Source organism: Manduca sexta, chromosome 22 (genome assembly GCF_014839805.1).
Source record: "Manduca sexta isolate Smith_Timp_Sample1 chromosome 22, JHU_Msex_v1.0, whole genome shotgun sequence".
NCBI classification, from domain to species: domain Eukaryota; kingdom Metazoa; phylum Arthropoda; class Insecta; order Lepidoptera; family Sphingidae; genus Manduca; species Manduca sexta.
Genome location: NC_051136.1, coordinates 11,875,187 through 11,947,275, shown reverse-complemented (window position 1 = coordinate 11,947,275; position 72,089 = coordinate 11,875,187). Strand labels below are relative to the sequence as shown.

The 72,089-nt window shown below is 34.8% G+C and overlaps 3 protein-coding genes across 3 annotated transcripts; all 3 read right to left on the bottom strand.

The window, feature by feature from the left end:
• Positions 1-24,785: 24,785 nt before the first annotated feature.
• LOC115455134 (cytochrome P450 CYP12A2) lies at positions 24,786-33,252 on the bottom strand. The gene is made up of 10 exons (XM_037441238.1): positions 32,846-33,252; positions 32,396-32,523; positions 28,853-28,986; positions 28,281-28,399; positions 27,894-28,010; positions 27,022-27,300; positions 26,737-26,893; positions 26,229-26,441; positions 25,572-25,743; positions 24,786-24,937 (listed from the first exon to the last, which is right to left on the bottom strand). Exons 1-10 carry the CDS (start codon positions 32,908-32,910, stop codon positions 24,786-24,788), a joined length of 1,536 nt encoding a protein of 511 aa, XP_037297135.1. The 5' UTR covers positions 32,911-33,252.
• Positions 33,253-36,100: 2,848 nt separating this feature from the next.
• LOC115450157 (cytochrome P450 CYP12A2) lies at positions 36,101-46,097 on the bottom strand. The gene is made up of 10 exons (XM_037441235.1): positions 45,941-46,097; positions 45,487-45,614; positions 41,773-41,906; positions 41,281-41,399; positions 40,914-41,030; positions 38,769-39,047; positions 38,357-38,513; positions 37,927-38,139; positions 37,345-37,516; positions 36,101-36,310 (listed from the first exon to the last, which is right to left on the bottom strand). The coding sequence occupies exons 1-10, from the start codon at positions 46,003-46,005 to the stop codon at positions 36,159-36,161; spliced, it is 1,536 nt and encodes a 511-aa protein (XP_037297132.1). The 5' UTR covers positions 46,006-46,097; the 3' UTR covers positions 36,101-36,158.
• A 2,611-nt stretch (positions 46,098-48,708) lies between these two features.
• Positions 48,709-63,948, bottom strand: LOC115450151 (cytochrome P450 CYP12A2). Its single transcript, XM_030178134.2, has 10 exons — positions 63,502-63,948; positions 62,628-62,755; positions 59,720-59,853; positions 53,193-53,311; positions 52,193-52,309; positions 51,133-51,411; positions 50,775-50,931; positions 50,193-50,405; positions 49,814-49,985; positions 48,709-49,464 (listed from the first exon to the last, which is right to left on the bottom strand). The coding sequence occupies exons 1-10, from the start codon at positions 63,564-63,566 to the stop codon at positions 49,313-49,315; spliced, it is 1,536 nt and encodes a 511-aa protein (XP_030033994.1). The 5' UTR covers positions 63,567-63,948; the 3' UTR covers positions 48,709-49,312.
• Positions 63,949-72,089: the final 8,141 nt, after the last annotated feature.

The window sequence follows — 72,089 nt, the reverse complement described above, 5'->3', positions numbered from 1 at the left end:
TTCACAAGTAATAAAATTGCACGATAGCCGAGGACCTTTATGATGCTGATACTCGCTCGTTTTACATTTGAAATTTTATATTTTCAGAGATAACTTCATTTTATTGGCAATAAATCTGCAGAACAATATTTTGATGATGAAAATTATTTGAAAAGGTTCTAGAAAATTCATGTGACGTGTCACTTCATTTTCGTACTTATTATTGTATTTATAGATTTGTACATTTTGTGGATCTATCCAAATTTACGTTACAGGTAATTTCGAATTATTTTCAAATTTGTATGTATTCACATTTCTAATTAATTATTCGATTTATTACAATTGGGGTAATATCGAATGAAAATAAAGTATTACAGGTAACATGGTATAGTTCCTTTATTTAGTATTTGTCTTAAAGCAATATAGGTTAATGATAGAGGGGGTTGTGAGACTATCCCCCCTCACACCCACCACTGCAATTCCTGTAACCTATGATCGGCAGTGGCACGCATTTTATGCCACCGAGCGGTGAAGCTCGACGAGTCCCGGGGAATACTAATTAGTTTTAACCCACAACAAAATTAATCAAATAGGATAGAGAGGAGTTGGACATATATTTTTTCATTTATAGACTGATACAGGTGATTATAGTAATACTACATTAGTGCCTAGGCGGATCGCTTTCGACTTCCCTTCATCTAGGTCAAAACTATCCTTCCCATATTTGGATCCTAGTTAATAAGAAAAAACATTATCTGTTGTCATTAGTCTATTACAAGGTTACTGATTATTTATGTAGGAGTGAAGCCATTAACTTAGTTATTTTTATATTAGTCAAACTTTTAAATGGCTATCTACATTTTTAAAATATATCATCTCGTCATGGGAATGAACATTTGATGATTGAGTAGGTTTTTCTATTCTTTATGATAATTTAATTACACAAGTCTATTCATATAATAAAAATATTTATAATGTAATTTCCTCAAATATCGCAAATGTCTTATAAATCTGTATATTAAAGGAGGATAAAGAAGTCTTTAGCGTCACGTTTGTGATTCCTAATTTCGAAACCTCTAAGACACGAGTCGTGACGTAATTTAACGAAAGAATTACCTCCCAGTGCCTCACAATCGTGCATAATATATTTTTTAGCTACCACAGCGCCGCCCCTTGGTCTGTTATTAAAGGTCCCTTACGCAAAATTTAAGATTAATGGCTCCTTTATATTAACTGAGCTTGTAAAGACGAAAGTCAATTTCCATTTTGCTTTTCCATAACCAAATTTAATGAAAATTTTAATGTATGGTACTTGTTTAGTGGCTGCGATTGTTATGTAGCTAAAGTACCCATAATACGATGGTGTTGGCAATGCTTGGTGTCAGAAAAAACAAAGCTCATGTAGAAACAAAGACAGAGTCTTAGTATTATTATATAGTGGACTATTATGGACGTCTTCTACTATCGTATCTGATTGATACTAGTTTACAAAACGAATGTTTAATTATCACGAACACGATGTCAGTTCTAATAAGTGCCGACCAAGTTAGAGTGGACACAAATATATTTTGTAAAAATGTTTTGTACAAATACTACCTACCATGAACAAAGTTTAGAGCAGTGTAACATTTTGATGCAAATTTTTAACATACATTGCACAAAGTACGTTCCATAATAAGTTCCTAAAACGAGGCGATAAATTAAATGTCGCAGTTGAAAGATAATTTTTTGTCGCGCAAAAATATGGCCCGTGCAAACTTTTAAAATAATACCTGAAAAGCATTTTTCGCTTTATATATGAGGACAAAACTGAAAGAGGTGCATTTTCTTTGTTTCGAATTAAAATGCAACCGAACAAAAGAGCTTTTGGAACAATCAGTAATACTGTTTGTTGGAAATATGTCGTTATGGTGTGCATTTCAGTTTAAAATTTTCGTGGACAAAAGATTTTGAAAGCTTATCTTTAGCATCATACGTTTCTTTTAAAAAACGATTGCAAAGGTTTTATATTCGTATATTAAATAATGAAGATCTTAATCACCATTATAGTCAACTGGTGAACATAGGCCTCCCTTAAAGATTTCTAGACGGACCTGCCAAAAGAACAGGCATCCAGCTACCTCATAATAAGATCTTATCATGATGAGCGTATTTCAAAAGACTATGTTAAAATATATTTTCGCACTAATTATTATTTCGGTAATAATATAAAAAATGTAATGAAACTTGCAAGAGGTCTCTGGATGCAGGCCGCTTACAATAGGTCCATCTGGAAATCTTTGGGGCAGGTCTATGTACAGCAGTGGACATCCTGCGGCTGATGATGATGAATATAAGTTAATGTAAAAGGTGTGAAGAAATATTGTAGATACATTTCCCTGCAGCATGTTAGATTAGCTTAATCCGGATAGTAGCTACCACTGTTTCGAGGACATAGAAAACAGTACCACATGGTACAAAAAGTGACATGTTTGGAGGCCTAAACGCCTTGCTCATCAAGTCTTGGATATTATTTATAGGTGGTGGAGATCTCAACATTAGTTGAAAGCACACTTATATATTTACGCGGTAATGCAAATTCAACCAAATTTATAAAGAATATCATTAAATAATGATATCGGAATTTTATTCCAATCGTAAATTCTAGTGCTGGTTTGTAGCCCATAATACCTACGAGTAATATATTCGATAGCACTGCAGGTAAGGCATCTCGTCGCGCGCTTCTACCAGAATCTTCCGTAATTCATCATAAAATATGGAACTGAGATAGCGATGACAATTTATACCGAAATTTATTGCGCTGTAGTGACTGAAATTGGAATGTCGGTGCGATAAAATGGAAAAATGTATCAATTTTTTCATTTTATCGCATCATTTTTTTCATTCTTGTTTATGAGAACTTTTGAAAGTACTTAAAAGTGGTAAAGCCAATTTACAAAGTTTCGTATATACTTACAGTATGAATAAATGCGTTGAAAAGGACTGCTTGGTGCGTCTCCTACGGTATCGTTGATTGAGGCACTCAGCGCATTCGTGAATCTTCTGGAATCTGTACATTTAGGGGTGGCGGTGGTGGATTTTAAACGCCATATTATCAAAATCTCCTTATACATTAATTATTGATATAGATCGTTTAGAATTATTACCTCCTTTCACGTATTATATAACAGTCATTAATAGTGATTGCTTTTTGGTCTCTTAATAAACAGCAGAGTACTTTGTAAAAATTGTTTCCTCTATATAAATTGTGTACAGTTCATAAACACGATTTAAATTACATACCATTTTTAGTTTTGTAAACTTCAACTTAATTAATATTTGTTCATATTTTGGACATCAATGCAACCGAAACTGTAATAATAGGCCTGATTCATATTCAAACTAAACTTTACGACAACGTAGCAAAGTTTAAACTTTGAAATACGTTATAATGCCCGTTGTAGAATCAGAAATTCATGCAAATAGGTATAAAGCTCAACCGCAGAGTTGCAAAGTTGGCACGTTATGGCTAATATGTCATTGTCGCAGATGCAGCTAAGGGCGACTTTCGCTCGTGCATTTCGCAATAGTTTAACAGTTACGAGATTTTTAACGGCACAACTTTGAATGTAGAATTTATTAATTTGGTTCATGACTCAACAATTGATTATAATTTTATGTCTCGACTTGACGGTGGATTCTATTCTTAGAAATAATGGCGATTTTATAAATCGTGAGATATTTAATATATTTTCATTGCATTGTTGTCTTAATAGTATCATGTCTATATCTGTTGATAAGATCCATGTATTAATTTGTAATGAGATCTCACTTTGTAATGAAACGTGCACAGATGTATTATGTCACAAAGTATTTTCACCGAATTTCACGTAACAAGCAAACGAATGGGGGATCTTTTGACAAGCCATGTGTAAACGAGATCTACCTGCGACAGGCAGGACATATTTTACCGCGAGAAAGAAATTTACATAATGCTAGAAAATTTATTGCGCCCAAATGTGACTATAGTTCGTGGGTACAATGTATTTATGTCAAAAATGTTTTTACACTACTTTCATTCTGGAGCTTGACTGTTGTTTATGGGTGCCTTGACGCTGTTGGTGAGTACTGTAGTGTATTTATAATAAAATTTATAATATTTATAATAAAATTTCGCATGGCTAACGTAACCAGCTATGTTCCCTCTCTTTCAGTTTGTAAGGTGAATACGCTGTCAACATGTTGCACAATAAAAACGATACAAAATGGCGGCAACGAGCAATTAGCTGTTGATTAGTTCAGTCATTTTAATAACTAACAATTGCGTAGTAAGCAAAGAAAATATTGGCAGCTATGCGTTATGTAGTCGAAATACTTTATGATATGAAACGATGACAATCTTTAGTCGTCAAAGATAAGTTAATTAGGATCTTTGCAACTATTAGAGCTGTCGGTTTCTTTTTTTTTCTTTATATTACATTTAATGATTTCTTATGTTTACGCGAATGTTAGACATTGAAATAAAAACTATTTAACGGATTTTGTCGCGGTTTTTTATATTATTATTTTCTCCCGACGTTTCGAAGACTTTGCAGCCTTCATGGTCACGGGGGGACTGAGGTGTCGTTCATCCGTAAAGTTAAAGTTACAATATCTACCTACATTTTTCAAATATACATCTTTTTTAAATTTTAGCTGTTGACGGGAAGTCTTCGAAACGTCGGGAGAAAATAATAATATAAAAAACCGCGATAAAATCCGTTAAATAGTTTTTATTTCAATATATTACGTTTGTTAGTCAGGCAAGGGCCGGCTTATACAAACACCCTGGACATTTGGGTCAGCACTTTAGATGCTCGCAAGCTTTGAAAATTAAGCGACCATCCAGAGGACAATCTGGTAACGAGCTACGAACCTCGGATGCTCACTGGACTTTATATAGCTCTTTAAAAAGCTATTGGCATATTAAATGTGACTGTCAGTGTACTGCAAATGCGTCATAGAAATCTAGTTACAAAGGAGCTCCATAAAATAACAAGTTATTTAACAAAACCCCCGCTCACTCACATTGAATGTTTTGTTAAACAAAATTGTTAAACCAACTATCCTTTTATTCAATTAAGCGAATTCCAAAAACATGGTCCCTGAATTAAGTCTACTTTGTATTTGCGAGGGCCTTTCTAAGTTTAGGAATGTGCTTGTGGTTTCATTATTTACGTTACGAATAGGTATACCTAGTCTTGCCATAAATATTGTAATAAAGAAAAAAGAAAATTGTTAACTGCAAATAACATTTATTACTTTTACAGTGTGTCAGTTTAATACATAAATATAAAACAATTAAAAATATAAAAAGCTTATTCGAAGTGGTCTCCATTGGCTGCAATACAGTCCTTTAAACGATGAGGCCAGTTATCAATAGAAGCACGCACTCTTTCCATGGGAAAATTCTTCACTGCCAATCGTATAGATTGTTTTAGGGACTCCAAATTATCATGGCGTTTAGAGCAAGCTGTACTCTCTAAAACTGACCACAAATCATAATCCAGCGGATTAAGATCGGGACTAGACGACGGCCAGTCTTCAGCTCTGATGAAGTCCGAAACGTTCGATTCCAACCAAGACTGCGTGGACCGAGCTTTATGACCCGGCGCCGAGTCTTGCTGGAAGGACCATACTTGGTTATTGAACATGGTGATGTTAAGGGGCTTAACTACCTTCTCAAGAATGGTATCTTGATACACTTGTGCCGATGTTTTGATACCTTTTTCACAAAAATATGGCTCAGTCACTCCTTCATAGCTAACACCCCACCAAACCATCACTGAAGTCGGATAATGTCCACGTTGCACTCTGTCGACTAATTGGGAAGCTTCCTTAGAGCTTTGAGCATAAATACGGTCATTTTGTTTGTTAAAATGTTGCTCAATTGTAAAAATTTTCTCATCCGTAAACAAAATTTTTCTGTGACCTCCCTTTGCGTACCGCTTCAGTAGTTGTTTCGATTTTACCACCCTATTCTTCTTTAAATTATCAGTTAAGAAATGGCCAGTGCGTCTCTTATAGGCTGCAAGTCCTAAGTCATCTTTTAAAATACGCGACATGGTTCTAGGTGCTATCTTCATTTCCCGAGATAAAATCTTTTGCTTTCGGACAGGATTTCTTCGAATTCTTTCCCTTACTGCTTTGACCACCTTTTTCGTACGAACACTACGTGGACGGCCAGATCTTTTTCTGTCACAAACAGAGGAGGTCTCATTGTACCTATTAATAGCCCGGTACACAAACATTTTACTAATACCAAGTGTATGGAGAGTTTTAAAAATTGCATTTGGCTCCATACCTACTTTGTGTAATGCTATCACAGCGATTCGGTTCTCTTTATCACCCCACACCATTTTAATATCGCAAAATATTTTACAATGTATTGGCGCCAAAATGAGAAAACACAATGAACAATCGTATAAAAATGACAGATTCGAAATTCAAATGTAATATTTTTTTATAATTAAGTGTAACAGTATTTATGGCCAGACTAAGTATATGTTTAAAAACAAGTGTACAATTTATTTAAATACAAGTATATTAATTTGTTCATTCTGATCCTAAATTAAATTTGTCAGTATTATTGTCTACTATTTGATTTAATTTCAATGGCCATTGTCAAAGTATTTGAATAATTATTTTGTTTACTGCAATGCAATTTATATGTTTTATATGATAACAAAGTATGTATTTGTTTTGTTTGAACATTAAACAGATAATGATAATAATTTGCATCTACGAATATATATATTTATATAACAGAATGCTGTATTTTATAATATGAATATGTTTTTGCGTATAAATAAAAAAAAGTGGAATTAATTATTTTTTTTATTTAATACTCGTTAATTGAATATTTCGGGGTCTAATTAAAATTTTCATAATATAACGCGGTCTGCTTACGTCAGTTTTATAATTTTATGTTTGCATAATGGAATTATAATACACATATTCCGTGCGATTTTACTGTGCACTTTGTCGGTCATATCACTAACCATCAGGTGAGCGGCGTGCTCCTCTCGTCATTCAAATGCAATTTAAAAAAGTCGCACAAAAAATATTAAGATATTAAATTTTTTAAGTCGTGTGTACAGTTGTCATGTTACTCTGTTTGAACTGTTTAGTCTTTTATGCAAATTAGGGGATAATCACGCACGTCCTGCACTTCAGAACTACCTTAATTTTGCGTAACATTTCATTTCATGCCGCTAAAAAGGGTTGTGATACCTTCAATATCATATTAACATTTCTAACGTGGTTCCTATACAAAATTTTGATGAGTAAAGTATCCATGAAGCGTTGAGTAATGAATGAAACGCCTAAAACGAATGGTCACTTCACTACTCCACTATCGATGAAAGTGGTCTATTAGAAATCATTCAAGTTGAGAACAACGGATTCGCTGAGTACAAAACGTTGGAACGCCGCCCGTTTGTTGACAAAATCCAATCAAATTATCTCGGCAGCGGCGTGAGTAATTTGCGAATGGTTCCATCGTTCATTTGCCGAATACCTATCGCCAGCCACAGAGCCGACAGTCACGTTTCGTTGAAGCGGGTAATGCAAAATGAAGGAATGCTGCCGACTCCCGGACATCGTTGAATACGCTTGGCATCTCGTTAACCGAATATTCATCATTTAATTTCTTCTTATACGTATGTGGAGTGGGGTCCAATAGAATGTTGACTGACGAGAGATGATTACCCCTCGGCAGTCGACACAATTATGTCGGCCTGTTGGAACCGGATATACACTGGCTGATCTCGGAACGCGACATACTTACATGGGCCACTGTGGTGCGTTTTAACACCTTGTGTACGGAGGTCACTATCTGGGCAGATATAAAATGTATCCTACCACTAGCATATATAATATAATATGTGGAATGCTTGTAACAGTCATGGTTTAAATTTATTTTTTGTGTAGGATGAAAGAATAGCTGATTCCTGTATTTCTTAAACAAGCTATGCTTATTTAATAATAACATAGCGTTTGTACTAATGGAAATTTTAATTGTTTCTGGACATTCGTACTTGAACTCAATCGCCTATCCTATCTATCTATGTTACGCTCATTATGTTGGAATCATCCAACATTTTATACTAAATTCTGAAATGTCGATATATAGATAATATGAAACGGAAATATATATTCTGAACAAGTTGGACAATATTCATATCGCTGATTGCATGCTAGAATAATAGGATGCATGGCTCGACACCCAAATTGGACGCATTGAATTGAATTGTAGACTATCCCATACAGTTAGCACATAGCAGTTCTATCACTTTACTCAGTTATTAGTAGCAGACTGCGTTCTGAATATTTGGACAAGTTCTCAGAAAAATATTACTTTGTGTATTGGCTTTTAAGGATTAAAAAGTATAATAGGATATTTTTTATTACCGCGAATAGAGAATACTCTTATAGAAAAATAGGCTTTCTTAAATGTCACAACATTATACGTATATTAATTTTCTATTTATAATCTAGCATGGCTTACTTATGAAAATATAATTGGTGCAACTTGTTTATCAAATTTATCATTAAATGTTGTTTATGAATTTGCCCGTAACTTTGCAAAAACCATTTCACCCTCATCGTTGCTGAGATTGTTAATCATAAAAATATTTTATATTACGTAAAAATAAAGTTCGCAGTCGATATTCATATAGATACGATATTTTTTTTTTGTTTCTAGCGTGCTCACAAATCTCAGTGACAGTAAAAATATTGCACTTCTCTCGATTGTGAATCTCTGATATCGGAGGCGAAAATAATTTTTAGATATTCTTCAAACGGAATTTTCCGTAACTTACTCGTTCAATATATTTGGGGCAGATATTGGCACAAACGATTTTTGGAAACGATAGTAGATGTGATATATTGTGTTTGTTTTACCTTCGTGAGTTTCTTCTTCCTTTGTTTTCTAATACAGTTTTCTTCAACGAAGAAATGAGAATGAGAATAATTTTGGAATCTAGTTAAATAAAATTTTCTTCTTAAACTTCCATTTTATTGTTTTCTCTTTATTATTTTTTTCTCTGTAATTCTTGATTTTGGTCTTTGCAGCCTTCATAGACGTTATTTCCGTCAAATTAATGTTTTTCAATTATTGTGAATGAAAATGTGTGGCAGTATATTTGTTAATAATATCAAAATAAATTACGTATAACAATACATCAAACCAGCAGCATTAAAGTTATAAAAAGGAAAATATATTACCACTATTGGTTTTAACTTTTATTTCATAACCTACATTGGGCAAAAAAATCACCCAAGTACATTTTGAAACAGCGTCTTAATTGCAGTACGGCCATTCCGGGGTGTGAAAATTTGCTTTCCGAGTTGTAAAAGTTGTTAAATTCAAGGTTCATTAATATTAATTGCAGAAATGAGAAATAAAGATGCTTGTCTTAATTGCATTTCCTTTAGATTGAACATGGTTTTTGATTACAATTAGTGGTAAAGAGTCTTCAAAGGAGTTCTGTCTGTTAATTAGATAAAATTTGCTGTTGTTTTAAGTTACACAATTGGTAAGTAATCTAAAATGATAATTTTGTTAAGTTTGCTTCCTATATTACCTTACATTTGTTTAACGCATTTTGAAAAAACCAACATAACATTAAAATTATTATGGAATTAAAGAATACATGTTTAAAATACAAAATATATATTTTGCATTTCAGTTTCGTATACACCTAATACCCTCAATAATAATATAAATGGGAGGATTGTTTTCTTGCCGCTAACCGAATTCCACTTGAGCGAAGTCGTTAGTTCGAGGTAGTTATGATATAAATGTTACATACAACACAAAATCATATCGCAAGTGTACGCGATCTGAAATATTAAGCGGTCGCGCCGAGCAAAGTTTGATTGCGTCATGATAGGATGCTCCGGAGTCGGGATTACAGTTCGCCGGGCAGTAATTACTTCAGCCAACTAATCTTGTATGGGAATATTTTCAAGTAACAGCTAATATAGCACTGTGTTTATAAGTGCTAGCATAAAAATATATTTGTGAGGGTATTTGTGATACTTTTTAAAAATACTGAGCATTGAGACAGGGGAGATTGGTCGTACTGGTCGGTTGGTTGGTCAAATATTTGTGAGTGTTTCTGTAGTCTGTGACAGTGACGAAGCGTCAATACAAGCCGATTCCTACCGGCTTCCCTTTTAGGTTCCTTTACGATTGTCCTAGTTTTTGTTTCCTATTAAAATGGACCCGGTGTGTTAACTAAGCAATTTTTTGTGCCTCGGATTACCTTTTGAAAAGTTTTATCTTTCGCCACTGGTCTGCGATATTTCTTGTTATATTAATCAAAGTAGCTTCAGTATCCTAACATAAGGTCTTATTGCCGAGAAACACTATATTAAAATGATTTCTGCAATTCAGTGTCCAATAGATGTCACTTTATAGTAGTGTTTCCTGTAGTCGACACCAAATTGAAAGCATCGACGCGACGCCTACAACTGAAACAATTCGAAATTCCAAAGCACATTTAATTTCGCTGTATTTTTGTATTTACAGACTCCCGGCTTAACCGTTAATAAAGTGGAATCATTAATTACGAGGAGTACCTCCGACTCGTCACGGATCATAAAACAGTGTAGCTCTTAACAAAATTGTGGTTTTCGAGTGTTCAATCAACGTTTAATTCCTGTCGGATGAATCGCTCCGCCATAATATTTTCATTACGCTAATATCTGGCTGATGAGTTCGTTTCGTTTTAATTACGGTTAATTACAATATTGCAGGTTTTAATTACTTTATTACTACAGATGTGACTTTGCAATTTTTTGAAATTTCCCCGTTAGGGCATTGTCTATTAATAGCTTTTGATAATTTAAGTTACAGTTATGTAAGCAGGATTAGGTTAGGCAATTTTGCGAGATTTTAGAACTAGCTGATATCTCGCGAGAGCGTAAGGCTAGTCTCTTGAGGTCTCGTAAGATTGGGATTTTTATGTACAAAATATATAAAATTAAAGTAAAATATCCTGTAATGTAGTATTCATATCGTTGTATTTCAAAGTAAATTGAATATATTTTACTACCAGGTTACAGTTTCATTCTTAACATCCTGTTATGCTACATATAATTCCTGTCTTTAGGTAACCTTGTTAAAACAGCCTTCCATAGCATTAATAAGTTTTAGGATTTAGTATCATTAGTAAGTATAATTAAAAATTGATAGTAACCAATAAAATGTAATTGAACTTCTCGAATTCTCAAAAAATATTTAACATTTAAATTCTTTAGTAATAAATAGAATGCTTAAATATGTCAGACAGGGGGAATTTTGGTCATGCTGTGTTGTAAGTGGAAAAGTTATATTTGGAAATGGATTCTCAAATAACACAATATATCAAGAGTTTCCATCTGACAATGCCTGACTTTGCATGCCAAGTCCCTTGCGATCAAAAATGCTCCTTCTGTCTCTACATTGTAGGAACTGCTGACATTAGACATTAAGTACAAGCGTCGCTCAATCTCGCAATTTCACGAGATCACATACAAAAAATATATGAGGTTCAGACTCGTAAAATATGGACGAGATCTCGAGACATTTCAATCTCGAGATTGCAGTTTTGTCACTCATTAAAATAAAATCGGTTGATGAAAATTTTGGAACCTTCAAAGTATATGATAATTGTAGTTTAAACATTATAATTAAGAAACACAGTTAAATGGTTTACTTTTAAGATTGTCAAATGAAATCCAAACCACCTGTTAACAAATCCGCTAATTCGAGATGTAATACCCAGGATTGGCACTAACCCACTACAGCATTAGATCCCCGGCGTAATCTTACTCCAGCGGGACATTAATATTCCAGGATCCCGGTATACAGATTTACGGTACGGCTATATTTAAAGACAATTGCATCAGTTTATATTCACGTACCTACTAATAAGGCTAACTTTTATTTATGTTGCAAACAGGTGACTACGTAGTTCTAAGGTAGATCAAAAACTACTCCAGCCTCTCGACTGCCATATTCATTAAAAAAAACATAGTCCTTCATGGGGGATATTTTGCCTAAAAGCCTTAAAAGACAGCAAGGTGGAAAATTCTTAAAAATTTTTGACTTATCATCACTCCTAAGGTTAATTAGTTTGTAAATTAACCGAAAATGACTGCAAGAAAGCTATAAGTTAAACATTTGACATATTCTTGTGCTTAAGTTCAATTGATTTTGCATGATTCGTTCTCGTGGTTTAAGGGTTGTAAAAGTGGGTGCAACTCTTTTACCTTCAATTACAATGTGCCGAGGGTATAACAGACTGAATTATTGCTATCTCTCTTACTCTTGTTGACAAGAAGGGCTGAGCTCAACTTTGAATCAGGTAAAACGTCGTTTGCACGAAGTCACCTGTTTAGTTTTTTTAATTTCAAGAAGAAAATTTAAGTCATAGAACGTAAGTTTTTCACTTTACACCAAAATTTTCATAACTTTCATTAAAGTTACGATACTGATTATTTTTAGCAAAAAAGTACAACTAATGAATATTTAGTTGCTACAAAAAAATCTTGAATAAATCTTCTACTTATTAAAAAAATAAACATTAAATCGTTCAAATCAGAAATTCTCAAAAATTCAGAAAAATATTCATAACTCGAAAACTGTGAAAAATCGCGGAACATACATGGGGGTGATTCGTGCTCTATGTCTGGACCTCCGCTTGACACTACTTTCTGGGACACCCTGTATATAATTCAATTAGAATATAAAATATTACATAAAATCCTGTAACATTGATATCTACGATAATATAATATAATTTTCAATTCAGGTTATAAAATTCCATGAATTTGTATACTTACTAAAAGTTATTTTTCCTATTTGTTATTGAGAATAATCAAACCACATGAAAAGGGTATATATATTCTTTGAAACTACATGATAATACAGTTCTGAAAATTAGAAATAGGTAGCTATACATTTATATCCCATAAACCCCTATTCCGGAAATGGCCTTTAATGCGAGCGTAATATCGGGAAAGGCTTGAAGGCAGCTCTGTAAGAATTGATGAATGTGTATTTATAAAGAACTCTGTTTTTATTTTATTATTTTGAATGACGAGGCGAGCTTGCCGTTCGCCTGATCTTAAGCTATACGACCACCCATAAACAGTAGAAACATCATCCATCACCTTGAATTACAAAGTACCTATTGTTTGTTATTCCTGCGCTCGCCATCCTGAAACATGAGATGTTAAGTCTCATTAAGTCCAGTACTTACACTGGCTACAATGTCCTTCAAACCGGAATACAACAGTGACTACACACTGCTGCTTGGCGGTCAAATAGACATTGCGGTGGTGCATATCCAGGCGGACTTTCATATATGAGAAATCTACCACCAGTATATAAGTACCGTATTAAATCAGAAGTTTAACCCTAAGCTTACCTCACTGCACCTCTCTATCTTGGTAAGCCTGCTATGAATTTCTTAATTAATATTCAGTGTGGCGCAGTTTAATAAAACATACATAGTGCAACGGTAGGTCAAAGGTCCGTATATAAATGCTTTATTAATTAACCTCATCATGATAACTTTCAAAAAGATGGTTTTACGAACACAGTTGTAATGAAACGCATGTTACCAAGGTTTTTTTAAGAAGTGGTAGTGTTTGAAAAGGTATTCAAATATGGCAAAAATTACAGGTGACTACTCCTCGCGATAATGCTTAATGTTAACAAAGATAAGTTAATATTTACAATGTCGAGAGATACAATGTCCCGCAATACTACGTTCAATTTAACTCGGAAATAATTGATTTAAGATTTTTCAAATATTCAACGCTCCTTTAATCGTTTGTTTTTAATACCAAACTCGGAATAAGGTGTTGACAGTTGGTAGCTAGATTCCATAAATTGTATAATGTGATGAATACAATCATAATCACGGGAGTTTTGGTACTTATAGCTTTCATATCTAAATTAACATAATATGTAACTGCAGAGTTCGTTTGTTTGATTGAACACGCTAATATCAAGAACTACTAAAGCGATTTTGATTTTTTTCACTAATAGGAAGCTACATTACTCCCGGAGTGCTGTAGGCTATTTTTGATCCTAGGAAAATATTTATCTCGAAAATAGTTTTTCTGGCGGACGGAACCACAGACAAAAGCTAGTCAGTAATATTTGTACAAATATAAACTAGCGGTCAATTATATCATAGGTATTTCTAATATACGTTGAATGTCTTGGAGTACATCAACCCTTGCCACAACAGATCGATAATACTAAATTGCTTTTTTCTACACTCCGGGGACAACAAGGTGATACAGGTTTGGTATTATTGTAAAAGTAGATGTTTTTTCTCTGATTGCCCGTGGTTATTCGTGTCGAAATCTCTGAGGGAATTTAAATAGATAGCTACACTTGACTGGTAAAAGAATCATATTACAACGACATCTATGAAGTTGACAATTGTGTAAAAAAATTAATACAGATTATCTTTCCCGAATGCGTATACCATTTAGTATTTATGAATACAGAAAAGGGGTGTTATCTATTTATACAGCGACTTAAAACCCTCGACTTAACACGTTCCAATTCAAAAAATAAATTCCCTCCCACGAGCTGACGCGTGTTGTTACGTGATACGAATATAACAAATATATTTTTAAGAATAAACGCGGTACAATCGATACATCACAAGCTGTCGCTTTGATATTAAAATGTTTCTTTTAATGTCTTTCAGAATGACTTAATAAATAATTAATTGATTTCGCATAGTCTAATTTTGCCAGAGTTTTACACAGAGGTACCTTTTGCTTTGTTTCGGTTTGAAGATCCTTTTACATAGAGCATTTACTCCAGTAACAAAATTATAACAACTCGTTATACCCATGTTATAAAACTTGTTATATTTTTAGTGAAATAAGTGGCAGACGCCTCGCAGAACTATAGTTTAAAGTTTTGGGTAAGGCTGTTTCTGTTTATGACAATCTTGGTCTTAACTATAAGACGGGCAACTTGTCTCTTTCATTTTCGGTAGCTTAAAAATGTGTTTTAAAAACACATTATAAATTCATAAAGTTATAATCCCACTTTGATACTGCGATTATATATACGTTGTCGAGAAGTTCCGAGCAATTTTTCTATCATATTTGTTTAACGCTGAATTCTTTTGGGGAATTGCAACCGATTTTGTAACTTACAAGGTGTTTGCTCGCGGCTTCGACGCGACGGCGCGAAAAGTCGTTCAGTCCGTTCCAGATGCTCCAAATACTATTATTATATAAATAGATTAAAAATTCTAGTATTTTTCATAGAAGCAAAATACCGAGATAAAGATTGTGTATGAGTTAATCTAGGACTTGGTCTATCCGTGTTCCGAATTTCATCTAAATCCGTTCAGCTATTTGTGTGTTTACTTCTAACAAACATTCAAACATTGTTACAAACTTTCGAATTTATAATAAATAATAGTAAGAACTAAGATGTAATACTAAGAGAGTATAAGTCGATTAATTACGACATAATATTCACGTACTATGATTACAATATTCACAAATTGATCATCTAACCAATAATCTGTCTTGATTCTTATATCATTTAATGTAAAGTCTATAGTGCCAAAGCAGCGATCAGGTAAACAATAACCATTGATTATCTCTTTCTCTACTACCTTCCTTACCTGTAAGCAGTAGAGATAACTCAAGGATCAGCGAGCGACTCACTAATAGCAGACATTTGCCGTAATGCTATCCTCGAAGCGGCACACCACACCTGCCAAGGGAATTCTACTTTAATCACTTCGGAACTTTTCTTTAATTTATTAAGCCGTATTTGCATAATGTGGAAACTTAGAAACTCGTTGGATTAAGGTAAATAGTTTAATTGTTTTTGGGTCGAATTCATTCCGTTGTTTATGTCATTATATTGAGGTTCAAAGGCTTTATTTTACACATATATCAGAGTACGAGAAATAAAGAGTTAAAGAAGAATAAAGAACAATGTGTTTCGCTAAAAAGATAGTTAATGGAGTAATTCCTTTTATTAATATTTTGACATGTTCAAAGCGAGTCAGAATCATTCAAATATTAATATAATTAATGAACAGGAAGGTTTTTTACATGCTGTTTATACGAATATAATCTCCATTTTAAAGAAAATATTGTAAACGAATCCAATAGGGGTACCAGTTTCATAATTATAGTACAAGTTATATTAATAATTTATTTTTGAGAATCATGAGAGATATTGATGGAGTTTTGGTACCGACTTTCACACTTTATATTATGTTCTCATAACTTTGAAGATTTTTTCTAGATTTTTCAACAGGTATTTAATATTTCAGATGCCTGCAACAGAACAATAATAAACGCAACAGTTCCCTTCACTCCTAATGAAATATTGTACATTCATCATATAAAGACACTTAAAACCAATTTTCGAGTTTCGAAATGGGGTTCATAGAATGACAATTACATAATATTACATTTCATTAAAATGTTTTGAAGAATTAGTTTAGTTTTATTTTTCATGAGTCTGTAGAACAAATCAACAGTTTGTGTGTGATTTCGAATCGAAATAGTAAAATAATTACTCTTAGCCTTTTATATACTTTATTACCTACCGAGCTGTTACGTAGTAAAATCTTTTAAATAAATAGAACACGTATTATCTATGCAAATTTTATAAACAACTATAAGCATAATTAAAGATAGTAATCTAGATAACAAACAGTTTCACTGTATAAATAGTATTTACCTTGAACTGTGGTCTCCGTCGACGTCTAGATCTTGACAAGTTGAAAAGTTTGCTCAACACTTAAGGCTGCATCTTAAAGGCTGCTGCCACTCTAGACTGGAATGAAGAAGTGTAAGCTAATGGCATCTCGGGAAAGCTGAAAAAAATACACTTTCGTCGCGTTCTGAATTTGTATTCCAATTAGGAATTCAAATGAATTGAATTTGAATGTTATATTTTGATATCATCTGTTTTATTTTTATTATTGGTAATGAGTTGCGTCTCTACGGTAATGGTATTAACTGTTTCAAACTTAATTTAGATTTTGTGGTGTAGTTATTGAGTACTAATATCCTTTTTTTGTTTTACTGTAAAATGTTATTAATAAGTACTAAGGATAATTATTAAATACGTATAATTAGTCATTAATCTTTGTTGTAAAAAGTAGTTCATTCAAACACACGAATACTTTAATTCATAATAAATACGTTATTATATGTGCATGATACATTTTACTATATATTTGATAATAAAAACACATTTTATGAACTTTCTACTCTTTCTTAAATAATCAAAATGTTCAAACAACAAACTATCGCAAACCATACATCTTTTTATTAGATAATTTACCTCAAAATTTATAGAACCTATCATAACAGACACAAAATATTGCTAGTATTCGCAATTCTTTACATAAATTATTCCAGATGTAAACAACATTTTCAAAAGCATTTTTTATACTTATTTATGAAGGTTTATTCAATATTCTGTTTAGCCGAACAAAGCGATATTGTGTTTCTGTCCTGTAGGGTTTCAATGGCGGTCTGTGGTTGTGACAAGGGTAACATCCACTCGGCTCTCCGCAATATTAGCCGCTTAACAAACGACGCTATTTCAATCTTGACTTGGCAACTACAGTATAAATTTATTTTGTGGTGTAAACGAAAACTATTAATTGTTTATGCAATTGGTTTGATTTTTTTTTATAACCTCTTCCGAGTTGTTTAAAATGAAGGAACGTCAAAGAATATCTACTGCGCATAATAATATTGATAAAAGAGGGAAAGTTGTATATTTAGGACATGTACTAAGATATGACAAATATGACTCCTTGAACTCATAACGATGGAAAAAGTATGGTATAAAAGGAAAACCGGTATTAGGCAAAAATCCTGGTTAGGAAACATCCGCGACCGGTTTGCAAGTGCTGTAAATATATTTGCTGACTGCCAATTTTGTGTAATTGAAGAGAAACTACAAGAAGAATAAGAATTGAAATAAATATTTTGCCGATAGTATCGCGGTTTTAATATTATAATTATTTACGTTTCGAAGACTGTAGCCTTCGTAGTTACGAGACTGATTTTAATGTCTAACATTCGCTTAAACATAAGAAATCATTGAGAATAACAATACAAACATATTTATTTCGTTAACATGTATAGGTTACATTTCACTTAAAGGTATGAAGTCTCCGTTTAAGTAAAATATTATTGCTTGTGTTAGGAAAGAATGTACTTAACTTTTCTTTTCTCTTTACCCAATTATTTTTTTATTTTCTTGGTCTAAGTATAGAATGGTGTTAAAGTTAGCTTACAATATTCTTAATTGGTTCGAGTGGAAGAGCATTAATTCCATATGCCATGTCCTAGATCCGTTGTAGACATCGTTAATGGCCAATGAATGCACTTACTTATGCACTTTAACTAGACAACACGAGGAAACGATTATGAGGTAGGCTCTCAGACTCAAGTGTATAGTTGAAATGAAATAAAAGCATGACACAATTACTCTTGTTATATGTTTTAGCAACACGTAAAAACATAAATTATTGTAGATTATTTTATTTCAGATGTTCATGAGTGCCGGTGATACTATGCGGTGAATCGTATGCTCGTTTGCCCCCAATATCATATAAAGTATTTAATTAAATTATTGGTTTCTCCAAAATCCTAGTAATATAAAAAGGTGGGATTTGGCGAAGATTGGATGTTTGTTAAAAAATAAAGTTCTCTGAAAGAAACTAGATCAAAATAGGCAGATATAATGTCCTGGGTTAACTAAAACTAAAATTTATTTCAGTTATACCTTTGTATGGCATCGTTCACAAAATTAAAAATATTCACTTTAGTTTCGATCCCGTTATGTATTTATTGGCATTGGCGTCGAATTAAATAACATTACGGTTAAATTAAGTTATTCAAATCCACGTAGGCGAAGCTGTCATCGAATTATTTAATAACAATTCATCACGTATTAAAAATACATTTGGAATATAAATGTATATTCAGTAATACAAAAATTACAAGATAAAAACCTCTGTTGTCGTTCGTGGGGTTGACTCAATGTTATTATATTTTAATCTCCATTCGATAGCTCTTGTGGTCCGTATATTGATTGCAGTATTAGCAAAATAATTGAAAACATGTATACGGTATGCAGCTTGAAGAGAACAATTGTGGTTGAAATAATGAGGCCGAAATGTTCCATAATTTTAATTGGTTTGGCATGTCCAAGGGCTTCTTTAAGTCACACTACAATAGAGATCATATTGCATTACGCATTAATATAGCATGATATGCTATGAATAATTGTCGGAAATACTATAACATAAAGTTGCTTTTGCATGTATTTTATATGTAAAATGCCCTTTATTGTATATGTAAGGCAAAATACATGCATAATAGTGAAAATTCACTAATTTAAACTATGCATTTTTACTAAAAGTCACAAACTACAAAATGAAAGTAATGGATCTATAAAACAATCTGTGATAACTTAGCACAGGCTAGTGATCCAGACCTAATATGTTTACGTCAGTGGTATAAAGCAAGTCCCAGATCCGATTCCAGGTTGACATATTATTATGGATAAAGAGAGAATGACTTATGTTCCGTGCGTGATGTGTTCATCAACCTACCAACTGCCTCACGGATTAACGATTCACTTAATTGTTACAACATCTACCTTTGCAAGACTTGATAAAATTTGTCAAAATATATTTTAACTCGTATACAGTTATAGTTATCTCATAGCTTCTCATTTCTATCCTTAATACGCATAAGGAAAATCCCCATAATACTGAGTAGGTAATATGAGCTTAAAGGTAAGTAGGCTCTATCTTCGAAACCCATAATACGAATCCATCTATTTCGCGCCGCTATCGAATGCGGAAATGGCTTGGTTCGTTCATCTTCGCCCTTCATTTAAGATTTTATGTACATTATTTTCTGATGATGATTAATACGTGTAGAATGTATAAAATTACACGTAAATCTAGATAATATTAATTCATTTAGAGTCTATATATCACTGATGTAATATGAATTAATTATTATGATATAACTAAGTATAACATCAGTGAAATTTTCCAAAAGGGAACCCGACACGACATATAGGTACAGCTTATAAACATAAGTGGGGTCTGCAAATCGCTCAAAGACAATTAGATTGTATAGTATATAAATAATAAAAGAGAAGTCGACAGGAATCAGATTTCATGGACCTATCGCTTTATGATATTCATACATGAAATCGTGTTGCTTAACGAATTGATCAAAATGATATAAAAATTTAATTGCAATTATAATCAATAATTAATATGTCTAATTATTTTAGCATCGCCGCACCGCGCCGCAGTGTAGAATCTGAGATAATATATGATTAGGCTTTTTTCTGTTGACTAATATATCATTTTGATAAGTTTTATGCTTTGGATAAAATTAAATTATTTTAACGGTCAGCCTGTTCCATCCATACAGATAGCCCCTTCGTCTAAATGTTAATTAGGTGATGCTTGTTTGTTTGTCGTATTAATAAAGAGGCGGACTCCAGAATTCGCGGCCTTGTTTTCATCCAACGAGATGTGAGAACTTCGCAAAACCCGACTTAGCGGTGGCTTAACAACTTTGGGATTTTTTGCAAAAAATAATACGAGTTTTCTGGTTCCCGGATAAAGTTTAGGCTGTCGTGTTGTTTTCCTTTTTCATTTAGTTTGACACCACAACATTATTATTGTTATGATATTTTTTTGCATATTATATGCGAAGATTGATGAAACGAAATTGCTTTTAACGTTTGCTGACGCAGAGATTTAAATTATTATTAAAACCATCCAAAAGAATTAACAAAACGCTTCATTTAGTATAATTTTGGATTCTTTTTCAGTAACTGATTGATTACTATTTACTGCTACAGCTGTTTACCTGGAATTTACACACTGTAATACTAAAGGAACCTAATTTTCGCTCACAATTGGCTTTCATTACGTAATAGTGACACATTCATTTTATGCCTGCATTTAACTCTCTTAGAAGACTGCCTTCCCATACTAAATATTGAGCACAGAACGCGACTTACTCAGTATTTTAAACACGCAATTGAAAATCATTACATTTAGAATGCAACATTTCATTTTAAGAGTCCTACAAAAATTCAACTAGAAAATTTGCTGTAAACATTATGCAATCACAATGCGCCTCGTTAGAATATTGAAGCTTTCAAAGCAAATTGTGTACAAAAATAAAAACATTATGTCCTATAATTCATTGCAGTAGCGTGCATTTGATTGTTCCGACTTCGTGAGCAAACTGACATTGGAGTAAAAGGTCACATCATTTTTGTGTTGAAATTTTAATAATGCTCGATAATCATACCAAGGATATTTTTCCAACAATTTTTTCTGCGGAATACCTATTCTTCATTTGTTTTGACTGTATTATTTTTAATGGAAACAGTTTCCACTTTGTACTAGTCTATGAAAACAGGTATTTTCGATGGTATTTATATGAATATTAAATAACACTATAAGTCGATGAAGGTTTTCATATTGCGTAGAGTAGTAACACTAAGTTCCATAATATAGTAAGGAGAGGAGAATAAGGAATATCTCAACACAGAAGGTTATTGGATTCTGTGGTTAGCTTTACGTATACTTCCAACTGAAATGCTTTTATAAACGCAATTTTCAATTAAACCGTTTTGCCTTTCTGCTCAAAGTCAGATGTGTTTGCTTCGACGGAATCCACAAAACCAACATCAAAAAGGAATGAGCAGTTATTGCGTATTGCTAAGTCAATGCCTTTTATTTTCTTTTGTTTAAAGATCGTTTCGACTTCTTATTGCTGTAGACTGTAGTCATTTAGTCCAGGGTTTGGAATTTTAGGATCATTTAAGCAGTCATAAAGATTATATAGTTTTGTTTGGAGTACAATTTGACAAATTTCAGAAGTAATTTCTATGAATGCTTTTTACTGTTACCTATATTGTTTGTCGTTGGTCGGATTACCTCTAGTAAGTGCCTAGTAGTTATTTATCGGCATACCCTATTATGTCGATAAGCCATCACCATCATTCAAGAGTACTATATATTATTACGCTATTGAAGTAACTAAAATTTTGTATGTCAAAATGTATTGTATCAAATTCTCACTATACATTTATTGAAAAATACGAAAAAATCCATTACGTCCACCTAAAGTTAGTTTCATTTACGATCCGTAACGTCAGCTTCCGAAAGAAAAATGGTTATACCAAATCCATTTTAGCTATAAATTTTAGTGAAGTGATTGGCATTGAAAAATGATCGTTCGCACCATTGAACAAACATTGGATTTCTCTGTCAATTTTTTCAGCTGTAATATACGGCAATCTCGCCGAATCGTCCGGAAATGTTGGGTTTTGAGATTGCGTTGAGACTCAGGGAATATCTTGCAATTTATATTTATAAGTAATATTTTACGCACTTTGCACCTTTGCACTAAAAAAGATTGTTAATTGTATACCGGGAAACCTTTGCCTTTTGTAATACTTTCTCATTATTTTGAATTTTTCCATTTTTATATATACCTTAAAAATATAAATGCATATATTAAAAAAAATGATTACTTTCTATTGGCGAGGCTGAAGACTCAAATCACCAGTGGTTAGGGATCCAAAATGAGGAACCTCTTAACAATGCGTGCCGTGTTTAGCCATACTGCCTTCGGCATCTGGCTTTTGACCCAACCGCCAATTGAGAGTTTCTGAAGATGTTGGTCGACGCTCTTTGGCATCAACACATGCGCATAAACGATAATCTGGACAATAATTGTAGAATCCACATCCCACATGTAAGTAACCTCGTGTGCTAAGTCAGAATATTTCCACATTTTGCCATTTTCTGCCTTAACAAGGTTATTGTCACGCGTTATGGTGACGTTATATACATATACATACTTATTATTAAGTCGACTGTATGCTAAAAGGTGATAGGCTCGTCATACCACACAAGGTAAGAATGATCATCCATGATAACTTTGTTATTCATCGCGCCTTTCGTGATGAACTGGTGAGTCATCTGACAGTAAGAGCCTAGACCATATTGAAAGATAAATTTGTTATATTTGTATTAATCCGTAGTATTTACTCGAAACGCAAATGCTATTAGAAATCATGGTATCACAATTTATTTACACGCTACAATACTCAACACTGCAATATAAAATCACATCCGTATGAAACTGCCAAAAGCCAGTTGGCTGTAGAATCAACAATCCAAAACTTACCTACATAAAGGAACAATGTTCAACACAGCGAGACAAAGACAAAATGGGAAGATATTGTAGCTAGTAGTTACAGAGAACAATTACTTCGCACGTGAGTATGAGTTCTCAGCGGCTGGAAAATGTTTCGTATTTTAATGGATCGCTGATGGCACATGTTCTCGCCCCTCACACATTTCTCAAGCAAGCTTTCCTTTATACGAACGATGTTAATAAAACTGTACACTGTTAGAAAATATTATCGTGGGGGTATTTGTGACACTTTTTGCTATAAAAACACTGAGCGTTTGACAGACCGAAGCCGTTGGTCATTGACATACATACATACAAATATATATATTAGTGTATAAAATATATTCCTGTTTGTTAGAACTTCAAATAATAAATTAAACAATATTGCATTTTTATTTAGTACTTATATATATACACGTTATAATAATCACACTACATAACTAAAATTACACAATGTTACCTGAAATCAAAGAAACGACAAAGTTAACTATTTAAATTGTCAGTTTCTTTTTACAATATTTTATTAAATTATATTTGCTATCTATTTGCTGAATCACTTTTACGTCAAATGTCGACAAAGCATTTTACCGACAAAGTAAGCCGTCATAACTTCTAGCGTTATCTATGAAATATTTAAGAAATCTTTACCGGCACTCAACAGATTTAAAAACTCAAAGGATTGACAGCCAAGGGAATATATGTCCTTTACATATATTAACATATATCTGTTATAGTGAACCTTCATTTTATTTTAATCAACATTGCTTCAGTTCCTAGCAATACTTATATTATGAGTTTTCGTTTTAACCACGCTTGTTCATACGATGGAATCTTTAATCATAAATGAATTGGAAAATAATTTTGCCATTTACAAATACAAGAAATATTCAACGACAAATTGTATGCAATTGCAATTTCTTAGTCTTTTGACGTCCAGTCTTTCCGATCGACGAATGTTTATGCATGAATGCAGCAATAACGGTGATCTAAATGCAAAATATTCAGGTTACAAAGCTTGTTTGTAAAACTTCGAGTGCAGTCGGTAGAACAAAATTTACAATTCAGATCCTAACGTCGCCGGATGTCTGTAAAAAATGAAAAGGTCCGCGACGCGTATCGCGCGTATAATAATATATACGCGTATAAGGTTTTAGTTCAAAACTATAATGAGGTGTTGCGATAAATTCTTTAATTGACAGTTAGTGGGAAGTTAACGCTCGGAACTTTTAAAACTTTATACAAACTCATGTAACAGTATACTAATTAAGTACATTTCAGTACATTGTTTTGAAAGGTAGAAGCTAATTTATGAAAGTACCAAGTTTATGTTTCAAAAATAAAATAATTAGTAATACAAAGGACTGCCTGTACCAGCTTTCTTACTTCTAAATACTTTATAATATATTTTGGGAATTGTATATTTTCATTCATATTTATTCTATCTTAGCTAGTTAAGAATTTGCAAAAATAAATAAAATTTACAATTTTGTACATGTACTTTAAGATATAGACAATTACAAATCTTTGAAAACGTAATTGAATGGCCCTCTGACGTAGTTAAGTGCAGCTTGGACTACTTTCGGAGGTGGTCCGAACCACTCCACCTTGAAGTTCTCCACGATCCGCGCCAGGAACGATTCCACTTCCAGCTCCGCGATGCGACGACCTGGAAATTAATAATTAGTATAGAGGTCTACGAAGTATAGTTTCAACCAAGCCGGCATAATTGTGTCGAGTGGCAAGGGATAATTATTATGTGTCTTTAGTCAACACTCTAGTGCCCATTCCATTTACCATCAGGTGCAGTAGGTTTTTTTGGATTTCGTCATCCCTGCTGCCTATATCAGGGGAAACTTGTGAATGCGATACTGAAATCTCCTGACTTAGTGACCGCAGGGGCCTGGTGGAAAGTGCGGGACGAAATATGAGAAGGAAGTGTGGTGGAAGGATGGGAACTTACTAAGATAAGCGGAAGGTAGAAGGAGGGTATATGATCGCATGCCCTTATATATACGAGAGATGAGTACTCCTCAACAGTCAACGCAATTACGCCCGCCAGTTGGAACCGGATATACACAGGCTGATCCCGGAACGCGACACACTTACGTGGATTACTATGGCGGGTTTAATACCTTGTGTACGGTGGTCGCTATCCGGGCAGATATAAAATATAATATCCCACTACCAGAAAAATCGTTTCCTATCACATTATGAGATGAAACAGACATGGTGAAATGTGTTTGCATGCTGCCTACATCTTCAGGGGTACAGGCGTGATGTATATGTTTGTGACTATTTACCTATGCACATGCGCACTCCAAAGCCAAATGGAGCATAGGCAAAAGGATGCGCGTTTCCGTGGTAAAGCGGGTCGGCTTTATCGACTATCCAACGTTCTGGGATGAATTCAGTGGCTCTCGGGAAGTTTTCTTCGTTTAGAGACATATTATGGTGCATGGAAACGACATATGTCTGTGAATATAAAATCTTTATAAAGTAATTTATGGCAATATTGTTACATATTTATAATATTACTAGCTTTTGCACGTGGCTTCGTCCGTGTGAAGGAGTTTTCTGGGATAAAAGTAGCCTATAACCTTCCCAAGGTTATTAAGTTAATATATTATAAAACAAAGTCCACCGCTGCATCTGTCTACCTAAACGTGTTTAACTCAAAAACGACCCAACGAATTTTGATAAAATTTGGCATGAAGATAGGTTGTGACCCTGGGAAGGACATACGCTACTATCTAACTCAGGAAAATGTATGGCGGGACCTTTATCACGCAAATATTTTTCGCGCGAGTGAAGCCGCGAGCGTAACCTAGTTTAAAATAAAAAAAAAAACAAAATTGCAAGTCAGAATGGCGGACTAATTACTTCAGTTGTATATGTACTTTATTTTTTTTTATCTATATTATTATTTTATACAATTAAATGGGAACATGACAACTTACTTCTTTTGGTATGTGATATCCGAGAATATTGTAGTCTTTGGTCGTCTTTCTGAAGTTACCAGATATAACTGGCATCAATCTTATCGACTCTTTAATGCATGCCCTCATGTATGGTTTCTTATCTGACTTCGACATAACTTCCTCTCGTAGTTTTTGCTGCTTATCTGGGTTTTTTGCCAGGAGGTACAACGTCCCCATCATAGTGGTGGCAGTCTTCATACGGAAGTTTATTGTTTTCATTAATCAGTTATGGTAAAGCATATAATAATGGGGAAATGTAAATTATATTTATTATGGCATTTTGAGAGTTAGTTTGGGCACATTTAAGTTCATTTCTTACGGCCATGTCATTAATAATATAGGTTTATTAGATTCGGTCTCTGAGACTGCTATCAAATTAGAGAGCCTGGGTCTATGACCCATGTGTTATAATTTAAGAAACAAGAAAAAGTCAGTATCGGCTGTGTTTACATTGGTTAGATAACACCCAATATGCATAGTGTATTACCGTATCAACACCAGCAAACAACATGTCGGCCGCCATAATGTACGCAAATTCTTCATTAATTTCCAACAGCTTTTCAAGCACACCCTTTTCGTCATTAGATTTTCCTCCATTTTTTTTCAATTCTTCCATTGCTTTTTGTATAAAATATTTCGTTAAGCTGTAAAAAATAGAATTCAAAGATAATTTTATTATACTAAGATAAAAGAAACTGAAATTACATATCGTCAGCAATTATCGATTACGAGTTATTCTTATAAAGGAATTATATTTTATTATTTATCTTACTTTTCAAGATCCTCATAAGTTTCAATCGCTTTTTTTAACGTAGGCGTGGAAATATATTTCCATAAGGATGGCTTGTAGTCCAAAGCCTCAGCGTAATTGAAAAAGTCATTAACGCGGTGGATGAGTCTCTTTGCTGGCGAGTCCTCGGCCAGGTTCGGATCGAAGCAGTTCAGCCGAGTGCCCAGAGCAACCACAGCAATCGACTCCAAGGCCCACAAATTCATTTCTATGTCGAATTGTCCACGAAGCATGTTATTTTCATCTCGCGTTGATTTCATTCTGTCGAATCAAAATAAATCATTACATGAGAAGTCATATGCTTATTAATTTTTTCTAAGCCAATAGTTTAATTTACTCATTTTTTTAAATATTTTGTTTGAGGTAAGTATAATTTTATTATTATTATTATTTTATTTTTTTTTATAAGCGACGATAGCCTAGTTGGGTATGGAACGGTCTGCCGAGACGAATGTCCGCAGGTTCAAATCCCAAGGGCACACACCTCTGACTTTTCTAAAATCATGTGTGTATTCTTTGTGAATTTATCGTTCGCTTTAACGGTGAAGGAAAACATCGTGAGGAAACCTGCACATCTGAGAAGTTCCTCTATAGGAATTTCGAAGGTGTGTGAAGTCTACCAATCCGCACTAGGCCAGCGTGGTGGACTAAGGCCTAATCCCTCTCAGTAGTAGAGGAGGCCCGTGCTCAGCAGTGGGCAAGTATATAATACAGGGCTGATATTATAAGTATAATTTTATACGGAAAAAGTTCTGGTTATTATATAAACATCACTCAAATCCTCTTGTGTATGAGAAAGTTAATCATAGTCTTTGCTCTTTTAACATAAATGCTGGAGAGATAAGGTGTATTACCTGGAGATCATGTCTTGGGCGACCTGATCTATCGCATTTGTGTACAGTCTGATAGTTTTCGGTTGCATCAACACGGGATTCATAGCAGAGCGGAACTCCTTCCATGGCTCTAAATGACTGAAATAGTAATTGATTATAATACATATAAATTTACACTAGGTATTCACTATTGTTTGCCCTTAATTTCTTTATTGTTTCGGTATGAAATGTCTGGTGCAAGTAATGTGCATATTATTACAATATAGATAGGAGGAAGAAGAGAGATAGAAAGCTATGCCAAATTGTTTAATATTAAAGATGGGTGTTTAGATGTAAGTGACTGAATAAATACAGCAATAATGAGCCTTTATGGATGGTGTAATTTCAAAGTAAACTATTGAATATTACTCAGTGATAAGTCCAGTTGGTTTAGACGATTCTTCGTTTCTGTGCTTATAATTTTTCCTATAATATTCCAGTGAAGGGAATCCGGGCCGAACAGGCATCCAATTCTCGCCGCGAAAGACCTAAAAATATATTAATTTAAGTAGGTATATTTTGAATTTGGAACTATGTTAGTTACTGCTATTTAAGCAGACTACATTATTATTTAATACTATATATACCTAGAAAAAAAAAACATCTGAATTAGTTAATTTTATATTTTTAATAATAATTGTATTATTGTTACGCTGAGCCGCCAGTTCAGTCTTTCGTCAAAAAAAATAATGCTATACGGCGATATTTAGTGTTCAATAACTTTAATAAAATAAAGTATTAAAATAAATCCCAGAAGACATCATCATCATCATTTCAGCCGGGAATCATCCAGTGCTGGACATAGGCCTCCCCCATTGAGCGCCACAGGGACCGGTTCTCGGCCGCACTCATCCATCGGACTCCGGCGATCCTTACTCCAGAAGACATATTCAAATAATATTATTGTTATTATGCCAACTTTTCATTAGAATATTTCTTACTTGGGCCGTACTCTCAGCGTCGTACAGAGCTACTATTAAGTTCATGCCCAGCATTGAGTCCAACCTCACAATAGGTCCATACACTTCGTACATTTTTTTATTGAGCTCTATACCTTTCACATTATAGAACATACCTGTAACCAACGAATACAACAAATTATGTTATACGCTATATCGTAAGTACAGTGGTATTGGTGCATATAATTTTGTGCATTTTAATAAGATGTGTATCCACTTCTTCCGCACAATATTCCACAATGGGAAGTAAATAACCCCAAAAGATCATGAAAATACAGCATTCATGAAATGCTTATTGTAGAGATTTACTCTCAAGAAGAATAATAAATTGTGAAAAAGTATTTTATTACGTTATTTTTATACAATTAATTGTATTATATAATATTTGTAGTTCATCGACGAAAACAATGTCCAGACATTTTTAAAAAGAAGTAAACTCATCTATTATCCCCTAACGGGATAAACGCTAGGTTTAATATGTAAGTTCTAAGGGTATGGGGAAAAGAAGAGTCTAATCTTGTGATAGCAACTGAAACAAATTATGAGATTGCCTCCGTAAGACTATTTTTTTAAATTAGTTTGATTTTGTTAATGGTCAGGAATCAGGAGTTCATTCGGACGGCCAGGAAAGACTGGATGCGGAAAGCTCAAGACTGCACTAGTTGGCGAAATATAGAAGAGGCCTTTTACTCAGCATTGGGTAGATGAAGGCTGAAGAAGAAGAAGAAGTTATTCTGTATGCCAATTGCTTATAGCCATTTTCAATAAAAGATCCCAATCTCAATCTTTAATCCGATTCCGAGAAAGAAGCAAAGAAAATAACTCATATGTCGTGAGCATGTAAAAAAAACTTTGTTCTGATTGGTCCATTTTTAAGATAGATCAAAAAGGGATTGCGGTTTTTTGTTGAAAATAGCGATTAAACGAGAAAATGACGGCCATAGTAATGCGTAACATAGATAATAAGGCCCCTGGTGCGTAGACAATAATCATAAATTGAGCACGTGTAGTGTCCGTGAACAAAAAACCAGCAACGGTCATGATGACGAAACAAAATCGCCTCAGATAGATAACTAAACGAAAAAGCAAAACATCAATATATTATATATTGTTTTATTTTTTTTATTTTCATCGTCAATTAGATTGTTGTCTTTCACAAAGTTATGTAATAAGGAAATCTTTTATAAACTCTTGAACCCAAATGAAATTAAGAAAACTTACCAGTATAACATTCTTATGTATTGGTGATCTTACCTATTTCACATATGGAAGTAAAGAATTTATTATATTTGCATTAATGATTCGCGAGACATTGAATGTATATTTTTTTGAATGTTTGACCTTTGGACTATTCAAGTTTATTTGCACTCATTGCCAGAAGATCTTAAGAGTCTAAATTGTGGCGATGATTTAATAATCCTGAATATACCGTATTGTGATAGCAGCAGAGTACAACATTGCATGGGCTGCGCTGGATACTTACGTCACTGTATGTGGTATGAATGTAGTTATTGCATGTATGTTTCTTGTTCAGCAATTATGATATAGTTCAATTGATACGTTATTTTGGCCTTACCAAAAGTGAATAACAAGGTAATTGAAGATTCTGATACCATAGTACAATCGCCCCACCCGCCCTCTCGGTGGATATAGAATTTGTTTTCCCACAGGTAGGCAATGTTATTAAATTGTAAACGTCATTGAAATGCGTTAAGTAACTTCGTATGCTGTTAATTGTTGAGAACAAGACTAACATAAGACAAGACAAACATATTACATGGAATCCAATTAATGAATCCCTCCTACTGAAATTTCGGCCACGGCTTCCAATCTCAACGGAGATCAGCCAGGTACGTAGGAGATAGTAAAGTTCACAAGTGTTTGAGCAATATATAAGTTTTTCTGTGTCTTTACTCTCGTAAACTCTGATGATCTTTAATATACCGTATTATAATAGTAGCAGAGTACAACATTGCGATGGCAATGCTACGCTGGATACCTTCGTCACAGTACGTAGTTTCCTCTTTGGCAATTATGCTATACTTAGTTTAACTGATGCGCAATTTTGGCGTTAAAAAAGTGAATAACTAGGTGATTGAAGATTCTGATACCATAGTAACATCGTCCCACCCTTTTTTTTTTCGTTTCGCGGAGAAAGTCCCATATTACTACCGCCCAGCTTTCGTGGGGGGCGACTGAGCGGTTATGCTGGGGTAACCGTGCCTTACGGCCCGGCGTTGAGCCGCCCGGATTTGATGGTGACCTTCGGGCGACCGCCGGGACGAGTCCCCAACCCTATATATAACTTAACCCATGCACGGCCTACCAGCTAAAACTCCGCGGTGGCCCTCTTCGGCGCATTAGGGACGGCTGCCGGCTTCCTCTGACGTTGAAGTGTCTAGTCTGCGACCGCAGCCGCCCCTGCGCGGTGCCGCAACATCGTCCCACCCTGCCTCTACGTTGATTTAGAATTTGTATTCCCGAAGGTAGGCAATTTTATGAAACTATTGACATTATTGAAATGCTTTAAGTAACTTCGTATGTTGTTAATTGGTGTCAACAAGATTAAACTAACAAAAATATTACATGGAAACTAATGAATGAATCCCTCCTAACTGAATTTCGGTTATGGCGGCCTATCTCAACGGAGATTAGTCAGGTGCGCAGGAGATATTATCGTCGTGCACGTGTGTGTGTACAATACACAGGTGAACTCTCTGTTCCTTCACACTCATAGTTCGGTGAGAGGGAAATGCGATATGACTAGGCGCAGGACCAATGGTTCTCCGCCCTGTGGAATGGGGGCGTTTGGAGAATTCCACCACGGTATCCCCTGCCTGTCGTAAAAGGCGACTAATAGGGGCCATCGGGGGGTCGTCGGCGGGCGGCTGGGGGCCGTCCGCCCTTAGTGTACGTTGTGCACATCTCGCACATTGTGATGACCCCCGAGATGGACGGCAGCGTGGAAGGTAGGTCTCATGTTGCCGTTGACGCCGAGAGCGTCCTTCGGTTACGCGGGGGCTTCTGAGCCCCCCCATAGGAGACGGGCCGCAACAGGCGGCATCGCGCAGGGACGACTGCGGGCGAAAACTTAAACATTTCAGTCCGAGGAAGCCCACAGTCGTCCCTAATGCGCCGAAGACGGCCACCGCGGAGTTTTAGTTGGTATGCCGTGCGTGTACATAGGTTAGGGACTGGGCCCGGCGGTCACCCGAAGGTCAAGATCAAATCCGGGTGGCTCAACGCCGGGCCGTAAGGCACGGTGACCCCAACATAACCGCTCAGTCGCCCCCGAAGGCTGGGCGGTAGTCATAAGGCACTTTCTCCGCGAAAACAAAAAAAAAAAAAAAAGAAAAAAAAAAGGACCAACGGTTCTATGTGCTTTCCGAGGTACGGAGATATCACACCGCCAAAATCTCGACTCCGAGCTGCGACTGATATATTTTTAAGGAGAAAATCCTAGTCAGAATTTTTTTTGATAGGTAAACCAAACTTAGATAACAATTAATGGTATTTTGGACTGACCTCCTGGTAAGAAGTTGTGCAGAGGCCCAATAATAGGCAGTGACGGTGGACCCGGGATATCCTTCAATGATTTGAGCGGGACCGTTGCATCTTCAACTTTTATTGATGTGCTGCTCACTGCTGCACTCCTGAGAATATTAAGTGGATAAACCACGATCATTGAACTGAACGCATAATAATTTGTCTCCCTTTAAATGAAAGTATACTCGTAGGTATATTACACTCTATTCTCTTGAGGAAACATGAGTTATATGTACTATTTTAATTTGTAAATTATTATTACAACAAATAAATAAAAAAGTTTATGTTGAAATATGTATCGTTTAGAAATATTGAGTCACCAAAACATTATTAATATATTTGACACTAAAAGCTGAATTAACACAACTATGCTAATATAGTTGCCACTGGCAGGCGGCGACGTAATTTTCAATAAATAGGTCCTCTTACCTTAGAATTTGTTTTTGGAGAACTCCTAACTCCGAGTTCAAAATTCTTATTTTCGTCGAATACATTTTACGATACGAGCGGTCACAAATCACGCAAAACCACACTGCCGGTGAAATATGAACTTTTGATTTATTTGTTATCGCACGTCATATCTGATAATTGACATAAACGATAGATACTGTATTAAAATTTAAAACATAACACCTATTTATAGTAAGCCATAACTCGAAGGCACTATCAAATAAATCCACCAGTCTGATGTCTCTTTAGTTCGATTCTGTTTTCGGAATATTTTTTTTAAATTTCCTATGACGCGTCCTTGTTGCAGAGTGAGCGAGACAAATGATGTTATAGAGTCACCTTCTGCGCTAGTGCTGTATATAGAATAGTGTATCAAGATCAATTTTCGATCATAATTTTTTTGTTTACGGTACAATGCGACGTATTAAAGTGGAAAATGAAGATCATTAGTTTTACAAATTCTTTAAATAGTATCTTTGGAAACATTATTTGTATATATCTTCATTTTATTTTATACCGTCTAAGTTTAATGTTAGGTGTTAACCAATATTGAGCATTGTCGCAACATTCTATTTATATTACATCACGTTCTAAGTCAACAAAACATTCATTGTGAACCAGGGTATAAACACAAATACTCTGATCATGGAACTATTATTAGATTCTATAGATATTATCGCGAGATTGCATTCGTCATAAATTATATCCTGCTATATATTTGCCAAAGATAAAAAGTAACCCATGTTCTTCCCGGGGTCTCAAACCATCTCCATACCGTGGTATCATCTTTCAGTTTTTCGCGTTCTGATAGGCAAGCATTTGCGGTGGGGGTCTTTGTTTTATAATATATTTTATAGAATATTTTAAGAGGGACAATTCCGTCATACATGCACGCAACTGAAGTACTCAAAAAGAATAAATTTTTCCCGTTTTAGCAACATTTTACATGAATGCTCCGTTCCTATTGGTCATAGCGTGATGTTATTTAGCCTATAGATTCAATAAATGAGATATCCAAAACTAAAAAAATAATAATAATCGAACCAGTAGTTCCTGTGATAAGCGCGTTGAAGCAAACGTACAATCTCTAAACCTTTATATGTCGTACGGTCATGATGACGAATCAAAAAAAACAAAACAATCTATCTATACATATTATAAAACAAAGTCCCCAAAAGTTGTCTGTCTGTATGGTATCGATTTTCTCAAAACGTACTGAACGGATTTTTATGAAATTTGGTATGGGTATAGTATAAGACCCTAGAAAGATTATAGGCTACTTTCTATCCAGGTAAGATATATAGCTGGATTTTTATTCCAGAAAACTCCCGGAAAACAAGCGGGCGGCCCGCGAGCCTAAGCTAGTATAATATATAGTGTGATTTTTAGTTTATATCTATGTTTTTGTCAGTCGAGGCTCATTTAAATATTGTCATAGAATGAATAATTAAACATTGATTGCTGATAAAATTGGATTTTCCAAACAATAACCCCCTTTGGCCTTTTGATTATACACACAATATCACGCATTTATCCCCGTAGGGGTATGCAGAGGCGCAACTAAGGCACCCACTTTTCGCCAAGTGTGTTCTGTCCCATGATGTTATAGGGGGCGAGCCTATCGCCAAATTCCAGACTCCGGGCTGATACTGAGCAGAAAAAACCAGGGTTCGAACCCAGGACCTCGGAGTGCTGCCGTACCGCGCATGCAGTACAACTACGCCACCGAGGCAGTCATTTGATCAGTCCTTTTGATTATAAGTTTGATAATAAAAAAAAAAAACATATTGTATAGAAACTGTGTTGGTGTGCCTACTGTGAATGTAGTTTATATAACGAATCTAAAACGGTGCTGAGCCACTGAAACTGGATATAATAAATATATATAGCATTAGAGGCTCAGAGCTCTTATATACATCAGCTTAACATTAAGAGAGGATTGCCAAAACTTGTCGCGCCCAAGAAGCAGCAGCTTAACGTTCTCCAGGAAGATTTGAGAGTCAATGTTATTACTGAGCAGGTTGCATAATATCGGACGAAATGGGAAGACCGCAGTAGGAAGGCGAACCCCGGCACCCTGGTCGGGATAACACCACGCATAAGAAGAGAAGGAGCTCGGTTAGGGTCCTTATCTTCCTCACCGGTGAGGATCGCGACGTGCTCTGCCCTTTATCTTTATTAACATTATATATATCTTTCTTATTTCTTGCTATCCCGAGCTGTCGTTTTTGTTTACTTTGTCCTTTCATATTTTTTTATGTCCAATATAAAATATATTTCAATAACGTTTAATTGGAGTAATCATTAAATATTAAATATTCTCATGCACCTTGACGTATCATAAGCGCAACTATGTTCGCTCACGTGGTGAATAAAGCATTTTATTTTATTTTATAGTACGGCGAAGACGATTTTTTACCGCGCTCTCGATACATTGCTAAGGTGCAGTTGTATTGTTAACGATGCGCTGTGCCAGGGCATTTGTTTAGCTGCAAACACAACTCACAGCGTGTTTTTTCCTTCAATTGCCAAAGGCGTATCGAAGTTTGAAAAACGTCGTCTGCAATTAAACTTGAACACATTCAGTAGATAGGTATAAAATATTTGAACGCTTCCATAAGTGTTGTATTGTATTATTTTAAAACGAAACTCGGATGCACAACGTATTTATAAAAATATTTTTATTAAATTCAGGGAATTAACAGGTACCCACAAACATAAACAATACATATTTTTGTAAGCGTCGATAGCCTAGTTGGGTGTGGAACGGACTTCTGCCGAGACGAATGTCCGCAGGTTCAAATCCCAAGGGCACACACTTCTGACTTTTCTAAAAATCATGTGTGTATTCTTTGTGAATTATCGTTCGCTTTAACGGTGAAGGAAAACATCGTGAGGAAACCTGCACATCTGAGAAGTTCTTTATAGGAATTTCGAAGGTGTGTGTAGTCTACCAACCCGCACTAGGCCAGCGTGGTGGACTAAGGCCTAATCCCTCTCAGTAGTAGAGGAGGCCCGTGCTCAGCAGTGGGCAAGTATATAATACAGGGCTGATATTATTATTATTATTACATATTTTTGTAAATATCTTAAAAGCCTGACGTTCCTGGGCTTTGTAACTGATCTGTAATAATCTTGGACTTCTTAAAACTAAATTCCAAGAACACATAATACATTAATGTAGTACATAAGGTTTGAGGAACTAGGCACAGTGCCATATAGAAACTGGCCATGTCCTTTACAAAAATAAATATAATTTACGATTTTGTGTATGTATTTTAGATATAAACTATTACACATCTTTCAAAACGTAATTGTATGGCCCTCTGACGTAGTTAAGTGCAGATTGGACTACATTTGCTGGTGGTCCGAACCATTCCACCTTGAAGTTCTCCACGATCCGCGCCAGTAGCGTTTCCACTTCCAGCTCCGCGATGCGACGACCTGGAAATGAATAAGAATAAACATCTATGAAGCATAGTTTCAATCAAGCCGGCATAATTGTTTCGAGTGGCAAGGTATAATTATATTTTGTTGGTCGACCCACTCCGCTAAGCCCCACTTCGCATACCATAAAGTGCAGCCGGGTCACTTAGTCGTATCTATAGGTACCTAGCCGGACGGCTAACTCGTTTATATATAAAAACGTATCTTGAAATATTAATTAATGATTTTTATAACCGATTTGGCAAAGGATAGGACAGAGTCTTTAAATTTGTTACGCAAGTGTTTAGACAACTTTAATTATAGGAGGAGTAATAATTGCCATTAGTGTCATAAAAATAAGGATGAAAAATATATTGCATAACTGAATTTTTTCTATTGTCGTAATGGAAGTAATACATGCTATGTCTTCACTTTAAGGTGCATATTGATTTATGATTACTGAAACAACATGAAGTACATGATACTACTATAAAATTTTATTTCCCTTGTGAATAATTTCGCTATGAGAGTTGGAATTCCGGGTTGGGCGTGATATTGGATTTTCTGCTCATTATCAGTCCGACGTATGAAATTTGTGCCAGATAGGAATGCTTCCTATCATATTATGGGATAGAACAGGCGTGATGGTGAAATGTGGTTGCCCTTGTAGCGGTACAATTAGTATAATCACCGCCATCTCGTCAACAACAATGGAACTACGAGAAGACCTATGTGGTATTGACACAATTGTAGTGATTTATCGCATAGCAATCACGCGAGATGGAGATAAACGATCCTGAATTACGCCTGCACAATTTGAGCAACGCGTTGCATATATACCACCTCCGTATAGGAACCGTTTGGAAGGGGAAAATTCCCAGTCAGGCGCAACATCTGCCTGACTAGGAATTTTCCCCTTCCATAGAGGACCGCATTCATCTGTTCCTCTACAGCGGTGTCTACCTTAACGCCGCTAAACTCTGATTGCACTGCTGCTTACATCTTTGGGGATAAAGGCGTGATGTATGTGTTTGTGTTTTGTGAATATTTACCTATGCACATGCGGACTCCAAAGCCAAATGGAGAAAAGGCAAAAGGATGCGCGTTTCCATGGTACAGCGGGTCGTCTTTATCAACTGTCCAACGTTCTGGGATGAATTCAGAAGCTCTCGGGAAGTAATCTTCGTTTAATGACATCTCTTGGTGTACGAAAAGGATATGTGTCTGTAAAAATAAAAGCTTTATATAGTAGTTTGTGGCAATACTCTTAAGTATTTATAATATGTATATAAATTTCTAATTTCCTTTGGGTTCGTAGTTATTGTTTTTATGCGTTTTTCTATATTTATACTATTATAATATAAATATCATAAACTACTGGTTCGAATTGAAATTTATAACTTCGGCTATTCTTATTTCAAACATTTTATCTATATTCATATTTATTTTGATATCTGTAATAGTTGCATCTACCTTATGAGATTTTAATACTACAATACCTTTTTATGCTTCAGAGCTGTTGAAACCTCGCACAAACAGACGGAACCCGTAGGATTAACAATAGAGGTTTTAAGGACCCTTCACGTACTTCATTTCTAAAATAGAAACAACTATATGGATATATGACAACTTACATCTTTTGGTATATGATATCCGAGAATATTGAAGTCTTTGGTTGTCTTTCTGAAGTTACCAGGTGCAATCGGCATTAACCTCATCGACTCTTTAATGCATGCCCGCAAGTATGGTTTCTTGTCTGATTTCGACATTACCTCCTCTCGAAGTTTTTGCTGCTTATCTGGGTTTATTGCCAGGAGGTACAATGCCCCCAGCATAGTGTTGGTAGTCTTAAAGAGGAAACGTTATTGTTTTAATTAACTAATTACGACAAAAGGTATAACAATGAAAAAATTTAAATTATATTTTGGGTAGTATTCTAAGAGTTGGTTTGGGCACATTTAAGTCCTCTTGGGCCGCTATCAAATTAGAGACCCTGAGGCTGTTTCATGCGTTATAATTTGTGAGACAAAATAAAAATAGAACCCAAAATGCAAACTGTATTACCGTATCAACACCAGCAAACAACATGTCGGCCGCCATAATGTACGCGAATTCTTCATTTATTTCCAACAGTTTTTCAAGCACACCTTTTTCGTCATTAGATATTCCTTTATTTTTTTTCAATTGTTCCATTGCTTCTTGTATGAAATATTTCGTTAAGCTGTAAAAATACATGTTGAGTTTTTTAACTTGGGCTTACATTATAGCTATAAATTATGATATTTAAATTATTTTAATCGTAGTATTAAGTCTGCTGGAAACCGAATTAATACATAAATAAATGAATAAAATGACAATTCAAAGATAATTCTTCTAGGATAACGGAAACTGAAATTACGTATCTTCTCCTGTCGCTATCAATTATTACAGATTACAGTAATTTTTATAAAGAGGTATACTTTGTTATTCATCTTACTTTTCAAGATCTTCATAGGTTTTAATCGCTTTATTTAACCTTGATGTACGGGTAAATTTAAATAAGGTTGGCTTGTAGTCCAATGCCTCGACACAATTGAAGAAGTCATTAACGCGCTGGATGAGTCTCCTTGCTGGCGAGTCCTCAGCCAGGTTCGGATCGAAGCAGTTCAGCCGAGTGCCCAGAGCGACCACAGCAATCGACTCCAAGGCCCACAAATTCATTTCTATGTCGAATTTTCCACGAAGCATGTTATTTTCATCTCGTGTTGATTTCATTCTGTATTATCAAAATAAATCATTCAATGAGATGACATACACTTATTAATTTTGCCTAATAAGTTTATGTTTTGGCTCGAGATAAGTATAACTTTATATGGAAAATGCTTTACTTATTATATAAAACAAGGCCGTGTATGAGTTCCCGGACCGATGTTTAACAAACAGTTTTTGACTGCCGTGTCTAATAGCGTTATAGGTTACTGGGCAGCGTTAGCTGCCAGCGTTGGCAGCTGGATACAGCCGTTATACTATGCATATACGCTGCCATAGGGGTAGGCAGAGGGTATGAATTCCTACTTTGCATGATTCTGGCATACTTCTCTCGTTTCCTTCACGCTTTTTCTCCTCGCCCACTGTACAGCGTATCGTAGTTTATTGGATTGCTATTTGTTGTAAATCAGCTGCCGAATTATTGAGTCGCCAAGCAAATTCATGCAGTATCTATTTTTCAAAGTATTTATAGATTTGTAGGATAATAATAATATCAGCCCTGTATTATATACTTGCCCACTGCTGAGCACGGGCCTCCTCTACTACTGAGAGGGATTAGGCCTTAGTCCACCACGCTGGCCTAGTGCGGATTGGTAGACTTCACACACCTTCGAAATTCCTATAGAGAACTTCTCAGATGTGCAGGTTTCCTCACGATGTTTTCCTTCACCGTTAAATCGAACGATAAATTCACGAAGAATACACACATGATTTTAGAAAAGTCAGAGGTGTGTGCCCTTGGGATTTGAATCTGCGGACATTCGTCTTGGCAGTCCGTTCCACACCCAACTAGGCTATCGCCGCTTTGTAGGATAATTTAAGACAAAATTCTGCAGTGACATTGTTTTGTATGATTTTATATTTTATAGAAATGAAAGAATAATGTTATTTACTGCTATTACTGAATACATACTTGACATTTTAAAACAATAATACGATATGATAAAATTATCGCAAAAGCAGATAATTTTTGGTCAGAAGTTACATTGATTCTTTATTCTGGTCTAGCGTCCATTCGTTAATTAGGTGAACATTTTAATTCATCATAGCTTTACCGTTTAAACATAACACACAAAATCAGTCTGCAATCTTATTTATTTATTTAATAATGTCTTACTTGTTCTACATACCCCATTTCTCTTTTTTTTTTGGTAAATATAGACTATTGGTATACAATAAAATATTGAGTATATTAATTTGTCGAGAATCAGTACCACAACCCATTGCACAATTTTTTTTACATATTATGTTATATTTTATCCCAAAAATACCCATAATAAAATTTTGTTAAGCTGGTTAACTTTTATATCAATAAAAATCGGCGCATGTCGGGCGTTTCCTGATACTTGCTACAGCTGACCGTTACAAGTACACTCTTCCCCACCCCGCGGCCCCGCACACGTCCCGCTCATTCCTTGCGGCGGCGGGGGCGGTGTGCTTGATCTATCAATGCTGCTTGAGTTGTCATTGTTATTTTCGTATTGTTATGTGATCTTTTGCACCAAAATCGAATTTGTGTGTTTCGGCGTTATGGTAACAAAAATTTACCTTGTAAATGTAACAGATAATAATACGAAAAATAAAACCCTAATGATAGTTAATATGTAATTATATGAAGTTTTAGCCGTAGTATTTTTGGAGGTCTTAGCTCTAACTGTTTTGAAGATGTAAAGTGTAGGTTTGTGGATCCTTGTATGTCTATGATGTAGATTGTTACACAAAATGCAGATCACATTTCGAACGTAAAGTTTAGGCATCAGATTCTTTAGAAGTACCAATAATTTTTGCTTCCTGTTTTATATCCTTGTTATGATCACTCAAATCCTCTAGATAAGGTGCTTTTATTAAATGTTGGAGAGATAAGGTGGATTACCTGGAGATCATATCTTGGGCGACCTGATCTATCGCATTTGCGTACAGTCTGATAGTTTTCGGCTGCATCATCACGGGATTCATGGCAGAGCGGAACTCCTTCCATGGTTCTAAATGGCTGAAATGGTAATTAATAATACATATAAGTGGACAATAGGTATTCAATATTATTTTGCCCTCAATCTATTTATTTTTTTTGTATGAAATGTCCGTTGCAAGCAATGTGCATATTAATTAAAAAATAATAATAAGCTATGCCAAATTGTTTAATATTGAAGATGGGTGTTTAAATGTTAGTGACTGAACAAATAAAGCAATAGTGAGTCTTTACGGATGATGTTATTTCAAAGTAAACAACTGAATATTACTCAGTTAAAAGTCCAGTTGGTTTGGATGACTCTTCGTTCTTATGCTTATAATTTTTCCTATAGTATTCCAGTGAAGGGAATCCAGGTCGAATAGGCATCCAATTCTGGCCGCGAAGGATCTAAAAATATACAAATTAATACATATATGTAGGTATATTTTGAATTTGAAGCTGTATCGGTGGATGTTATTTAATAGGACTACATTATGATTTCCTTAAAAAAATATGCTTCCAATAAAATATAAATAATTCCTTAGAAACTTAATCATCTGAATTAGTTAATTTTATACTTTTTATAGTATTTGTGTTATTATTATGCTGCGCCGCAGGTAAGTTCTTAGTGAAAGTAAATAATTTCATACGGTGATATTTAGTGTCGTATAAATAAAAAGAAATTTAAAATAATAAAGTATAATAAAAATGGCGCAGAAGGCATATTCAAATAATATTTATTATTGTTATTATTTTATCTTTTCATTAGAATTTTCCTTACTTGGGCCGCACCATCAGCGTCGTATAGAGCTATTATTAAGTCCGTGCCCAGCATTGAGTCCAACCTCACAATAGGTCCATACATTTCGTACAATTTTTTATTGAGCTCTATACCTTTCACATTATAGAACATACCTGTAACCAACGAATACAACAAATTATGTTATACATGCCTTCATACTATAAAAGCGGCGATAGCCTAGTTGGGTGTGGAACGGACTGCCAAGACGAATGTCCGCAGGTTCAAACCACAAGGGCACACACCTCTGACTTTTCTAAAATCATGTGTGTATTCTTTGTGAATTATCGTTCGCTTTAACGGTGAAGGAAATATCGTGATGAAACCTGCACATCTGAGAAGTTCTCTATAGGAATTTCGAAGGTGTGTGGCCTAATCCCTTTCAATAGTAGAGAAGGCCCGTGCCCAGCAGTGGGAAAGTATATAATACAGGGCTGATATTATTATATTATTATGCCTTCATACTATAGCGTAAGTACGTGGGATTTGTCCATACAATGATTTTGTGCATTTTAATAAGATTTGTTTAGAGATTTTCCAGAAATGAAAGCAAATCTAAAAGATTATGGAAATGCAGCATTCATAAAAGGAGAGGTTAATTGCAAGGAAAACCATAATAAACTCGAAAAACAACCGTATCTAATTGCGTTATATTTGAACAAATTATTTTAGTTTTTATTGTGATCTATACTAAATATCATCGGCGAAAACTATGACAATGCATTTTTAAGAAAGAAGTAAACTGTTCTATTATGATATAATGTGATAAATGATTGGGTAAATATGCCAGTTCACGACTTGTTAGTAGACTTGCGACCTAAAATAGTGATTTCAATCAAAACATGTATTTTCGGTAAGAATTAGTTATTTTTATGTAATTAAATAGACTTCATTCTCCATTGTCATAGAGACATTTTATTGTTTTTATTACAAGACATAAAAAAAAATCAGATATGCCGATATTTTAGAGCTCGAATGCTTCTGCTTGTTTTCTTTGTTTATGTTTTGTCGACCGCTTAAATATTATTGCAAATGTCACCTTATTATTAGAACGTTAAGATCCAAATAAAAAATATATTACTGAGCATGCTTAATTAGTACAAAATGCTTATTATAGACAAATTTGCTCGCGGCTTTGTCCGCGTGAAAGAGTTTTTCGGGATAAAAGTTCCGCTAAATATTTTCCCAGGATAGAACGTAGCCTATTCCCTTTCTCAAAGTATTTCCAATCCAAATTTCATCGACATCCGTTGGGAAGTTTTTGAGTTTATCGCCTTCAGACAGATAAACAGATGCGACGGGGAACTTTGTTTTAAGAGGAATAATTCCATCAAACATTTTTGTTGTGTTACTTTAACCGTTTAGTTTCAGTATGCCAAATTCTATCGTTTTAAACGCGACACGGTGCGTTACTTGCTTGTTACGCGTCGTCAAAACATTATATGACGTAGATAATAAGAAGATAACAAATAATAAAACATTTAGCTATACGTGAATGCTATACGTGTCCGTGAAAAAACAAACAGCAACGGTCATGATGACGCATCAAAAAAGCAAAACAATATATTGTATAGTGTGATGTTTAGTTTACATCTATCACTATGCCTTTGTTAGTCGACGCTCATTTACATGTTGTCATAGATTTTATTTGGTTGCTGATAAAATTGGATTTGCCATACAGTAAGAAGATACACCACATGAACCAGTGCAGCCATTCTCGAGCTGCGATCCGCCGGACGTTTCGCACCCATTAGAAATATTGTATTGTATAGCTTGCTTTATTTTGACCACCTTCACTTTTTTCAATAAATACATCGCCAATTATGAATTTTGTTTTTTTATTGACACCTAAATATTTTTTGAGGCCCGGGCATCAAAACCGAGACGTGGCCCCATTAAAAAAAAAGATTGATTGAACTAGTGTATTTCACTAAATATTTTGTGTACATTTAACAACTAAACCCATACATAATTAGGTAATTTCACCTGAGCCCGTTATATCAGTTTAATGACTGATAAACTAAGATTATTAAAGTCTTGGATATTTTTTATTCACAACTTTATATTTGTCAGATAGTGACAAAATTCGCCCTTCAACTGTAATTTAAATAAGATAAAACATTTGTTTACATGCTTTATAAAATGGTGTTGGTATGAGTCACTAATGCTATAATATATACATAATAAATTTTCGCAATGATAACGTTAATCCCTATATGTTGACATAAGTTGATAAAAAAATAAATTTCTGTTTAGTATCTATGTACGATAATAATAAAAGTGTGGTATCCACCACGTGTGAACAATATACCTTTATTAAAATTAAACAATTTTTCGGATTTTATCGCGGTTTTAATATTTTAGGGATGAACAACACCTCAGTCCCCCCCGTGACCACGAAGTCTCCAAAGCCTTCGTAACGTCGGGAGAAAACTAAACTATTAAAACCGCGATAAAATCCGAAAAATAGTTTAATTTTAATGTCTAACATTGGCATAAGCATAAGAAATCATTAATATGCCTTTAATTAAATTTTTAAATAATTACGGGTGTCCTAATCGAAGGACAGCTTTGATAGCCGAATATGTTTAAAGGGATTTTTTTCTTTTTTTAAAAGACGGATATATCCCCGTAGAGGACTGACTATACTTTTATTCTAAATTATCGTCTAATTTGTAAATATAAAGTTTTCACAAGCAACATATGCTCTATAATATGACTAAATAATATTAAGAACTGCATAGTAAGTATATGAAGCCTTTTCAGAAAGAACATTGTATCCGATATTTTGAACTTTAGCTGAATTATTTACTTGAGATTGGTGAAGATCCATGAACATCTCGTCGAAGTCTGATGAAAATAAATATTCCCACAATAAACTGATGTAACTACGAATTATTATGTTTGAACTTTGGACTGTTCAACAAATATTATATTTTCATTGCGGTTATTAAAAAGTCATTACCAGAAAATCTTAAGAGTCTAAATAGTGGCGATGATTTGTGATGGTCTTTAATATACCGTATTGTAATAGTAGCAGAGTACAACATTGCGGTGGCAATGCTACGCTTGATACCTTCGTCACAGTACGTAGTTTCCTCTTTGGCAATTATGCTATACTTAGTTTAACTGATGCGCAATTTTGGCCTTAAAAAAGTGAATAACAAGGTAATTGGAGATTCTGATACCATAGTAACATCGTCCCACCCAGCCTCTACGTTGATTTAGAATTTGTTTTCCCGAAGGTAGGCAATTTTATGAAACTATTGATATTATTGAAATGCTTTAAATAACTTCGTATGTTGTTAATTGGTGTCAACAAGATTAAACTAACAAAAATATTACATGGAAACTAATGAATGAATCCCTCCTAACCGAATTTCGGCCTTGGCGGCCTATCTCATCGGAGATTAATTAGGTGCGCAGCAGATATTATCGTGTACAAGTCTGTGTACAATACACAGGTGCACTCTCTTTTCCTTCACATTCATAGTGAGACGGCAATCTGACATGATCGGCGAGACATAAGGCGCAGGACCATCACTTTACGTGCTTTCTATGGTACGAGAATATCACACCGCCAACTTTTCGACTCCGAGCTACGACTGATATATTTTTAAGATGGAAAACAGAGTTAAAATTAGTTTTGAAATGGAAACCAAACTTAGATAACAATTAATGACATTATGGACTGACCTCCTGGCAAGAAGTTGTGTAGAGGGCCAATAAAGGGCAGTGACGGTGGGCCCGGGATATCCTTCAATGATTTGAGCGGGACCGTTGCATCTTCAACTTTTATTGATGTGCTGCTCACTGCTGCACTCCTGAGAATATTAAATAGATAAACAACGATCATTGAACTGAAAGGATTACAATTCGTCGTCCAAAAAATGAAAGTCTAGTCGTAAGTATATTACACAATTGTCTTAAACCAATATGGGTTATTGTAAACTTTAATATTCAGTGTTACTATTTTAATTTGTACCTTATGATTATAACAAGTAAATAGAAGTTTTTATGTTAAAATATTTATCGTTTAAAAATATAGAATTACAGAGACATTATTAATATATTTGTTGCTAATAGCTGAATACAACTAAGTCGACGCCGGTGAGCGGCGACGTAGTTTTCTATAAATAGGTCCTCTTACCTTACAGATTGTTTTTGCAGAATTCCTAACTGCGAATTTAAAATTCTTACTTTCGTCGAATACATTTTGCGACACGAGCGCTCACAGATTGCGCAAAACAACACTGCCGGTGAAAAACAAACATAATATGATTCATTATTATCGTACCTCAAATCTCAGAATCTACATCAACGATAGATATCGTATCGATAACATAACACCTAGGAATAGAGAAACCAAAATAAGACAAAACTATCAAATTAATCCACCAGTCTGATGTCTATTTAGTTCGGTTCTTTTCTCAGAATGTTGTGTTTATTTTTCTAAGCGTGACAAATTGTCATAACGTAACGAGAAATCCATGAACCGCTCATCTCATGCGCTGGCATTTTGTATCAAAAGATCAATTTTCTGTCATTAGCGTTTGCGCATGAGAGGACGGTGTAATTTCTGTTAACTCTACGATGCAGCGTGCTGGAAGAAAAATCCATTTTTTACATATACTTTAAGTAGTATCTTTGGCAACATTCACTATAAATATATTAATTTTATTTTATATTATATTGTCTAAGTTCAATATGCCAAATATGTAGGATAATCGTAACATTATATTTATACTTACATCACGTCTGGAGTCCACAATAAATTCATTTTGAATCAGGACTTAAACACAAATACTCTGACTGAATACGATGTCGGTCATGGTCATGGACAGGGTATATACAAGAATCCTCATTATTTCTCTTCAACTTCTTTCTGTCAACTGAGGGTTGACGATGCGGGTTACTGCATTACGATTAGTCCTGCCAATATAATGTACGTGTTGCCTAGTTAAGTAGACGCCGACGGTTCATTGTGTAAATAAAACGGTCTTCAAGCCGGAAAGTGGTGCTAATATAATAAGATTGTTACGGGCCTCAAACTTGGCCAGTATTCGATGAACTCTGTAAAATTTTAAATACAATATTATTACTTGATATTCTTAGATCAATTACTTGCATTTATTGACTTGCCTGTGAAATGTAAAATATCATTTTTCTCCAAACTCGAATTATGACTATTTTTGCCATAGCATCGTACATTACAAGGGGGCATTAAGTACAATATTTAATTATTCGCCACCGCGGAAGCGTGCACGGCTCACAGATGTGGTTATAATAATAATATCAGCCCTGTATTACATACTTGCCCACTACTGAGCACGGGCCTCCTCTACTACTGAGAGGGATTAGGCCTTAGTCCACCACGCTGGCCTAGTTCGGATTGGTAGACTTCACACACCCTCGAAATTCCTATAGAGAACTTCTCAGATGTGCAGGTTTCCTCACGATGTTTTCCTTAACCGTTAAAGCGAACGATAAATTCACAAAGAATACACACATGATTTTTTAGAAAAGTCAGAGGTGTGTGCCCTTGGGATTTGAACCTGCGGACATTCGTCTTGGCAGTCCGTTCCACACCCAACTAGGCTATCGACACATGAGTATCGACACATCTATCTACGATGCTATCGACACATCTGTGGTTGCTACACTGGATCTCTTTGTCAGATGTGATGACGGAAGCAATTCGTTCGAAAACGTTTCGTTGTTATTATCCGTCTAGTGGATATATGTATTATGGTCGCTGACATGACATGACGGTCAGAACCTTGGGACTGCTAGTAGCTTCAATACATATGATACGATATTACATACGAAATTTAGCTTCTATTGCCACAGCAAAGAGTTTAAATTTGTAGCGGTATTTTCAGTAGTATAGTATTTTTTTTAGACATTTTTTACATATCCAATTTACGAACTGTTTCAAACGCGTAGAAACAAAATATGATGATACCTCATTCACTATTCGTTCAAAGAAAAAAAAATCATAACCAAACAGAAATTACATCATTGTTTTGATCAATAGTTGTCATAATTTATGTTAGAGGTATAATTTATTCATTTACATACAGTATCCGACGATAAATATTGCATAATCACATTCGGAAAGAGATAAACGGTTAATTTCGGTTTTGTTGAGCGTTAACTCAGTCGCACACTACTTATTCGATGTATCACAAAACACCAACAATTCGGCATTTATTAGGAGCTGTTAAAACAATATATTCTTAGAAGTAGAAATTTAAAAACATAAAATAATAACAATTACTGTTTAAATCACTAAATAATTAACAAATTAATAACAATTGATCACAATTATTGGTTGTAATTATAACTATACTATTGTAAAGTTATCATAGCAAACTGCTCGCTCAACAGTTGATATCAGACTGGCGCTCCATTCTTTTGACATCTTAAGTTTGTTACCTTGGCAAAAGTCGGCCTATTAGAAACAGAAGCTTGACGGTCGGCATATTGGTGTTCACGTTGGAGATGTTGGTTGCGAATGTACTACGAAGGACCAAGAGCGCGTCGTAAGAATTTTTTTTGAAAAACCTACAAATGCTGAATTCGAGTAAGCGGTAAACTGGTGGTAAGTCGTGTCATTTCATATGTGAGAGTCCACCTGGGTAGGTACCACCGCAATGTCTATTTCTGTCGTCAAGCAGCAGTTTGTAGTTAATGTTGTGTTCTGGTTTGAAGGACATTTTATCTAGTGAACTACTAGTCATAATAAGACTTACCATTTCATGTCTCAGGATGACGATGGAATGTCAAATAATACTTTGTAATTCAAGATGTTGGATGGTGTTTCTACTGTTTATACGCGGTCGCATCGCTTACCGTTAGGCAGACGGCAAGATCGTCTGGTCATTCAATGAAATTTTATTTATTTTATTTTATTTATTTGGGTAATAAACGTTGTTACAATAAAATATAACTTAACAGTTTATCTTAATATAAATTAAATTAGCTAATGTAACAACCACAGCAAAAATAATAAAAAAATCCAGTCGCAGATACAATTTCGTGTGTGGTTTAAGTTTGAGTTTCATAAACCCGTATCATTCGCAATAGTTCAGTAAAATTTGAGTAGAATTTTTGAAAACTGGACTTTATCACGTGACCTTAATAATATACTTAATAAAAAAAAGATACATCCTTACAACAGTGTGTAAGACACTATTTTATCATTATCATCGGTCACAGGGTGATTACTGTTCAACATAGGTCTCTTTCAAATATTTACAAACTGACCATTTGACAGCCATTTCTTTGATAATGAAATCAGTCATTGAGGAAAAGTGATCGCCACAATTATTGCTTCAAATTGTTAAGATACCTAAAAATATCTGCTAATGTGGTGGCTATTTAAATTTTCAAGCTCTATTTAAAAAAACTGTTACTAGAACTTAAGTTGATTCAGTTACCCAGGTTAGATAGTTTCCTATGTATTAAATTATTTTTAATTTAACATATACATCAACAGCGATATAAAATATTGAGTTTCTCAAATGTCTTTGAAAATAAAATTAAAAGGTCCCTTGAAGTAATTAAGCGCAGTTTGAACTACTTTCGGAGGAGGTCCGAACCACTCCACGTTGAAGTTCTCCACGATCCGCCCAAGGAACGTTTCCACTTCCAGCTCTGCGATGCGACGACCTGGAAATATAATAACCATTAAACTAGATCTTTGATCCATTTCTAATGAAAGAGATGCGTGGAGTATGATTTACCATATTAGCTTATTTGAATATTTTATTATTCTAACATTACAGTCTAACTACAATTAACTCATGAACGAAGTCGGAATTTGAAAGAAAGGCCGTCGAATTCTCAATATTTTGTGCTCTTGGGTGCAGTGTAGTTGATATAAACATGGTAGATTTGTTACTAATGCAGGGTCATTAACCATATGTTATATCGCTTCTATTTTCACCTTATGTGTCTATATCAGCTATATTGATTAAAAAATACTTTTGAAATTGTAGGTTCGAATGCAAATATTTACCTATACACATGCGAACTCCGAAGCCAAATGGAGATTGAGCGAAAGGATGCGCATTGCCGTGGTACAGAGGGTCGTCTTTATCGGCCACCCAACGTTCTGGGATGTACTCTTTAGGTCTCGGGTAGTATTGCTCCATCACTGACATCTCTTGATGAGAGAAAATCATTTCCATCTATAAATATAAGTATTTCATTATTCTAAGTGATCTCATTAAAAACTAGCATTGCAATAATCGACGTTATATAGCAACATGCAACAGAATAAGAGACGACAATGGCACGACCATTGCGTATATATTCTAAAAAATAATATTTTCCCTCATTCCTTCTAAATAACCAAAAAATGCATTTTGTCTATTGTGCGATGTAGGATTACTTACGTTTTTCGGTATGTGGTAGCCAAGTATGTTGTACTCTTTGGTAGTTTTCCTTATGTTGCCAGGCACCACTGGCATTACCCTCATAGCTTCTTTGATGCACGCTTTCAAGTAAGGTCTCTTCTCTGATTGTGATAGAACTTCCTCTCTTAGTTTCTGTTGTTTCTCTGGGTTCGTCGCAAGGAGGTACAGCGTGGCTGTCATGGTGTAAGCGGCCTAATGGAATTCAAAATTGATTTGTTACATTTATACATCTTACAGACTAGTCTAGTTCGTATACTATGTCTTCGTCGAGAGATGATCGTGACAAGTGATGACTAGTATCATGAATGACAAAGTTTGTTTTTATAGTTCTCATACTGACGTATAGTAAGTGAGTTCCCTGCACATGATGTTATGCGAAGCGAAGTCTAAATATATCGTCGACTAGGAAGATATGATGTGTGTTTAAATGTGCCGTTGTTGCAAATAAAGACCAAGTGTTAAATTATCATAGTACAAGTAAATATCTTTTTATTCCATAAAATACTAATACGAGTGCAATCACGCGAAAAATCTAATGTAGTATGGTATAAAGTAAATTACCGTATCCACACCAGCGAATAGCATATCACCGGCCATAACGTATGCGTACTGTTCATTGATATCCATCAGCTTTTCAAGTACGCCCTTCTCGTCGCTCGATTTTCCTTTGTTTGCTTTTAATTCTTTCATTGCTTTTTGAATGAAATATTTTGATAGACTGTAATAAAATATTTTTTTATAAGATTGTAAGATTAGTCAAAACAAAAGTTCGTTATTCGTCTATAATCGTTTAAAAATCAAATTATCGGAATTACGAGTAGAAAATGCCAATGCAATAGGCCATTGCTTGTGCTCAGTGATAGTACAGTAGGTACATAAAAGCAGTATCATTTAAGTATAATAATGTTTTTAAACTCACTTTTCATGTTCTTCGTAAAGTTTCATCGCTTTCTTGAATTTTGGTGTTGCGATGTACTTCCATATGCTTGGGTTGAAGTCCAAGTCTTCGGAGACACTAAAGAAGTCATGGACGCACTGGATCAGTCTCTTGGCTGGCGAGTCGTCACTCAGTGTCGGGTCCAAGCAATTCAGCCTTGTACCGAGAGCCACTACAGCGATGGACTCCAGAGCCCAAAGATTCATCTCCACGTCGAAATTCCCACGCAGCATATTGTTTTCGTTACGTGATGATCTCATTCTAATGGATAGATAAAATACAAATCGAGTTAATAAAAAATATTTATTGCTGGTGGTGAAACACCCTATAGTAGCCTATGTTAGTATGTCGCATTTTTTGATCAACCTGTGTTTTCAGATTCAGATTTTGATTTTGATTCAGATTCATTTCTAATTAGATTTTGTTTCAGACAGGCGAGGGATAATATTCTTCTGTCAGTTGTCCCTCTGCTTTAACCCCATTCCCCTTATCAACAGGTGGAGTGCAGTCACTTTGCTGAATCCATATAAAAAAAAATATGCACCTGTACAGAATCTTTTATAGCGTTTATTCTCAACTAAGACGTATAGCGTGGCTATACCTGCACTATAACTCTTTCGCAATTCGTTCGGTTTATTTTTCCACGATATAACTAGTCTACACATTAATCCAGGACATACTGTACTTGTACCGGTCTCTTTCATCTAAATTATTTTAGAAATTATGACGCTTGCTTCTTAGTTCTAACAGACAATTAAGCCTTTTCAGAAGCATTCGAATGTATTATAATATGAGTATTATAATATAAATACTGGTAACGAGTGTTATCATTGTAAAACTATATGAAGCCAACACGTAATGGCGCTACTATACGGCTGTATTCAATAAATGATATCAATCTTAATCTTTAACCCCATCCCAACAATAAACCACTCAAAATAAGTCATTTGTAGTCTTTGTCTGTTCCGATTGTTTCATTGGAAATAAAAAAAGCGATTGGGATCTTGCGGCCGCAGTATCACTTTGCACGATTCACACATACCTGGCGATCATATCCTGGGCGACCTGGTCTATTGCAGTTGTATACAGCTTTATTGTTTTCGGCTGTAACATCACGGGGTTCACGGCGGAGCGGAATTCCTTCCACGGCTGAAGATGTCTAAAAATATTTGAATAATAAATGTAATATTACGTCAAAATACTAGATGACCCGTGCCGTTCCGCACTGTGTTGATAATATGATTCAAAGCAATGAGTACGTATAAAGCAGAAGTTGAACGCATATTAAGTCCATTACAGTACGCTTCTGCCGGCATTTTTAACACGTGCTACAAAACTATAGAACCAATTGCCGACAGCAGCATTTCCGGACAGAGAAGACCTGCTGACTAAAAAAAAGAAATAATTGTCCTAGATTCCTTTAACTCAATCAGACGGGCAAAAGTTCAAATTAAATAACCCGTTTCAGTTAGTATTAGGAAACGAACCACCTATGTACCTACCCTAATCAGAACCAGAGAAAGAGAAAAAAGAAAAAGCGTGACGGACAAACAGAGATACTTTTGCATCATAACATAAGTATGGATTTGTATTACGGCAACGTGCGATCTCCTCTTATACAATTTACAATCGAGAATATTTTGTATCTCGCACGAGCTCGTATGGTAGGCGTAGACAAGTTAAAAGCACGCGTGCATATCAGTGACGCATATTATCATCATGTTATGGACGCATATTTGCATTTGTGGTGCTACAAAATCATGCTAAGCAGACTATAAGCTCCGATGCAAAAGGCGTCCCATATGGAATTTATTTTATTTTGTAATGAAATAAATTTGAAGATATGATTTGGATGATGAAGGTGGAAATTAAGACGTACACAATTATATAATATGGACACTATAAGTAAATTTTCGTGTCCCATCTAACCCGTCGTATCGGTATGGTGTTAATGCTACGGACATTCGGATCGGGCAAATGAATTGTATATGGTTAGCAAATCATTCACTCTATTGTATTTACAAAAGTGAGTAGATATTTACTCTGTAAGAAGTCCCGTTGGTTTCTCTTCATGATCTTTACTTTTATTGTAGTATTTTCTATAGTATTCCAGTGAAGGGAAACCGGAACGAACAGGCATCCAGTTTTCGCCGCGAAGGACCTAAAATTACATTAGAAATTATACAATTTGAAGTATTACTGGTGGTAAGTCATCCATATGTGGGAGTCTGCCTGGGTAAGTACCACCGTAATAATCTGCCGCCAAGCAGCAGCGTGTAGTCAATGTTGTATACCTGTTTGAAGAACTTTGTAGCCAGTGTAACTACTGGACATTAGCCGCCTTATTACAAAAATATAGTTTCATACTGGGTTTAAAACAAGACTAAAAAATCTAGGTTTATAAGGGTATTAAAGTTAGTCCTCGGACTAAAATTCTTTCTCATTACAAATCCAAGAGCAACCGAGTATTATCTAGCACCGAAGATAGTCTCTAGTTTAATTAGTATACACAGATTATTAGCAAAAAATTACAGTAATCAATTGATTCATTCACACGACGTTTAACGCACCGTTCTTTTTAAAATAAGTAATGTATAAAGAGAAGGGCAATATGTCTCTATAAAATATGATTTTGATAATGATGATGATGCTAATTAAGTATACAATTTTGATAATTAAATATGTCTTAAAGCTGAATAATGTGCGGCGCGCGTATTTGAACATTATCGAAATGTTTACATTTCGGTTTATTTATGATTGTGATTAATAGCACTCCCAATACCATAAAGAAATGTTGTTCTTTTACAATTATTTAGGCACGGCAACTGTATCACAAGTGTAATTGAGTTAATTGTATGTGGACATTGTATCCAATGTAACCACTAGTCATAATAAGACTTAACATGTCTCAGGAAGGCGAGCGCAGTAGAATACCAAACAATAATTTGAAATACAAGATGTTGGATGGTGTTTCTACCGTTTATGGGCAGTCGTATTGCTTACGATTAGGCGAACGGTAATCTCGTCTCGTCATACATGGCAATAAAATATAGACACATATATTAATTATGGCTTGTTATTATAGTAACGCTCTAGATTAGTTTCCAAAGTTAATTGGAAAGTGACCACCAAGCAAGAAATTCCAAATTTGGAACTCACCTCTTGGTACCATGAACAAAATAGGACCATAAACATATAAATGTTCAAAAAAGAAATTAATTCAAATCAAAATTTGTAATAAGTAGTCCATTACGTCATACAATAAATGCTGTTGCAATGAGAAGGATATGTATGTATGTGTGATATGTGTTTACTATTATGTGGTATTATATCTTTAAGCCTCATTCAGACGGATCAATTATCAATTATTACGATTTCTTATGTGTACGCGTATGTTAGACATTAAAATTAAACTATTTTTCGTATTTTATCGCGGTTTTAATATTTTAATTTTCTCCCGACGTTTCGAAGATTTTGCCTTCATGGTCACGGGGGGGACTGAGGTGTTGGTTTCCGCAAAGTCAAAGTTTTAATATCTACCATTTGATCCTTTTAACGTCCGTGATTGGCTGCTTGGCTGTCGGCCCGGTTATTCGATGTATCGTCCTATTGTTTAAGGCCCCTCTAATATTATCTCACGACACACCGTTGGTCGTCGCTAAGTTCAGGAACTGCTATTCCAGTTAGTTATGTTATGCCCTTTTGTAACACCTGGAATCCATACCCGCGGTAGAATAAGAGACTCCTAACAAGATCATATAAGTTAGATTTTACATATTATAACGTTTAGGTCCGAGAAGTAATATTTCTGCGTCACTGTTTTTATTAGTGTAAGTTTTTACTAGATTTCTTTCTGTCTTATATTTCCGTCTTTACTATTAGTCCATTGAAAAGTTACATTTGGGGTTGCGTTTTTTAGAGGACGCAATTTTATTTTTTTGAAGTGTAGGGGGGGTCAGTCTAAAGCTAAAACCAAGTTTGTGGGGTCGCCACCCTTGTCCCACGGCCGCCATCTTGAAAATAGGGGTTGAAATGGTTTTTACGATGTATCTCTTAAACTATTTATCTGACAAAAAAAATGTATAAACATTTTTTATTGCAAATTAAATTCTCTACAACTTTGGTCTAGTAACTTTTGTCGTAGAACTATAAATAAAAAAGTTATAAGCGAAAATGTTAAGAAATTCAATGTTAAGCAATGTCCATTGCAACGTCATCAGAACGTGTGTTTATAAGGTTCATAATACTTTTTTTTGTACTCTCATTAATACCCAAATATCTAAGGGACCATTAGGGAACAAAAGAACATCTGCCTGCTATTATTATTATTATTTCTAACCTCTCTTATTGTAAGAATAGCTGATAATATTGTGTTGAAGTTGTCGTAAGTAAGTTTTTCATTAGCATTTTGACTTTTAAAAGTCAAAATGCTAATAAAAAAAAAGTAGTTTTCACTAAAGTTAAAATCGTGTCTAAAATCATTCGAAATCGTCTTCACAATTAAAAACAGAATAAAATACATCCGCACGTACAGAAATATGTAGCACAACTAAAAGATATAAGTTGAACGACAACTTATATCTTTTAGTTATATATATATATATATATATATATATATATAGATAATATACTAGCGATCTCTCCCGGCATCGCCCTGTAATAGCTTGTGGCGGTACAATTAGTGCATATACCGCCATCTTGTCAACATCGCCGGAACTGCAAGAGGATCGATGCACTGACGCAACTACAGTGATATCACACAGCAATCACGATAGATGGCGACGTCGATCCTGAATCACGCTTGCACAATTTGAGCGACGCGTTGCATATATACCATCTCCGAATAGGAACCGTCGGAGGGGCCGCGGCCGGTCAGGCGCAACATCTGCCTGACTGGAAATCTTCCCCCTCTATAGAGGAACGCAACCATCTGTTCCTCTACAGTGGCGTCTACCTTGACGCCACTAAAGTGGTAAAAAATGGCGGTATATGCACTAATTGTACCGCCACAAGCTAATAACAAGGCCTCAAAACTGTCTCCACAATAAATTGATCGCTACTGCAACAGAGAATAAAAAAGACTTTCTGGGGTAAAAGTCTTGTTATATATATATTTTTTTTAAATATAAAGTAGCCAATGTCTCAAACCATCTTTATACGAAATGTCATCAAAATCAGTTTGCTACTATTTGAGTTTATCGCGTTCAGAAAAACAAACAGACAGACGCGACGGGGTACTTTTATTTATAACTAGCTTTTGCTCGCGGCTTCGCCCGCGTGCTGCTCCGCTCCTTTTGATTATAGCGTGATGATATATAGCCTATCGCCTTTCTCGATAAGTGGGCTATCCAACTCTAAAATATTTTTTAATTCGAAACCGTAGTTTCTGAGATTAGCACGTTCAAACAAACAAACAATTTAGCTTTATATAATAGTAAAAATTATCCTATGTCCTTCTCCTGGTTCTAAGCTACTTCTCCACCAATTTTCAGCCAAATAGGTTCAGCCGTTCTTGAGTTATAAATAGTGTAACTAAGACATCTTTCTTTTATATAATATTTAGATATGTATGTGAAGATAATTATTTTATATACGCGGTAATGGAAACTCAAGGTTAAACATACTTGTTGTGCAATTTTGCCAGTTTAACTAATACAAACACTACGACTGCAGTTTTTTACTCACATATATCGTCTAGTAGGTATTATGTACGAAAGGATCTTGCTTGTTAACCTTGAAGGCGTTAGAGACTAAATAGAGAGGGGCCTGATAAATATTTACATAGTTGACGCGTCACAGTAAAATTAGCATTGAGAGTATTAGAGAATCGTGACGGATATTAAATTTGCGATTCTCTTCCTTCTACAGTGGACGAATTTATCTACGAATTCGATACCAATAACGTTGACTACATACATTAGTGTTATACATATTCTTACAGAGATGAGTGTGCTATACTTATTGCTTTGTCTTAGAAATGAAATTGTATAATAAAAAGGAAAAATGTTCTTGACTCTGTGTCAGTAGAATCGGTTTTAAATTGTTTAGACATGACAGTCACACAGGACTTTGGGTAAGCGCTTTAGACGCTCGCAACCCTTGAAAATAAGGGATACTATGATGAGGGCAACCCACTAACGGTTTATGAACCTTGGTTCAGGACAGTCACTGAGAGAGGTTAGACGTCAACGTGTTTTATTGTTCTCTCTCTAATTATTAACGAATGTACTGATTTTACTCCACAAATAAAAGTCGTAGAAATCTTACTGAATCTAAATTTATTGCAAACCATAGCCCAATACGTCGTTCACGGGTAGAAATTAGAATCAACACCAGTTTTATAATATTTAATAATAACATTTAATAGTTTTAATAGGAAATTAAAATGTGTGATTCTATATTATATGTACTTAAGAAGTAGCCTCATGCAAACCCAACGCAAAAATGTAACAAGAAAGCAAAATTTTAATTGACGTTGACGACATCATAACTGTAGTAATTTGAGTTTTAAATAGCTTTTGCTCGCGACTTCGCCCGCGTGAAGGTGTTTTCCGTGATAAAATTCCCGCTATATATTTCACGGGATAGAAATTAGCCTATAACCTTCCCAAGGTTTTAAACTATCTCGATATCAAATTTCATAAAAATCCATTCAGTAGATTGTGGAAAATCGATAAGATTTAGACAGACAGAAAAAGGGACTTTGTTTTATAATATGTATAACAAATTTCTGAAGCGGGTTTGGAAAAAATTCCATGGGACCAATTTGGACGTATACTTACCTATTATTTTTTCGAATAAAAACTAGTTTTTTTTAAATTGGTTCAGAAATGACCGAGCTCTGAATTGATAGGAAACCTCCTCCTTTTTTAAAGTTGGTTGAAAAGATTAGATTCACAAAACAAAAACACAGTCTGATGATTATTAGTCATGATTCGTATGAGTCAATGCAAGCCTTGACTATAAAGTTTAATAATTTCGATTAATCATACCTGTTATTATATAGTACAAATAAGATTGCCACGTAGCACTTTAAATCTCATTTGACTCATATGATAATGTAAAAAATTGCACGCCCAAAGCAAATGATGCATTATCATTGGATTTTATGACAATACTCTCTCACACTAAAATAAAAGATACGAAACATCAATCTTATTCCTTCGCGATAATACAGCTTCTATATACAAGAATGAGTAAAACAATGAATACTTTATGGTTTTTAGTTATTTATATACATTGGTTAAAATTATGCATCTTAATTAAAAAAATGCGATCTTTATGATATTTTTCAAAATATTACATCACCTAAATTGTGTCGGATCGTGAATGTGTCTGACGTATTGTGGACTGTAAAGGTTTATTTAGTTTAAAATACTTATTTTTATTATATAATGAGTAAGGTGATGTGGTTAGTCGTGCGAAAAAAAAGAAAAAGGGCGCGAAACTGAACCGGCTGGCCAGCGGACCACTGCGTTGGCGATACATTTTTGCTTGCATTTTACTTAGAATCGTTCGGACGTTCACAATCGTTGCATTTCGCTAGCTATATTTTTATGTTCTTACTCTTTTGCTTATTTGTGAACGAATTTGATTAAAATTGTTATTTTCTAGTACATGTGTTTTTGTTATAAGTATTAAATACTACTTTTAGTAATTGTCAAACACATAAACACGTAAATATATTATTTTAACTAAAATGTTACAAACTTAATATGTGTAGAACCTGTCTCGGAATTTGTGTTGAGCATGGCGTGTGAAAAGAAAATACATATGAATTGGTGATTATCCATGTGTGTGTTTTTTGCAATTTTTCATGCAATTGGATACTGAATAAGATGACCACATTAAAATTTGCTCGTGACATTTTCGTTTCGAATGATTAATTTATGATCAATCAAACTGGAAATCTACATCATTGTTATCTGAAACTGATTTAGGGGACTTTAACAATATTATTTTTTAGATATAGTCTTAGGCTAATTAAAATGTATTGTCATTAAAAGTGCCTTATTATTCTGAATTCATAATTTTGAGCAATTTGTTTTTGTTTAAAAATCAATTATGTAAGTTGCAATAAGTTACGAAATGTGTTTGAGAAATCGTATTTATTTATCGACATTTTTAAAATTGACGCTAACTGACTGTATCATTTTTGAAGGAGACTAAGTCGATAAATAAAATCGTATTTTGTAAAAAAATGTTTTTTCTTACTTAGGTCCGGGACTTATTGACCGATGTAATATATTAAGTACTTAATTATTTTAGCATGTTTTCTATGTTATCGTTCTATGGTTGTGTTTGATGTACATGGTACAGTGATATAAACAAGTACGGCGATAACATGATTAATTTGTCACGCAGATAATATATTTGGTATTTTGGTTATTAGCTTATACTTATTTTATATTTGATTAAATCGCTCGATATCTTGATATAAGGATAAATCGTTTAATAAGACATAAATCCATACACACGTGCTGAACTGAGTTGTACCGATATTTTGCGTAAGAGATGATTTTTAAATTCAAACTTAATAAGTTTAATTTTCGCGTGAAATAAAACTTACTTGTGAAACGCTCTCCGCATCGTAGAGGAATATTAACTTATCCATGCCGATCATCCCATCGACTTTCACAATGGGTCCGTAGTCCTGGTACAGTTTGCGAGCGAAGTCAGTGCTGTCTAAATTGTAGAACATGCCTGTAATTGATAAGGAAACATTATCCAAATACCTTTTCTAATGTTCTTTAAATCATACCCTAAAAGGGCGCTACATTAGGCATCCGCGAAGGCTTTTTTCTTTTTCCGTGAAGAGGCTTTAATTTCAGAAAATAATCTAGGATCAATAAAATATTAATAGGATTTTAACACCAGTGGAGCTGGCAGCAATGGTTAGCTATACAGGTAATTGTTTTACCTTGTTTAATGATAATCAGGCCGAAGATGACGCAATATTTTTCCGTATTCAACTTTAAAATTTGCAAATAGGTATATCAGATAAAATTGATTGCATTCTCTTCAAATCAAATTGTAATTGCAACATGCTCAGCGTTGTTTTGAACAACTGTTTGGGCCTCCGGAAATTACACATACCATACTAACGGGAGCAACGAGATGCCACTATGCGCTAGTTTTCTGTGAGATATTAATTATATCTGGTCTAGCCGGCTCGTACATGTAAACTATCTATCTACATATATACACCGGCAATGTGTACAATTCAGGCATTCTATAGCTAGGCAATATATAGAATAGATTGAATATGATAAATCATTACATACTTTGTCTAGTCAATGTACACAATACCTGGGCATTGTACGTGGTACGTCGTGGTTCACTGGCAATAAGTAAATAGATTTTTATTTACATTTATTAATGTTAAATACTTACTAACCTATAAAATAGTGAATAAATTAAATACATAACAATGTTTTTTACGAAATATTCTGCTTTTTGTTTGGGTTCTGATAAAGTGATGGTATAGAAATTTTCGAGATTCAGGTTCGGTCAGGTCAGGTTAGGTTATAATTGAGCCGAGCGAGCGAGAAAGCCGTGGCAGCGACTAGGGAGTTTCAGAAATAAATACATATAACTTCTTTAACACTCAGTACCTACCTAAGTACTGTCTGTGTTGTGCTATTGTATAGAATGTCTTCGCAAAGTATCAAATAAATAACATGCTATACATTCCCTAAACGTTTCAGGCTTTTATACATTGCCTAGGAATTGTATAGAATACTGGATTATACAGATTGCGGGTAATATATGGCATGTAATAAAATCGTAGATTTACCGTGTCTATACCTTAAATATTTTTGGAAAGAAGATCCTAGAATACGCGAGATAAATGAGTGGTTCGCGGGACGAGCATTGGGAGGCCGTTCGCCTGCCTACAGCGACTTTGAGGTGGACAACAATGCGGATAGTTAGTCCTCTGATGTCGAGACGTCTAAGACGTCCTTAAATTTTTATTTAAAATTTAAGCCGTCCTTAAATGTATTGGAATGTCTAAGCTTCGTTCAATAAGACAGGTGATATTGCTCAAGGATTGTTACTTGTACCTATCTCAGTGCAACACGATGTCCCGAGGCCGTCCAATACGCTGGTATATCATATGGTTGGTATGCTGGTATAGGGCAGGGATGTTATGGATATGAAATTTCGGATATGGATACGGATATGGATATAGGAATAAAATTATATCGGTTTCGGATACGGTTACGGATATGAATTTATTTCGGATTTTCCGGTAGTTTCGGATAGTTTCGGTTATGGATATTAGATTAAAGTAAAATAAAAATACTATGTAATACAGTAAGGCGACGATTACTAACTATCGTTCGTCGTCATCGTCGATTATTAACTATCGATGAACTAATTGGGGGACATAGGTGTTCGGAAAGCCTCTGTGTTTTAATTTGAGATGAAGTTTCAGTGAATTAGTCCCACCACCTCTTCGTGAAAAGTTTTTGTCACACTGTTTTCATTTTGCTAAATTACCTTCAACTTGATCAAAAAATGTCAAATTAAAGTACATACTTTGGACGCATTTTGTCTTTATAAATCAATTAGTACGTAACCCACCACTATTCCTTCTCTTTATTAAATAAGTACCTACTCCTAAATAAAAAAAAATATACTATTTATAAATGAGGTTATATTATGACTAAAAATTACAAAAAAACTACATATACAAGATGGCGTGTGAGCGGTGAAACAGAAACCTGTCGAAACATATTATCCGTAACTTATCCGAAACTTTCATAACGGATACGGTTACGGTTATGGATATATTTTTATTTCGGATATCCGATAGTTTCGGTTACGGTTACGGAGCTCCATAACATCCCTGGTATAAGGTATACCGGGGTTAGGGACTCGGTGCAATGCTCGCTCGGAGGATGCTATACTCCCGAGTATCGACAATTTTTTTTAAGTACAGGCCCCGCTGTCACCACCGGGGAGACAAGCGAATGTGATACTACGTACCCCCCCGCTTAACGACTGCAGAGCCCTGGAGGAAAGAGGAAGAGGAGAAAAAGGGGTTGAAGCGAAGGGAAAGGAACGGGAAAATAGCAGGATGGGCGGAGTGAAGTGGGAGGGGAAATGTTCGCGGTCCCTTATAGGCCTCAATGAGTTATATAACCAAGAGGTATACACACTGAACTGTGTGCCTAGGGCCGCGGCACACATGCATGGGCGTGCATTTGGTGTGAGGATCAAGCGCACAAGAATTGCCTCGGGGAGGAGAGTGTCGACATTGGACTGTAAGACCGGTGAAATCAGCATTCCCTTTCTACTCAACCCCTGAGGGGTGGTAGTGAAAACGCGTTTTTTCCACGGGAAAAAAAATAAAAAAGCGTGTTGTTAGTAGTTGCACTCTCGTATCTTTTAGATGATAAAAGATTGACGAAAAATCTTAATTTAATTATGTTATACTTAAAGTAGGTAAAATAGTCGTGTATCGAACGTACCACCGGGTATGAAGTGGTGCAGAGACCCTAGCAAGGGCAAAGATGAAGGGCCCGGGATCTCCTTCCATGACTTGAGATGAGCAGTCCCCTCTTCAACTTCCACCGCTGTGCTGTTCACTGTGATACTCCTGGATATACAGAAGAGAGTAAATAATAACAGAAGGTTGGAAAACGAACAGGAGAGTTGCCTGATATGTTGTCTTGCTTCCCACGTAGTCAGAGGAATTATAAAAAAATAAATTAAAAAAGGATTACAAATATAGCTGACTTTACGGAAGCACTAGCAAGGAATTATTTAAAGACGGAATTGTTTCTTGACATTTATGCAAACTATCGGTGAATGCATCATAAACGCTTCGTAGCGAAGCGTCATTCCTCATTTTATTTTTATCGTATAAGTGGTTCGGAAATCCCTAGTGCTTTTAATCTTATGTACTAATTTTTACGTCGCAATATTTACATCTAAAATTATGAAACCTAGTCAATCTAATGATGATAAGATACTATCAAGAAATAATACAAGATATAATCTTCCTAAGAGTATGGACACAATGTTTGTGAAACTGTTTGGATATTTGTTAGAAGTAAAGTCAGTAACAACTGGAGGGATTTGGATGAGATACACGCATAAGCCATGTCCTGTATGAATACATGTTGAATCACATAGGCTTCTTTGTATCTTGGTGATTAGCTCGCGTAGAAAATTATAGATTTTAGAAATCTGGTTTTGTAAACAGATGGCGCTTCGTACAAATGGAGCTATGGATCAGTGCCGTGATTTTGGGACTTTAATAAAAAACGAAAAGGCTTTAAACACAGAAGACGCCTGCGAGAAACACCTGGTAGTTACTAAAATCATTTAATCATCACTTACCGTACAAAGTGTGTAGGGGCCGCTGCTAATCGCGAGCTAAAAATCCGCACTCCATTCAAATACATCTTGCGTCGATCACTCGCAGCACAAAACACCACCGGTAATAAACAAACCAGGCAGAATTACTTATCACTTACTATCTCTCGTAAACAATAGATACCGTATCAACACTTTATTTTCCTGTTGCGAGTCCGTCCGTTCTGTCCTCCACGAGTTATTATTTTTGTGTATCAATTCCGGATCTTTCACAGACAATGATTGTTAAATATTTATTGATGTCGTCTTATTACTGCCTTTTCTTGTTGAAATTGGCGTCGGCACTACACTTTATTTCGTATAAAACACGAGTTGACACTTAGATAACAATTGTGTATTTGAAATCTAAAATAACTACGTCGCAAGTCCACGACACGCTCATTCAGAACCAGGGACTGGACGCAAATACTCCAAATTTGACCTTGGTTTTGTTATTACATTCCACGTAACTAAATTTAGCTTGCCTGTTAGTTTTTAATATTTATTACAGCAGCATAAAGTTCACTTCACAGCGATTATTTCGTAATAGTTATCTAGTATTGTGGCATCGTGTTGTTTATCTTACGGTACAGTGCGGTATTTTTCGAATTTTTTTTTTTCGAGTTTACTGCACTATTGACAATTCAAAAACGTTGATCGTTGAGAATATTTAAGGAAGCCCTTGAGTTGTACATTCGTTGCTCAGTATATTTTATGTTGCTATGCTTTCTTTTCAACAAGTAGTGTGTATAGATCTTTTTCCATCTAAGATATAAATGTGTAAAACATAAAATGCTGAGAGTTACGGCTTCACCCGCGTAATAACCTTTCTTGCTACAAAAGTCCCAAAAAATATTGGCGATTCATAAGGTCTACACTAACGCCATCAATTTAAAAAAGTCTATTATTCCTCATAGGAGTAAATTACCGGAGAAGTAGCTTATGTCCAGGTTGTAGTCTACCCGTATGCGAAGTATCATCGAAATCCGTTCAGTTGTTACTGAGTTTACTTCTAAGAAACATACAAGCATAATTTATTCAGGGTAGGGATGAACTGTGTGTATCGGTATTATATAATAATATCTTAGGGTGCGTTATATACTTCAGATTCTATAGAATTTCTTGCGCCTTACATATTTCGCGTCTTATAATATACATATTCTATGCACTTTATGTATAATTAATTCCTTCGCTTTATACACTTCCAGCGTTTTGACATAGACTATTTTCTATTTCGGAAAAATATGTAGCGGGACTTTGATCCTGGAAAATACTTTCATGCGAGTGGAGTCGCGAGTAAAAGTTAGTTTAAAATAAATAGTCAAATGCAAGTCAGAATCACGGACTACTTCAGCTATCTGTATTTAATTTTTTTATCTATATTATTGTTTATAAAGATATCAGTTATAATGGCACCTGCTTTGTGAGGATTAATACTACAATTATGTTCTACAGTTTTGAGCTGTTGAAACCTCGCACAAACAGATGGAATACATATGATTATTAATTGAGATTTTTGGAACCTTTAGCGTACTTCTTTGCTAAAATACAAACAGTTACATGGGAATATGACAACTTTCTCCTTTTGGTATGTGGTATCCGAAAATTTTGAAGTCTTCCTGAAGTCACCAGACATCCAAACATTAATCTCATCGAGTCTTTAATGTACACTCGCAAGTATTATTTCATGTCTGACTTCGTCATTACTTCCTCCCGCAGTTATAATGTCCCCATCACAGTGTCAGCAGTCCTCATACGGAGAATTGTTTCAATTAACCAGTAGTGATGAAGCGTATAATAACTGAGAAATTTAAATCGACATTGTTCATCACCCATACATTTTTAGCCTAAACACCAATAGCCTTAAAATATATATATTTTTTGTGCACATAATGAAAACTACATACAACTGATATGTAATACATAATATTCAGTGAAACATCCTGGAATAGAATAATAACCAATTTTCGTAACCATTTTAAGTTTATAAATTGTTTCAGATGCGTAGGTAGATAAAATCGCATTTTATCTAATATTTAAAAATTTACCTGTTGGTAAGATTGTATCGGTGTTTACAGTAATTCAACTGCTTATCTCACACTTGTATGTAGTTCCGCCAGTCGAATTGGGTTTACCCTGTGATGGTTGTGTGTGTTGATATTGAAATAAATAAAATAAATAAGATGATTCAGCAAGATACTTTATCCTACCTATCGTAATGTTATGCCTACCATAGTAACTTATCATCCTAGTATATAAATAAAAATAAATCAGTGTCCGTTTGTCAAGTAAACTCGTTAATTAGTTAAAATTTTATAATGCTAATAATTCTTTTAAAAATTGGATGTCAACAATTACAATGCCGCAAACTAAACAAACTTAGAGCGTTCGCGCAAAAATGTATTTGAAAGATGATTGTCGTAAAATGTCAACGTCTTATTCAAATGTCATCAGTGTTATTATGCTTGTTCTTGTTCTGTGGTTATTATTCTTGGGCTTCGAGTCGCCCTTGCAGAGTAAGTGTGGAAAATAAACCAGGTTTTCCGTAGAATAGTAACTTATATTTTAATAGAGATAACACGTTAGACAATCGTATTAGACTAACACACTTCGCTTAGGAACAGTACATTGTTATTTCATTCCAAATACAATAATTCAAAAAGATACATACTGTTACGCGGCCAGTTTACATTACATTATTAAAAAGGCTTTGTATTTGTCAATGCAAACCTCAACAATTATCATCAGAAGAATCAGTGGCAAAATAAAAAGCAGCGAATGGTATTAAAAAATCAATACAAATCGTTTAAACCAATGAGGCTTAATCGATGCAAAGTTCCAAGCGTGGATGTAAATTTTTTTTTCACCGTCATGAAAAGTAGGAAGTTATCTATTCGTTTTTGGTTTCTTATTCTCTCGTTCGAGAATATGCCAAATGCTAAACTCATAGCTTTCTTGCAATCATTTTTGGTTAGTTATTATAACAAACTAATTAACCGGAGAAATGATGAGACGTCACAAAAAATCATTGTAATCTGATGGCAAGTTTTAAGAATCTTCCACCTAGGAGGACTATGTTTTTTAATGAATATGTAAGTTGAGAGTCTGGAGAAGTTTTTGACCTACCTTAGAACCACGAAGTCACCTGTTTAGATTTTTAATTTAAAATAGAAAATTTAAATCTTAATTAATAGTACGTAAGTTTTTCACTTTAGACCAACATATTCATAATTTTCATCAAAGTTACGAAGCTGATTGTTTTTAGCAAAAAATTACAACTAATAAAAACTTAGTTTCAATAAAAAAAATCTCGAATAAGTCTTCTATTTTTTTAAAAAGAAAACATTTGATCGTTCAAATAGGAAATTCTCAAAAATTCTGAAAAATATTCATAACTTGAAAACTATGAAAAACGCGGAACTTGGGGTATGATTCGGATACCCCAAGGGGTGATCTATCTCTGGACCTCCGCTTGACACTATTTTCTGGGACACCGTTTAGGTATATAACTATTAAATATAATGAAGTATTAAGCAACAAAACAAATGCAACAAAATTTTAGATTTAATAATTGACAGTAAATTGAATTGGAAACAGCTAATACAAGCTGTAATATGTAAAAGAATGATTGTTTTTCCTATGTTTTACAATATAAATTATCTAAAGCCGTGAATCGTAATGCGGTACTTACAACATAATATCATAGCCAGGTGGAGTCAATCTTAAGATATGTGATAATCTTCTGGGGTAATATAACAGATAAAAACCGGCCAAGTACGAGTCGGCCTCGCATACCGAGGGCTCCGTACAAAGCTGTAGGTATATAAGTAAAAGTTCACTCGCCACGACAATCCTACTTCGCCAGGTAGGAACAGTACAAGCAAGCTGTCTGATTATATGTTTGACAATGTTATAGTATAATATGACAAGCTGTTGGAAAAATTTTGTCCCCTCCCCATACATAGAGATAAGTCGCGATCAGTGGTAACTACAATTATGTTTATAATCACAATTTAAATTTAAGTTTTGATTCCCTTGCGAGTTTCAAAATATGCGATATAAATTTTGCACATTTGCGTTTTTGGGTTGACTTAGAAATTTGTTTTATTTTCACAGCTTAAAGGCAATTAGACCTAAGTATTTGAGATGAGTTTCAACTTGATGTCCTTACGCGTTCATGAGGAAAGGCGTCTCGACAGACGGACAGACGGACGGACGGACGGACAGCAAAGTGATCCTATAAGGGGTCCGTTTTTTTACTTTTGAGGTACGGAACACTAAAATTATGTATTTGTCTCTCAAAAGAAATGTATACGTGTAATACATAACTTACCTCTTAGGAAAAGCTGTGAACCCCTCTTTAAATTACTGAAACTTTTCACATTTCTGTCCTTATATGTTTATGAGATAGCTGCGTTTGTTTAAACCCATGGCCTTTTGTATGAAATAAGACCTCCAACTGATACAAGGTTACGAACAAGGGAAGCTAATACCTTATCTATAGAAAGAAGCAACACACCGCTTCTGCGGAAGAGTATCTATCGAATGGGGCCAGCAATCTATAATAAATTTAGTCCAACTAATAAAGACGTGCAAAAGATTAATTTATGTAAAAGTAAACTTAAGAATTTCCTCATTAATGAATGCTTCTACTCAATTGATGATATCTTAAAAACATAATAGATTTAATCTTGTCAATATAATATAATAAATGTGGGATTTGTTCCAAAATAAAATTTCGCTTTTTAAATTAATTGCATTTCTTTATATATTTTTTCTCCTTTACGTCTTCAGTTTTCCAACATTCATCTGTCATTCACGCTTGTCTTCTTTTTTCTCGCTCACACACTTTACATTTCATTCCATGCATCACACTAACATTCCATTCCCACATTCGGCCGTCCTGACATCATGACTGTCCTCAGGCATACTTACAAATTATAACTAAGAAATAAATTATAATACAAATTAAATAAAACATCAACATCTTCACTATTACTTCGGACATAAACTTCAAATTCAAGAAACTATACTAATTATAATATTTAACAAAAGTAAATACCTAACTTAAACTTTTTGTGAAATCACTGAACTTAATAAACGCTTAACACTTAATAATATAACAAAATTGAAACAAATAAAACTAATATCAAACCTCTCATCTATCCATCTTATTGCTGAAATTACATGTTCTACTACTTGCAAAACTCTCACGTCTCTCACTAAAAAATCAGATGGCCACGCTTTCATGAAATCAACTGAAGTGGAAGTTATATTTGGGCCTTCAGCATTTGGATCAGCTTTTTCCACGTCATACCTATCGTTTCCTTTTACTTTAATGATTCGGTAAGGACCTAGAAACTTCGGTTTTAATTTCATGCATATTCCATACTGCGTGCGTTTAATTGCGACTAAATCATTAAGACAATATTTATGACTCTGCTTTCTTCCTTTATTAAAGTTTTTAGAATTCTCTTCTTGTACCTTCAAAATTTGCTGCTTAGCTTTATTTCTAAGTTCTTCTCTTTGGGATATAAAATCATCTACTTTTTCTTCTTGTATAAGATCATAAATTTCTTTATCACTATTATTCATTTTTACTCCGACTAGGAGTTCAAATGGCGTAGTATTGATACTTCGGTGATAGGTACTGTTCAAAGCACGCTGTACAGCACTAACATGCCGGTACCACAGAGTTGGAGTTTGAATGCAAAGTTTGGTAAGTACAGAAATTATCGTTCTGTGTACGCGCTCGACCTGGCCATTCGCACGTGGCACTCCAGTAGTGATCTTGACATGTGCAATACCTTGCCTTTGACAGTAATCACCAAAATCATTACTTGTAAAAGCTGTACCTTTATCTGTAATAAATCTGGTTGGGTTCCCAAACACTTGCTGGTGAATTGTCATCTTGTCAATAACTTCCTTCGTCGTTAAACCCTTCGTTGGGAATAACCAAACAAACTTCGTAAAACCATCAACAGCTGTAAGTATGTAGTTATATAGTTTCTTTGTTTCACACATTGGCCCTATATGATCAAGGTGAATAGTATGCAGAGGAGTAATTCCTTTATCAATAGAATGTAAGTATCCTTCTTTCTTTCCTGCTTTATTGTTGGCTAAAAAGACAGGGTATACATGCTGAAATGTAGTCTTGCACTTTATGATCCATATTCTTTATGTAGTAATTTCTACTGATTGCTTCCAATGTCTTCTTCATAGAAAAATGACCATTCGAGTGGGCGTTTTCGATAACAGCTAATTCCATACTTTTTGGAACAACTAATAGTTTATCATTACCCTTGTAGAGTAATCTATTATCAATCCAGTAGTCCTGGTAGGGATTTTCTTTTACAATTGTAATGATAGCTCTCACAGCGTCATCATTTTCCTGAGCTTTGCGTAAACTGTCATGTATTGTTGTGCCTATCCCAACGTATGGATAGCGACTTAATGCGTCAACGTGTCGCATTTGACTCCCTGCTCTGTGCTCAATTACATAATCAAATTCCTGTAAGAAAATAGCCCATCGCGCAACTTTAGGAGTTAAATCCCTCTTCTGGAGAGTTAACTCGAATGCTTTACAATCAGTCACTATTTTAAAACGTATGCCGAATAAATAAGGTCGAAATTTCTTTACACCTAAAATGACTGCCATAGCTTCTAATTCATAGCTGGAATACTTCTCTTCAACTGAACTAGTTTTATGACTCATGAAGTGAATAGGATGTAAATCACCATTTCCATCTTTCTGCATGAGTATTGCGGCTAGTGCATGACTTGATGCATCTGTATGTAATTCAGTTTCTAACCTCGGATTAAATATTTTCAGAACTGGATTACTTGTCAACTTCTGCCTTAGTGCGTGAAATGCTTCTCTTTCTCTTTGACCAAACACAAAAGGAACATCTTTCTTAAGTAGATTTATCAACGGGTTAGCAATAAAAGCAAAGTTCTGTATATATTTTCTAAAATAAGAGGCTAGACCCACAAAACTCTGCACCTGTTTTACCGAACGAGGTTCAGGAAACTTCATAACTGCTTCTACCTTTTCAGTAGAAGGCTGAACTTCACCATTTTTAATCTTATGTCCTAAAAATGTTACACTTTTTGTTAGTAATTTAGCTTTTTTCCAATTAATCTGAAGTCCATATTCAGATGCGACTTTCATTACTTCCTTTAGTCGCATTAATGCTTCGTCTTCATTCTCTGCTGGTATTAAAATATCATCAATAAATATTATCACCCACCCTTTTGCCATCAAATCTCGGAAAATTATTGTGATAAACCTCATGAAATAACTTGGGCAAATTGATAGACCAAATGGAGCTCGTAAAAATTCAAATTGACCGTGATGGGTCACAAAAGCAGTATATTTTATGGATTCTTCGCTTATCCGCAGATGAAAAAAAACATTTTTCAGATCTAATAAGCTAAAAACTTGTGCATCGCATAACTTGTCAATACAATCCTCAATGATTGGCAGTGGAAACTCATCTTTAACAATTTTTTGGTTTATTTTTCTGTAATCTATGCAAATTCTTAAAGAGCCACACTTCTTACGCACAAGGACAATAGGACTACAATATTCAGAATAACTTACGCGTATAATATCATTTTCTAACCATTCTTGCACTTGTTTTTCAACTTCTAATTGCTCACTACGTGAAATCCGCCGTGGATTAAATCGTACTTGAACATCATCCTTCATAATAATCTTCATTTGAATTGGGGCTTCTTTAACTTGTTGGGGATGGTAGGCACTCACCAAATTCTGTACGCTCTTTCTTATAGTTGAATTCTGTATATGACTCAAACATGGAAAATCATTTATAACATCACAATTAGACATTAAACATCTCCACCACTCATCATCTTTGGGCATCAACCACACAGAACAATCTTTCATAAACATTACAGTGTTCTTCAAAAAATCATTACCTAATATAATTTCAAATGGCATAGTTTCCTTAGAGATAACATAAAACGTAACATTAGCATATTTAGAACCGTCAATTACAATATTCAACTTTACAGCACCATATGATTGCACTTTAGAAGAGCCTAATCCGGTCAATGTTATGTTATTGTTTTTATCTAAATTTGTTATACCAAGTTCATTATAAAAAGTATCAGACATTAAATTCACATCACAACCTGAGTCTATAAGAGCATTTGCCGTTTTGCCGGAGAAAATCACTTTCTTAAATGGTTTCGCAGGTCGCACAGATTTACCAGATTGTTTGTTTACATCGTAAACGCCAAACTCATTAAATAATGTGGTGTCATTCTTATTTGACATCATGTCATCATTCCGACCAATTGTCGTAGCCTCGTTTTCAGTGCTCTCAACATCAGAACATCGCGCTGTCATCGTGTTGTTTATCGTAGCAACGTAAATTTCTTCCTCAGTAATGTTGTTGGTAGCGCCGTCTTGAGCCGAGTTGTAGTAAACTTGTCGTGATTGAGTCTTCGGAACATCATTCGGCATTTTCCGCTGCAGTTCGACTTTATTGCCAACATTACGTTGTTGTTCGTGTCTACCGATCGCACTCGATGGTTCACGAATTACG

Excerpts from the sequence above, each read along its gene's own strand:
- LOC115455134 (XM_037441238.1), bottom strand. The coding sequence starts at position 32,910 with ATGTATTCGACGAAAATAAGAATTTTGAACTCGGAGTTAGGAGTTCTC. Across the intron at positions 26,894-27,021 it reads ACTTATGAGGATCTTGAAAA|CTTAACGAAATATTTTATAC; the intron begins GTAAGATAAATA and ends TATTTTTTACAG. Across the intron at positions 25,744-26,228 it reads GATATCACATACCAAAAGAA|ACATATGTCGTTTCCATGCA; the intron begins GTAAGTTGTCAT and ends TTATATTCACAG.
- LOC115450157 (XM_037441235.1), bottom strand. The coding sequence starts at position 46,005 with ATGTATTCGACGAAAGTAAGAATTTTAAATTCGCAGTTAGGAATTCTG. Across the intron at positions 41,031-41,280 it reads CCAACTGGACTTTTAACTGA|CCATTTAGAACCATGGAAGG; the intron begins GTAATATTCAGT and ends TTACCATTTCAG. Across the intron at positions 36,311-37,344 it reads TGGAGTCCGCATGTGCATAG|GTCGTCGCATCGCGGAGCTG; the intron begins GTAAATATTCAC and ends ATTCATTTCCAG.
- LOC115450151 (XM_030178134.2), bottom strand. The coding sequence starts at position 63,566 with ATGTATTTGAATGGAGTGCGGATTTTTAGCTCGCGATTAGCAGCGGCC. Across the intron at positions 62,756-63,501 it reads GCCCCTACACACTTTGTACG|GAGTATCACAGTGAACAGCA; the intron begins GTAAGTGATGAT and ends CTGTATATCCAG. Across the intron at positions 52,310-53,192 it reads CCAACGGGACTTCTTACAGA|ACATCTTCAGCCGTGGAAGG; the intron begins GTAAATATCTAC and ends AAATATTTTTAG.